Below are 72,089 nucleotides of genomic sequence, written 5' to 3'. Positions count from 1 at the left end.
AACATGCACAAAAACATAAAATATGAGGCTTAATCTGCTAAATGGAGCCTAAGGGATTTAGCCTACAGGCCACAAATTAAAAATGTCAGAATGAGGCCTTGCCACCCAAAACTAGCTTCAGGCTTGTTTGAGGCCTACAATCCTAAATGGGCTCTTCCACTAAATAATAAGGCAATAGAGGAGGAGCCCAAACTGAACACAATCTTTAATGATCATCAAGGAATATATCATAGCAATGAGAGGAAACGTCAGGTTCATAGATATTCCAACAGGGTAGATTTCAAAGAATTGAAATCTTTATTAACAAAAAAAAAATATTTTCTAAGAAAAAGTAAAATCAAAAAGAAAGGCAGCCTAAAGCCAACAAAACACCACACCACAATCCAAATATTGAAACCAAAGAGCTAGACACATGATAAATTAATCAAGAAATCTAAATACAGTAAAGAAGATCACAATGCCATCCTGGAGATACCCCTCTACCTAGAATATACAGAAAGGAGGCAGTTCTCTGGCTGTTATCTCATGGTGACCTGGCTATTTTAGGCAAATCCGTTTTGACTTTTATTCCTCTTTTTTCCTCTGTCTTGCCATTTTAGATAGATAGATAGATAGATAGATAGATAGATAGATAGATAGATAGATAGATAGATAGATAGATAGATAGATAGATAGATAGATAGATAGATAGATAGATAGATACTTTAAATAATCCCAAGGGGTGAATTCACATACTCCAGCAGCATCATACTGATAAAAACAATATTAAATTAAAGAGTGATAAAGATGCAGGTATAACAGACAATAACTTTGAATAATGTTAATGTTTACCCCACCAGGTGGAATTGGAGAGTCACATAGTGTGGGGGAGGAAAGATCTCCTCAGTCTGTCAGTGGAGCAGGACAGTGACAGCAGTCTGTTGCTGAAGCTGCTCCTCCGTCTGGAGATGTTTAGTGGATACAATCGATCCTCCATTATTGACAGGGGCTTGTCGCTCTGCCACGGATGTCAAGCTGTCCAGCTACGTGCCTACAATGAAGCCTGCCTTCCTCACCAGTTTGTCCAGGCGTGAGGCGTCCTTCTTCTTTATGCTGCCTCCCCAGCACACCACCGCATAGAAGAGGGTGCTCACCACAACCATCTGATAGAACATCTGCAACATCTTATTGCAGATGTTGAAGGACGCCAACCTTCTAAGGAAGTATAGTCAGCTCTCTCCTTTCTTGCACAGAGCATCAGTATTGCCAGTCCAGTCCAATTTATCATCCAGCTGTACTCCCAGGTATTTATAGGTCTGCACCCTCTGCACACAGTCACCTCTGATGATCACGGGGTCCAGGGGGGGCCTGGATCTCCTAAAATCCACCACCAATTCCTTGGTTTTGCTGGTGTTCAGGTGTAAGTGGTTAGAGTCACACCATTTAACAAAGTCCTTGATTAGGTTCCTATACTCCTCCTCCTGCCCACTCCTGCTGGCTGGAAAGCTTGTTATTTGAATTAGGTGCTAGGCTTCATGGGATGAGGTGCTGCTGAAACCCGAAGGCAGAAGTGTCCAGGTCTTGCTGTTATTTATTTAAAGGCCCGCACACCCCTTTTGCTATTAGGGGGTTAATAAACAACTAAACTTATAAAAATGGTCAATAAAATATGGTTATTGTGATCGAGTGAGGTACGATGCAAGTTCCAGAATTAATGCTGGGGTGCCAACTGGGTCTCCACATATAACAATGGTGCTAGCAACAACAGAAAATGAGCTTGGTGGTACAAAAGCCAAACAAAACACAAAGCTGCAGTGCCTGTCTTGAGTGGTCAGGTTTGAGTCTACAACCAAATGAGACACCACCTTTTAGAAGTATCTTGAACTTATAGTCCTCCAAACGGAAGAGGTGGAGTCAGTTAACCTAATAGGGTGTCTTCTCAGAGCTGTGAGTAGAGAAAGAGAAGATACAGTTAGCAGCGCACCCTATCATGGATCAAACTGAAATCAAAAAGCCAAAAAAACTTTTAGGAAATGCAGAGTCCAAGCAGAGAATCAAACACTAGTAGAAAAATCCAAAACCCAAAATGAGCCCAAAAAAAGTGAAAATTGTAAATGACTCAACACTGGCTTGAAGCCTCTGAGTTCATTTTTAAGACATCTTAGACTCAACAAAAGAGAAACAAGGAACATAACTTATAGATGCAACATAAATTATAATAACATAACATTTAACAAATAACAAAAAAAACAAGACTTAATGAAAACATCAATATTGTAATAGAAACAAAATAATCAGTAAAAACAAGCAAAATTCATAACAGAAAACAGAGGCCAGACAGCAGGGGCAGAGCACTCTGGTGAACCCCTAACACACAGTTGTTGTTGCTTTTGCCTCGAAGCTCCAGATCCATGGGGAGTGTTGTGCATGAACTAGTTCAAAAGAGTGCGTTCATTGAACATGCTCATTTTTCTAAGAACAGTGAACCTAATGTAACATATTTGCAAGTGAACAACAACAACATTTATTTATAAAGCACATTTTCATACAAAAATGTAGCTCAAAGTGCTTTACATAATGAAGAATAGAAAAATAAAAAACATAGTAAGAAATTAAAATAAGTCAACATTAACTAACATAGAATAAGAGTAAGGTCCGATGGCCAGGGAGGACAGAAAAAACAAAAAAACTCCAGACGGCTGGAGAAAAAAATAAAATCTGCAGGGATTCCAGGCCATGAGACCTCCCAGTCCCCTCTGGGCAATCTACCTAACATAAATGAAACAGTCCTCTTTGGATTTAGGGTTCTCAAGGAAGGACTTGATGATAATGGTCAACTAGACTTCTGGCTTTTAGTCCATCAATGATGCTTTGAGTAGATGGTGGTGGCGCAGACCGCCATCACAACGAAACTGGAAAAAGAAACAGAAGAGAGAAGAGTGAGGAACTTGAACGTGAGCTAGTTCAGTTTTATGTGACATTCTGGATCTGGTTTAGGTCCAGATTAAACGTTTGCCTTACCCTGTAATGTAGGGGTGGAGCCAAATCCGAATACGGTATCCTGATCAGCACAAATAGTGGATTTTTACAAATATTTATTTTGTACAAATTTTTTGCCATTTATTTGTATTCAGAAAAAATAACATAAAATCAAATAGGCACTGTCTGTGTCTGCCTGCTTATCTTTAAGCTCCCACGCTGACATGAACACGTATTTGAATAAAAACATTTTCATAATTATTGTATATTATTCAAGAACACTGTAATAGCCTAAGATGCGGCATGCAAAACTGAAAAAGTAAACGCATGGGTCATTTATTCTCACTCCTTAAAAAAATACAAAATGAACTGAACATGAACTAGTTCTTGTGAGGTGTGAACTTGCACAACACTGCCCATGGGTTCAAGTGCAGTATGAAGTGGTCTCATTCTCTTCATATCTGTGTGGCTTTTTCTTTAGTGGCATTAGTAGTGGTGTGATTGTCATGTACAGTAAAATAGTTACTTAAATGTCCAACTACCATGCAACATATTGCCACTCTCAAGCGGCATGATAAACAAGAATACATAACTTCATGTTATTTAATAGAAAACACAATTCAATTAAGCTGATGAACAAATTTTAAATAAATAAATCTACTCTATATATATAAAATCCTAAGCCTAAAAGTGCAAGACTTTGTGCAAAGATTTCATGTGACATTTTAATGTCACTTTTTTGTCATACTTTAAATCGGGCTTATTTTAAAACTTACATATATATATGTTTGGAATTGTTCTTTTCAGAATTTATCGTTGTTAGATTTTCAAATTCTTATTCCGTTTTTAAATTATAAACTAAAAAATATCAAGAACTCGCTTCCCGCGAGATGAGACATAACCAAGGGTGCCAAGAGATTTAACCACGCCCGGGGCTGGAAATAAAGGACAAAGAGTACGACAGCTGCTGTACAGACTTTTAAATGTTCAAAGAGCCCCACGAGATGCAGAAGATGCAGCACCGCAGCAGCAGCAAGCCAGCAGCTGATTGAGCAAAGAGGAGAAAAAAACAAAACAAATTGTATTTGTTTCCCATTGTATCACCATTTAAGCGGGGGTTTCACAGGAGCGACCGCGTCTCCTTGGGTTGCGTTCAGCCCCCCTCATCACAACATGAGTGGCAGGCTGGCTGCAACTGGGGGTTAGGCACCAGGGGTGCTTGTCCCCCCCAGTAAATAAAGAAATAGAACAGAATAGAATGCAACATATACAATCATATAAAATTTGAACTTTTACTTGAATTAGCTCCAATGGGTTGATGTCCTATCATGGAGCAGATAGTAAATTTTCATAACTTTCTCATGAGCTCTTTCAGCTGATGGCCATTTGTGCACAGATGTTCTTCATGGCTTTCCGCTGTCTGACAAACTTAGTAATAATGTTCATCCGTTCTTTTCTGTCATTTCAGTCTTAAGAATATTGATCATCGTTCCCATGGTACTGACCATATGACATTTGATTTACAGTAATTGTATTCTCTTATTACAAGATCCAACCAGGTTTCTTAAAAAATCTGGTAGGTGTGCTACATAAATATAGACCTGTTTATTTATGTCCAGTATATTAATGCTGTTTGCTGCTCCCCATTTACGGGTATATCAGTCAGTCGTTATCTAACCCGCTATATTCTAACACAAGGTCACAGGGGTCTGCTGGAGCCAATCCCAGCCAATACAGGGCACAAGGCAGGAACAAACTCCAGGTAAGGTGCCAGCCCACTGCAGGCGGGTATATCAATATGAATGTATTTAAAATGGTTGTCTGTTAATAAATGATGGAATGAGATCGCAATGACCTACAGGACCAGTTGGAGTCAGTCCTCGAGTTCTTAAGGGCTATGCTGAGCAACTCTGTGGTGTCCTCTGTCACCTGTTCAGTCTGTCCCTAAGCCTGCTGCTGCTGCTGTGGAAAACATCCTGCATTGTTCCTATTCCAAAGAAGGCAGACGCTTCTTCATGTAATGACTGCAGACAAGAGACACTTATATCTCACATCATGAAGACCTTTGAGAGACTGGTCCTGGACTGTATGAGCTCTCTTGAGGTAGACCACCTGGACCAACTACAGTTTGCCTATCAGACAAAGATTGGAGTGGAGAATGCTATTATCTATCTGCTTCACAAGGCTTATTCTCACCTTCACAAACTTGGCAGCGCTGTGAGGATTATGCTTTTTGATTTATCCAGTGCCTTCATCATCAACCAGCCATTTCTGTTAAGGGGAAAACTCAGAGATATGCAGGTGGATGAGCCTATGGTGTCCTGGATAGCGGATTATTTGTCAGGCAGACAGCAATTTGTGAGACTCAAGGACCGTGTCTCTGATACAAACGTGAGAAACACTGGGGCACCACATAGAACATTCCTGTCTCCTTTTCTCTTCTCTCTGTACACCTCAGACTATTAATATAACACCAGGCCATGTCACTTGCAGAAATTCTCCGATGATTCTGCACTTATAGGTTGTATTGATAAGGGGGATGAGAAATTAATATTGGTGCAAAGGAAACTGTCAGCATCTAAACTTTAGTGAAACCAAAAAACTGGTTATTGACTTTTGCTGCACTAAAGAATCTCCATGTCCAGTCACAATTCAGGGAGTGGATGTAGAGGTGGTCCACTCCTACAAGTACGGTGGGTACTTGAGGCCCACATTAATGACAGTTGGACTGGCCTCGGAACATAGAGGAACTATTTAAGAAAGGGCAGAGAAGGCTCTTTTTTCTTTAGGAGAGTGTATTCCTTTAATTTGGGAAGAGACATCCTTCACATCTTCTATAACAGCTAATTAAAAAGGGTAGGCTTAGTTATGGGATACACTCTGCAAAACTCAGCACTATTATGTGTATACTTAATTTATCTATCTATTCATGTATTTAATTATTTAAAGAGCTTTTGTAAAAAGACACATTTTCTCCTGGGGACAAATAAAGATAGATCTATCTATCTATCTATCTATCTATCTATCTATCTATCTATCTATCTATCTATCTATCTATCTATCTATCTATCTATCTAATCCACAAATATGTTTATAACTCTGATTTGGAAATTCTGAATCAGTCTTGTGTAAGTAAGTGTGTCCCTATGAGTGCCATACTGGTGCCTGTCTTGATCCTGATGCTGCTGGTGCAGGCTTTTGTTTCTGCGGTCCTAAACAGGATTAAATTGGTTAGAAAATGAACAGATGGGTGGAAGATCTCCTGTCTTCAGGCAAAGCTAGAAATGACTCTTTTGGATTTTTTTTTCTGTGTTTTTTCACTCTCCATCCATCCATTCATCCATCCATCCTCTTCCGCTTATGCGAGGTCGGGTCGCGGGGTAGCAGCTTAAGCAGAGAAGCCCAGACCCCTCTCCCCGGCCACTTCTTCCAGCTCTTCCGGAGAATCCCATGCGTTCCCAGGCCAGCCGGGAGACATAGTCCCTCCAGCGTGTCCTGGGTCTTCCCCGGGGTCCTCCTCCCGGTTGGACATGCCCGGAACACCTCACCAGGGAGGCATCCAGGAGGCATCCTAATCAGACGCCAGAGCCACCTCATCTGACTCCTCTCGATGCGGAGGAGCAGCGGCTCTACTCTGAGCCCCTCCCGGATGACTAAGCTCCTCACCCTATCTTTAAGGGAAAGCCCAGACACCCTGTGGAGGAAACTCATTTCAGCCGCTTGTATTCGCGATCTCGTTCTTTGGTCACTACCCATAGCTCATGACCATAGGTGAGGGTAGGACGTAGATCGACTGGTAAATTGAGAGCATTGCCTTACGGCTCAACTTCTTTTTCACCACGACAGACCCATGCAGAGCCCGCATCACTGCGGACGCCACACCGATCCGCCTGTCGATCTCACGCTCCATTCTTCCCTCACTCGTGAACAAGACCCCAGATACTTGAACTCCTCCACTTGGGGCAGGATCTCTCCCCAACCCTGAGAGGGCACTCCACCCTTTTCTGGCTGAGGACCATGGTCTCGGATTTGGAGGTGCTGATTCTCATCCCAGCCGCTTCACACTCAGCTGCGAACCGATCCAGAGAGAGCTGAAGATCACGGCCTGATGAAGCAAACAGGACAACATCATCTGCAAAAGCAGTGACCCAATCCTGAGTCCACCAAACCGACCCCTTCAACACCCTGGCTGCGCCTAGAAATTCTGTCCATAAAAGTTATGAACAGAATCGGTGACAAAGGGCAGCCCTGGCGGAGTCCAACTCTCACTGGAAACGGGCTCGACTTACTGCCGGCAATGCGGACCAAGCTCTGACACGGTTGTACAGGGACCGAACAGCTCTTATCAGGGGTCCGTACCCCATACTCCCGAGCACCCCCACAGGATTCCCGAGGGACACGGTCGAATGCCTTTTCCAAGTCCACAAAACACATGTAGACTGGTTGGGCAAACTCCCATGCACCCTCCAGGACCTGCTAAGGGTGAAGAGCTGGTCCACTGTTCGCGACCAGGACGAAAACCACACTGTTCCTCCTGAATCCGAGGTTCGACTATCCGACGGACCCTCCTCTCCAGAACCCCGAATAGACTTTTCCAGGGAGGCTGAGGAGTGTGATCCCTCTATAGTTGGAACACACCCTCCGTCCCCTTTTAAAGAGGGGACCACCACCCCGGTCTGCCAATCCAGAGGCACTGTCCCCAGTCTCCATGCGATGTTGCAGAGACGTGTCAACCAAGACAGTCCTACAACATCCAGAGCCTTAAGGAACTCCGGCGTATCACATCCACCCCCGGGGCCCTGCCACCAAGGAGTTTTTTGACCACCTCGGTGACTTCAGTCCCAGAGATGGGAGAGCCCACCTCAGAGTCCCCAGGCTCTGCTTCCTCATTGGAAGGCATGTTAGTGGGATTGAGGAGGTCTTCAAGTACTCCTCCCACCGACCCACGTCGAAGTGAGGTCAGCAGCGCACCATCCCCACCATATACGGTGTTGACACTGCACTGCTTCCCTCCTGAGACGCCGGACGGTGGACCAGAATCTCCTCGAAGCCGTCCGAAACTCGTTCTCCAGGGCCTCTCCAAACTCCTCCCATGCCAGAGTTTTTGCCTCAGCAACACCGAAGCCGCATTCCGCTTGGCCTGCCGGTACCTATCAGCTGCCTCCAGAGACCCACAGGACAAAAACGTCCTATAGGACTCCTTCTTCAGCTTGACGGCATCCCTCACCGGTGTCCACCAACGGGTTCGGGATTGCCGCCCGACAGGCACCGACCACCTTACGGCCACAGCTCCGTCAGCCGCCTCAACAATAGAGGCACGGAACATGGCCCATTCGACTCAATGTCCCCACCTCCCTCGGACGTGGTTGAAGTTCTGCCGAGGTGGGAGTTGAAGCTACTTCTGACAGGGGACTCTGCCAGCCGTTCCCAGCAGACCCTCACAACACGCTTGGGCCTACCAGGTCTGACCGCATCTTCCCCACCATGAAGCCAACTCACCACCAGGTGGTGATCAGTTGACAGCTCCCCCCTCTCTTCACCCGAGTGTCCAAGACATATGGCCGCAAGTCCGGCGACACACCACAAAGTCGATCATCGACCTGAGGCCTAGGGTGTCCTGGTGCCAAGTGCACATATGAACACCCTTATGCTTGAACATGGTGTTCGTTATGGACAATCCATGACGAGCACAGAAGTCCAATAACAAAACACCGCTCAGGTTCAGATCGGGGCCATTCCTCCCAATCACGCCCTTCCAGGTCTCACTGTCATTGCCCGTGAGCATTGAAGTCTCCCAGCAAAACGAGGGAATCCCCAGAAGGTATGCCCTCTAGCAACCCTCCAGAGACTCCAAAAAGGGTGGATACTCCAAACTGCTGTTCGGCGCATACACACAAACAATAGTCAGGACCCTTCCCCCCACCCGAAGGCGGAGGGAGGCCACCCTCTCGCCCACCGGGTAAACCCCAATGCACAGGCTCCAAGTGGGGGCAATAAGTATGCCCACACCTGCTCGGCGCCTCTCACCGGGGGCTCCAGAGTGGTAGAGAGTCCAGCCCCTCTCAAGGAGATTGGTTCTGTGCATCGAGGTGAGTCTGACTATATCTAGCCGGAACCTCTCGACCTCGCACACTAGCTCAGGCTCCTTCCCCTTCAGATAGGTGACATTCCACGTCCCAAGAGCCAATTTCTGTAGCCGAGGATCAGACCGCCAAGGTCCCCACCTTCGGCCACCACCCAACTCACACTGCACCCAACCTCCTTGGCCCCTCCCATAGGTGGTGAGCCCATGGGAAGGAGGACCCATGTTACCTCTTGGGCTGTGCCCGCCAGCCCCATGGGTGCAGGCCCGCCACCAGGGCGCCATCTGGCCCCACCCCCAGGCCTGGCTCCAGAGGGGGGGCCCCGGTGAACGTCGTCCACAGTTTTTATTCTTCATTGGAGGTGTTGAACTCTTCATTTTGTTAAATTGAAATAATGACCACTAGTGATGTGTCTGTTTTACCTGGGCTCTGTCCTGGTAGCAGGTGGTCCAGTGCCAGGGTAGCACCTGGAAGTCTGCTCTTTAATACTTAATAAATTGTAGTATTGGTTATTAAAAACAAGATAGATTAATGAAATAATAATACAATAATAAAACAATAATAAAATTAACTAAGGTGATGTGTAGCAATATGATGGCTCAGCAGTCACTACTACTGCCTTACCACATCAGAGACCCAGGTTAGGTTCCCATCCCAATTCCCATCTGTGACTTGGTATGTTTCCCTATGCCTGTCTCCAGAGATATACAGTAAGTGTTCTTGACTGAGTCCCAAGAGATCTGGAGTCCCCACAGGGGTCGATTCTTGCCCTTGAACTCAATAATCTCTGAGATCCCATCATGGAATAAGTAGCTTCAGAAAATGGATGGATAGGTTGTTAATGTGAGAATTGTCAAAAAGAGCGACCATCCATACATCTGTTTTCTGAATCCAGTTTTCAGCTCACTGTAACCCTGGCTTGTGAGAACAACTGATTGATGAAACTGTAAGATTCAGACCAAAACATCTGCTATTTTTACTTTGCTGTAATTGAGATAATTAACAAAGCTTTTGTGAAATTTCAGTAAAAACAAGACAGCTTGCATAAATACAAAAGAGATTACCTTTCCACTCTCACTCACACACACACACGCCTGTGGGTAAATCCCCAGTTTCAACAGCTTTTGTTTTCTGCACACAAAGGAATTCTGAAAGAGTTCAGTACACAGGAACGTCTAAAATTCCGTCAGTCAGTAGGGGAAACCCAGCTTGGCTTTATAGAATAAAGTAAACACATCAACTGCCATAATGATTTTCTGAGATTTTACAACTAATGAGAATAGAAACCAAAATGTCTTAATTATTTAACAGTGGCTTTCAGAGGCTGAGCTTTATAAATCAGCCAGTGAATATATTGTAGAACACAAAAAAATATGTGGTGGTGCACTAGTATGGGGGTTTACATTTGTAGCCACACCATTCTTGACCCTTAGTTGGCGATTTGACTCAGATGTCTCCTATTAGGAGCTGACTTGTTCTTTCAGTATCTGGAATATAAAAACTGGCTCTCTCATCAGTATGTGATGCCCAGCTCAAAGGGTGTGTGCGTTTGTCTTGTCATGATGCCCACCCTGTACCTGCTGATGTTGAGACGTGCCCTTGTGAATCAGATAAACAAACCAAATGGACATTGAAGAGACTATAAGTGGAAAGAAGAGGATACTTTAGGATTAAATCCAAACAAGAGTAAGGGCATGCAAGTTAGACTGGTACCAGAACAAAAACACAGTTCTGGAAGAATAACAGTTTGTCTCTGTCCGGCCCATCTGGCCATCATTTCTGAGGAGTCGGCTGGTTATGATACACATGTAAAGTGAAGTCTTGTCGTGCCATGACTTCAGCTTCAGTTTGTGCAATGTCATCGAAGCAGTAAGGGCTTGTTTTTCTTACAGCAGCATGTCTGATTGCACAGGCTTGGACTGGTCGCTGTTTGCAGCTATGATGCTGTCCAGAAATTAAAAATATGTGAGGTTTCTTAATTCAGTAGAAACACAGTGGAATGTCAGCAGGACTGTTGTGCGCCAGGATTCTTATTGTAGGGGGAGTTTTTTTTGGATTAGACAAGGCCACATTTAAAATGTAGTGTGAGCCTACACCATGAATTCTTGAGGGGTTAGAGGTGTAATTATCTCTGCCCTTTAGTCGAATGGTTCTTAATCTATGGAGCCACAAGGAGTCTCAGTGGGAAGGTCACAGAAAATCAGCCTGAAAATTTTAAAAGGTGTGAGCACATAGCAGGGATGTCACTTTCACTACTCTTTAGATCAAAGGCTCTTAATTGATGAGTTTTCACTAGCTAGGGAGATCATGGAAAAGCATATCAAGAAGTTTAGAAGATTAGGAAAATTGGGGAATGTAATCTGCTGCTTGGACTATTGGGTACTCATGGGCCAGTCACAGGGGTGTCACAGGTAAATATTTTGAAAATAATAAATCTACATGGATAGAGTTGAAGGATATTGCGATCAAAGACAATAAACAAAGGCATTGTCTGATTTTGTATTTTTCTGTTAAAATTAAAGTAACTAGTTGTAGGAGCATTTAAAAGTAAAAAACAACACAATTGTAACTAAAGCTGGAAGCACATTACACAATTCCTGGTTGGTGAGCATGTCAGACTTAATGACTGAGGTTGCTGATCTTGTCACCTTGGGAATGTCACAATACATGACTAGGAATCGAAGGGATGAAAAATTACATGACGACTTATCAGGACAATTTCAGACTTCCAAATTATCGCAAGGTCACTGCCTTCTGACGGCCAATTAACCTGCTGATTGACAGCACTAATGGCCCTACAAGTAACTTATAGGTATAGTGAGGTCAGCCACAAACAGTACAGTACAACAAACAGAAAATATCAGGCAGACAATCATCTCATGGTTTTCCGGGTTAAATTTACAGCCTTTCTTCTGTCTTTGCAGCTACACTTGTATGCATTGTACTTCTGGATGAACACTTAAAAGTTGTCAGCACCTACACACAGAGCCCACCACTACAACCCATGCTTGATTTTGTCTGGACAAGTTACAAATCAGTCTGAGAGAGTCTCTGGACATGTCAAACTACACGACTAAGGGGCACGAGATTGCACTGTGACCGCTCCAAATCTACCAAGATTATGGAAATGGCATATCTAGGGATGCTGCTGAATGAAGATTTTGTTTTCCTGTATTCCAATGTCAACTTGTCATCATTCCTAGTTCAGCAGTTAATTAATGGACAGATATTGCATGACTCAATTGTATGTATTTATATGAATTTTAAGTTTATTGTCATTTGTGAATGATTATTTTTTTATATTTTTGTGTTTTTTGTTATGTTCATAATTGTGCAATTATTCCTTGTGTATTGTGAGTGGAGCCACAAGAGGCGGGGCCACCCTGGTATCACTCCTTTTGAGCCCATACTCTGGCTGTTTAAGGCCGGAGTTGAGGATGCAAAAATCAGTGGACATAGTGAGACCACTAAAAGCTGAAATATTATCTCATTCCTACTCAACACTTTTAAGTCTGAAAGATTTTCATTTAGTTTCTAGGCCAGACATATTGTGTGAAACAATGAAAGACCTATTTAGGATTAAAATGATGGGACTTTATGTATGGTTTTTTTTGTGGATTCCTGAACATGTTGGTGTGGGTGGGAATAAGCAAATAAATATCTTAGATAAAGATGCAACAATAAGGGTGGAAGTAGTTATGCATATACCCTTAAGTAAAGAAGAAATTTAAAATCCATCCATTCATTCATCCATTTTCTAACCCGCTGAATCCGAACACAGGGTCGCGGGGGTCTGCTGGAGCCAATCCCTGCCAACAAAGGGCACAAGGCAGGAACCAATCCTGGGCAGGGTGCCAACCCACCGCAGGAAATTTAAAATCATAATAAAAACTGAAATTATACAGTGGTGTGAAAAACTATTTGCCCCCTTCCTGATTTCTTATTCTTTTGCATGTTTGTCACACAAAATGTTTCTGATCATCAAACACATTTAACCATTAGTCAAATATAACACAACTAAACACAAAATGCAGTTTTAAATGATGGTTTTTATTATTTAGGGAGAAAAAATCCAAACCTACATGGCCCTGTGTGAAAAGTAATTGCCCCTGAACCAAATAACTGGTTGGGCCACCCTTAGCAGCAATAACTGCAATCAAGCGTTTGCGATAACTTGCAATGAGTCTTTTACAGCGCTCTGGAGGAATTTTGGCCCACTCATCTTTGCAGAATTGTTGAAATTCAGCTTTATTTGAGGGTTTTCTAGCATGAACCGCCTTTTTAAGGTCATGCCATAGCATCTCAATTGGATTCAGGTCAGGACTTTGACTAGGCCACTCCAAAGTCTTCATTTTGTTTTTCTTCATCCATTCAGAGGTGGATTTGCTGGTGTGTTTTGAGTCATTGTCCTGTTGCAGCACCCAAGATCGCTTCAGCTTGAGTTGACGAACAGATGGCCAGACATTCTCCTTCAGGATCTTTTGGTAGACAGTAGAATTCATGGTTCCATCTATCACAGCAAGCCTTCCAGGTCCTGAAGCAGCAAAACAACCCCAGACCATCACACTACCACCACCATATTTTACTGTTGGTATGATGTTCTTTTTCTGAAATGCTGTGTTCCTTTTACGCCAGATGTAACGGGACATTTGCCTTCCAAAAAGTTCAACTTTTGTCTCATCAGTCCACAAGGTATTTTCCCAAAAGTCTTGGCAATCATTGAGATGTTTCTTAGCAAATTTGAGACGAGCCCTAATGTTCTTTTTGCTTAACAGTGGTTTGCGCCTTGGAAATCTGCAGGCCGTTTTGCCCAGTCTCTTTCTTATGGTGGAGTCGTGAACACTGACCTTAATTGAGGCAAGTGAGGCCTGCAGTTCTTTAGACGTTGTCCTGGGGTCTTTTGTGACCTCTCGGATGAGTCGTCTCTGCGCTCTTGGGGTAATTTTGGTTGGTCCGGCCACTCCTGGGAAGGTTCACCACTGTTCCATGTTTTTGCCATTTGTGGATAATGGCTCTCACTGTGGTTCACTGGAGTCCCAAAGCTTTAGAAATGGCTTTATAACCTTTACCAGACTGATAGATCTCAATTACTTCTGTTCTCATTTGTTCCTGAATTTCTTTGGATCTTGGCATGATGTCTAGCTTTTGAGGTGCTTTTGGTCTACTTCTCTGTGTCAGGCAGCTCCTATTTAAGTGATTTCTTGATTGAAACAGGTGTGGCAGTAATCAGGCCTGGGGTGGCTACGGAAATTGAACTCAGGTGTGATACACCACAGTTAGGTTATTTTTAACAAGGGGCAATTACTTTTTCACACAGGGTCATGTAGGTTTGGATTTTTTTTCTCCCTAAATAATAAAAACCATCATTTAAAAACTGCATTTTGTGTTTACTTGTGTTATATTTGACTAATGGTTAAATGTGTTTGATGATCAGAAACATTTTGTGAGACAAACATGCAAAAGAATAAGAAATCAGGAAGGGGGCAAATAGTTTTTCACACCACTGTAAGAATATGGAGGAAGCAGTGTGATGAGAAGAACACAGGGAGACATTCATATAACATTGAGAAAGACGCTGGATAGTTGAGAACTGCAGGGAAAAACAGAAGGGAGGAAGCGATATTGTCAAGATTAAGGTATGGTCACACAAGGTTGAATAATAATGTAAGGGTTAGGCATCGGGTATTTAATAATGACACGTACTGGTGGGAGGTTTGCGTACTGTTCTCAGTAAGAAGCAGTTGATCATGTACTGGCAGAGTGACCAAGATGAGAGAGAATGGCGGTCTTTACAGTTGGAAAAGAAGAGATTACAATTTCATATTGGAAATACACACATTCCAAGTGCTATAAAACCAAAGAAGGAGAATACGAAGAAGCTAACATCAGGAGAATATTCTAGTGTGAAGGGTTTTTTGTGAGTATTTTCCATTTCTTTGTTTTTGCTAGTTCTTTGATCGTTTTGTTCTGGTTTATTGAATTATGTTTTCTGTATATGAGGATTTGGGCTTGGCTTTCTTGGATTGCTTTTTGTGGCAAACTATTTTGCCCTGTATTCATTCTTGCTTGTATTATCATGTTTTTCAAACAAATCCCCGTATTTACAAAGTTTCAATATTTGCCCTGTTCATGCAAGTTGAAGTTGTTTCGTTCTCCTTCTTCTGGTGGGGATTTGGCTATATTTTGGAACCTTTCTAATTATTTTTCCAGCTTCCAGGGTGAGTCAAAATTATGTTAACCTTAATGGATTATTTTTATCTCAACCATACCTTTCCAGGTTGATGGATAGGAGGTTGTGGTGGACCATTGCTATTGCCTCCACACTCCCCTGATTTGACACCCTGTGATTTCTGGTTATGGAGTATAGTGAAGGAGTGTGTGTATAGTAGGAAAGTTCATGATATCAATGACCTGAAGGACAGAATACGGACTGTGGTATCATCTATTCCCCGCGAAATGTGTATCTGGGCTTTAAATGGTACTGTTGCACATTGGTTTTTGTGTGTTGAACATGATGGCAAACAGGTTGAGACATTCCTGTAAATCATCTTGCACATATGAAGTATGTTTTGTGAATAACTTGTTTCCACCAATTTTGCAATAGCTTTTGTGGCTTGGTCTTTATATATTAAAAATGTTTCTCCAAAATCAAAATGTATCAGCTGTACTCTCCCCCTGTCTTCAATCAGCATTGCTGGCACTTCATACCAAACTGCTATGCTGTCCCTTTAAATCACAAATCCTCCTTGCCCATGGTACTCAAAGTGTGCTCCACAATTCAGTTCTTGGACTCCTTTTTAATATTCAGTATGTTTTCGTCCACAGCCAGATCATCCACTGCCATAATCTCAGTTTTCACTATTATGTTGAAGACATTCAAATTTATTTTAGCTCTAAGCCTCTTGGCAGAATGCATCTCTTATTTGAGCAAGTGGTTAAATGCTAATTTTCGCATATTAAATACTGATAAAACTGAAATTTGGATATTTGCCCCAAAATCCATGACTACCATTAACTCTTTGAGGGCTGAATTATTTTTCCAAAAAACTCATGTTTTCTGTAAAGCACACAAAGCAATGGTTTTACACATAAATCAACATAAAACGTCTGCTGCTATGTGCTGTGGCTGTTGCTGGCACATGTTCAGCATCACAGCAGGAGGGTGGCGGTGGCGGTCTTAGTGTGACGCAATATGGTTTGCACCTCAAGTCATCATAAGTGGTGGTCCTCCCAGGCGAATTCGGCTGTAGGCGCATCAACTACATGAAAGTGATCAGCACCACGATCAGCTTGGGACCGATCAGATGATGTCGGTACCTCACTTTCATTTTCAATATCCATCTCCAGATCACTTGCATCAAACTCAGTGTCCGACAAGTCAGAGTCCTATTCAAACAAAATTACGTGAAACATGCATGGAGTATTTTGCTTTGCACATTCGCTTTGGTCTCTCACCAGATGTCAATGCCATTTTAGACATTTTTGTTCTTTGCTATTCAAGCTTGTGCAGGGAATCGAGATTAAATCATCAAAGCTATGTAACTTTCCTTCTAGCAAAGAGAGTCAAACTAAAATGTAAGGACGAGTTTTGTCATAGTTTACAGCTGAATACCGTCCTCTTCCCCTGAATTTTGACAAAAATCGACATCAGCCCAGAAAGATTTAAAACGTTGCCTTAATATTGATTGTGCGATTGAAAATCTTTTACATACCGTAATCTTGGTATACTACCAGACTCATCACTTACCTTTCTGCCTCATTTACGCTCATTTACTAAAATTGCACTTTTCCATCTCTACATCATTGCTCAGTTTCGACCATTTTGTAGACCAGGAAAATGGGAAAATATCAGTCCATACTTCTCAACTTGGTTATTGTACGTTTCTGTTTACTGGTTCTCCAACTAAAACACTCAGTATACTTGAGTTTATTTAAAACTCAGCTACAAAGGTTCTTACCTACACTTAATGTACTCAGCTCATCACTCCTCTTCTGCATCAGTTACATTGGTTACCAATTTCTTTGCGTATACAATACAAACTTCTACTTACCTCCTTCAAAGTTTTGTATGGTTTAGACCCAACTTATCATGCTGAGCTCCCTCACCCTGACAACCCACCAAGTGTACTCATGTCCTCTGGTACTGGACAGTCGGTGGTCCCTCAATCCAAAATAATTACTATATGTATTGGTGGAGGCCATTCAGTGCCATTGAATCCATTACCACATTGCATTTGAGACTGCTCTTTCAAAACTGAACAAGTAATTTTCTTGTCTTAACTGTTAGTTTCTGTAGATTTTGACTTTACTTCTCTAAATTCTAAATAGTTTATTTTTTTTGGAGATAGTTTTTTTTTTGGGTAGTTTTATTTTTGATTTCTGTTATTATTCCTTATTGTTGGTTCTTTGTCTTATTGCCCTCTTGCTAATACTATGTGTAGCAACCTTGGGTTTGAGAGAAGTGGCATATACAGTAAAATATTATTATTATTATTATTATTATTATTATTATTATTATTATTATTATTATTATTATTATTATTATTGAAATGGTAGAGGTTTTGCTTAATGCTGTGTGAAAAAGTAAAAAATATACAAACACTGTGGATACTGAATCTGAATGCCCAGCTCTGTCCTGAGTAGACAGCTGGTTTTTATCTATCATCACCACACAGGTCACAATAAGACCATACACAAGGCACCTTAAGCAAGGTCTGACATGTGCAACTCACTGGGGTTGTGTTTGCTTGTGCCATCTGTCCATTGTAGGGATGCTAGTGCCCAGCATACTTACAATCAATCAATCAATCAACATTTATTTATATAGCACATATTCATACAAAAAAATGTAGCTCAAAGTGCTTTACAAAATGAATAGAAAAATAGAAGACACAATAAAAAATAAACATAAGTCAACCTTCATTAACATAGAATAAGTAAGGTCCGATGGCCAGGGTGGACAGAAAAAACCAAAAAAAACTCCAAAGCTGGAGAAAAAAAATAAAATCTGTAGGGGTTCCAGACCACGAGACCGCCCAGTCCCCTCTGGGCAATCTACCTAACATAAGTCAAACAGTCCTCTTTGTATTTAGGGTTTTCATGGATTCATCATGCCAGGGACAATTTATGGCCACCAATTTGTCAAGGTTAGCACATGAAAGGTAACCAGAGCCCATAGAGTTTAGGTAAGCACGTGCATGTTTAACGCAGACGGTGTCCATACTAGTAATCAATCTTCAGGTCTTTGGAGCTGTTAGGTGGCCATCATTACCACCGTGCCACCACCAACCAAAGGATTAAATTGAAAATGAAAGGAACTTGTAAGCATTGAAACAGCTAGGATCAAATAACGTGTTTTTCTAGTAGCAAAAACACTGTGTCGTTCTCAAGACTATCATCCAAAGTAATGTCCAATTAACAACTCAAATCAAAACATAAATGGATGATAATACCTAATTTTCAGCAAAGCAGAAAATATTAAAGAAGCTGATTGATATTTCCTTTATTAAAAGAACAGCAAAGTATCTACTTTCATAAACATGACAACAATCCTTTCTTTGTATGTTTTAAGCAAAAAGATTTTTACTAAAAAAAAATGGGTATTAATTTTATTTCTGGCAAAGGACAAAACACATTTCAGATTAATCCTGAATACAGCCAAAATATTAGAAAAAGCCAATGCAACAGACTATGCCATGAGTGACTGGCAGCCACTGTTCTTTTGGAAGGGACATTTACTTCTGTGCAACAGTGGGCCATCCAAATCAGGCTCCCAGGACGGCCCTAATCCACCTCCACCAGCAAGCCCCAACGCACAGAGCTGAAAGCCTGCCAAGGCCACCCAGTCTGTTTCTGGTGTTAATCCACTGTGAGACAAGACACTTTCACTGTGCAGCAGGCAGTAGCATGTGCCGAAAATTAGAGCAATGGCAAGTCTGTTTGTTCAGGAGGTTGGGACAAAGAGCAGACTGTGACGGTGTGTATTGAATGCATGCTGCCAGTACTACAGTCACCCAAGTTACTCTGCCAAGGGTCAGCTGGTGCTATTATGCATACCATAAACATATTGTTTAATAGACTGGAGTCCTAGCCACATCAGGGCCCTGCCATGTGACAAATGTTAAAACAATTGACAGAAGCAGTTTCAGTAAATGAGTGAGCGTTCAATGTATTAGCGTAGGTTATGAGTCTAATTGCAAGCAGTATTTAGAAAAACAATGATTCATTTATTGTCATTTTAAATGGCTAATTGTTTTCATAATGATGAAACGGGGCGGCACGGTGGCGCAGTGGTAGCGCAGCTGCCTCGCAGTTAGGAGACCCGGGTTCGCTTCCCAGGTCCTCCCTGCGTGGAGTTTGCATGTTCTCCCCGTGTCTGTGTGGTTAGGTGCATTGGTGATCCTAAATTGTGCTTGGTGTGTGTGTACCCTGCCCGGGGTTTGTTTCCTGCCTTGCACCCTGTGTTGGCTGGGATTGGCTCCAGCAGACCCCCGTGACCCTGTAGTTAAATTCAGCGGGTTGGATAATGGATGGATGGACATTACATTGGATTTTGTGATGTGGCTGTTCATAAGAAAAACTGTACCTAAAGTGCAGGGAGCTTGGCGTCACTGTTGCAACAGTATAAGGTACACCCCACGCTCTTCCTGGTCATTTGAGATTCTGGAGCAATTAATTTTAAATTTTGTTTAGTGTTTCTCATTTAAAGAATTACTAATTTGTTTTTATTTTTTTATCATTTTTTTTTTTTATTTGAAGCAAATAACATTCCATAAAATCAAGTCAAATGCAACAAACCAATATTTTCGGCAACAAATTTAAGGTTTTGTTCTGGGCTGGTTGACTATTCAGTTAACAAACTTGCCTTGTCATAGACTAACTTTTCATCTTTTTGTTTATGCTTAAAACGTCTGTCCGATCTTTTCCTTAGCAGAACAGAAACCATAGTCAAAATAAATTGAAACACAGATTCTAAAGCCATCTTGTTTTTCTTTCTTTTAGCTAACGCTTGTTGGGGCATGAACAATAGTGAGGTTTATTGTCAGCACCAAAACAATCAGAAAATGGTTGGTAAATGAGAAGCAAAGTCAAAAGACAAATAGGGGTCAGGATAGCAGAGGAGTAAAGACTAGAATGAGTAACCAGAATCAAAAGGCAAAACAAAATTTATAAAAAGGTCTTAACCAGAACAGAAAATCCTATTGCTAGGAACTTCCTGAATATAAATTCTCACGCATGCATTTCTGAGGACCACCTTACAGGCTCTTGCCAGGTATGCAGTACCACCCTGAGGCAAGAGGGGCCCTGCCACATACTGTCTTGTCTCTTAACCTTCACAGCTCACAGAAGATGGCTCAGGACTGACTGACCACACCCCCATCACTCCCATAAGTCCCACCCCTTTCAAGTATTAGCATATAAAAAAGTCTGTCCCAGAAAGAAACATCTTACTTGCAATTTGAACTGACAGCAGGACTTAGTTCCCAGTTAGACCCCACAAGAAAGAAACACTGCTTAAGTGCCCGATTTATGTTCTAGCGATGCTCCATGTGCCTGCTTATTTCTTTAACTTTTGGTTTACATTTTGTGGACTCACAATTAAATGAGGTGGCCTGGCTGGCACCCCAGCTGTCTTTAGGACTCTCCAAGTCAGTCTATTCTAGAAAAGCTAATTATCACTATAAAGATGAAAAATGTTTCGATCCACCGAAGAATAACACATACAGTATAATGACTGTTGATTTATATATAATGTAATTTACATTGTATCATTAGCCTGATGAACAAGATCATGTGACCTTCAAAAACAGTGCAAAGTAAATAAAAAATTGAAGACATTAAATATTAATGTTTAAATTTCACAATAAAACATTAAAACAATATCAGAAATGGATTCTGCATGATTAAAAAACTTGACAGTAGACAAAAATATATGTATAAACAACTGCTAATGCTACAATGCTAAACTCCTTTGCTTTATTTATGGTGCACCACCATCTTATAGAGTGACGCCATGACATCACATATCACACGGCTACCAGTGAGAGTTGCTATCTTAAACAACATAGCCACGGCCATCAGGAAACACAAAATGTCTTGCAGGGAAGAGTACCATCCAAAATGGTGTTGAGATTATTAAAAAATTAATAGACTATGTGAAAAGCGCATACAAGAATCCTAGACGGATCTCGATATGCACAATAGAGGATTCATTAGAGAGAGGACTTGATCCCTCAGTCAGGCTTGTGCAAGTTACCCTGCAAGCATCTGTTTGCTCACTTATACTCTACAATAAACAGGCCTTCAGTTACTCAAGACACAAATCTTGAGAAGCTCTTCATAACGTCGGCTGCAGTTTGTAACTTGTTTGCCTAAGTGAATGTGTGAAAATATGCCAGCAGGGATCAAGCAACAGGCAGAGAAACTTCTCTACATGCCTTATATCGAGTGAGAGGATGAAAAACGTGCTTTTAGGTGCTTTTTGAAACAGACAGGCAGCTTGTGTCAAAAAGACAGCACTTCAGATGTTCCTGTAAGTTATGAAAGATTTTGTATTGTTCAAGTTATCGACACAACTTGTTAAGTATCATTTTTATAGAAAAACGATATTAATAAAATATAAGCTATATATACAGTAAAATTTGCCAGGATAGTGGATAGTGGTCCAGACTTTGGTCTTGTCATGTCTTGACTACTGTAACTCTCTACTAGAAGGTGTACCAGCTTGTGTCACCAAGCTGCTGCAGATGATTTAAAATTCAGCAGCACGCCTGGTATTCAACCAGAAAAGGCGGGCACACGTCACTCCTCTTTTCAGATCACTACATTGGTTCCCCATAACAGCAAATCTTGATGCTTGCCTACGGAGTAGTCAATGAATCGGCACCCATATGTTTGCAGACACTTGTGAGAGTCCTATGCTCCTTCTTGACCACACAGGCATGCTGATGAACAGCATCAGGTGATGCCAGCTGTGCATGTCATCAAAACTCAACCCAGACTCATTTCTTGTGTAGCTCCTGGCTGGCTGAACAAGCTGTCCACCTCCACGCAAAATTCTGACTCAAAGCGCTTAAGAGGTGTTTGCAGGCTCTCTTGTTTGGTGAATTTCTGTATAACTGATATTAACTATCTGCAGTGGGTTGGCACCCCGCCTGGGGTTTGTTTCCTGCCTTGCGCCCTGTGTTGGCTGGGATTGGCTCCAGCAGATCCTTGTGGCCCTGTTGTTAGGATATAGTGGGTTGGAAAATGGATGGATGGATGGTAATAGCTATTTTGTAACCTAATAATTGTAACTCGCTTGTTGTTCTGAGCTCTTTACTCTGTGATGATCAGTTTTGTAACATTGTGCTGTAGCACTTGTTCTCACACTGTAACCCAGACTGTTACTTACTCAGTTATGTGGGCGTTTTTCATAATGTGGTTTGGATAAAAGCATCTACTAAGCAAATATATATACTGTAAATGTCCACAGATCTTTCTCAATACTTTTCCTCCCATGTCATATAGACATGAAGGTGAGGTCCAGTTGCCACTGTAAATTTCACCAGTGTTCAAGAGCGAGCCCAAGGTGAACTGACATGCTGCCAAGGGTTACTTCCTGGTTTGTACACAACAGCTTACTGGATTATACTGGTTTCAGAATGTATATACTGTACTGTAATAATACCAATGCTGCACAGGGGCTCAGTGGTCAACATGGTTCCTTAGAGCTTCAGAGCCAGTTTTGAATCCCAGCCTGGTCACACTCTGTGTCTCTGTGTTCTCTTCATGTCTGTGTCTTCATATCTTCGTATCAAGTCTATGTCTTCATGTCTATGTCTCTATGTTCTCTTCATGTCCACTTTGCTTTTTCATTGGTTTTGCTCCCACATCCCATAGACATGCAGGTTAAGTTGACAAGTGGCTCCTGAATTTGTCTGTTGTGTCTGACTGTGCCCTTTAATAGGCTGTCATCCCCTTCAAGGTGTCACACATGTATGTTGGAGGGCTCCTCCGCAGGCTTGGTAAAGTTATATAATAACCTGGTGGGTGACGATGGCACCAAGAAGCCACCCAGCAACTAACTCCGACCCTTCTAGTTCAACCGCCATAAAGAACGGGAAGAAGTCGTCTTTCGAGGCCAGTGCAAGCCGCAGGATGGAGCTCTGTCCCATTGTGAAATATTATATGAGGTTTACGAGAAACCCTAGACCAGGGAATAGCGCAAAGCCGTGCATTTTTTTCTCTCCTTTTTTTACTCATTTTATTTTGTCTGGTGACAAATAAAAGGGACAACTCAGTTGGTGTCCCAAAAATCCTTCAGTTTCAAAACTGTTATTCCACTGCCAAGCACAAAGGCCAATTCCTGCCTTGTGCCTGAGTACATGAGCGTGTCCCTTGAGATGGCCCCTGCTCTGCACCCAGTTATGATTTCGGCTTTGACCTTTTGTTGAAACAGATTGAAACAGTTTCTGGTTTGAAAGTAAATGAATGCATCTTTAATAACACTGGTCTTCAATATATTGTTCTGGTTAGCTTTTATCACACCACACTTCACTTAGCTGACTGAGCACATTTGCACAAATCTGAACAGTCACATTGCTGCCAGCTCTTCAGTTCTTTGTAATGAAGTGCCTTTGTGTACATGCTTACTTAGAAAAGTACAAAATATTCTAGTGAAAAATAACAACTGTCTTGTTTTGTAAAGAGGAAATCCCCACAAATAACTGAGATGTTAGCCGGCAAGGCTGGATTCCCAGGGCTTACCACAGCATGGCGGGTATGAAGACCTCAGCTTGAGACAAACTGGAGTGACTTACCTCAAGGCCTGCCATAAGGCCAAGCGTTCCCAAAAGGTCGCCATCCTATCCTTCTATCCACTTCTTCCATGTTATTTTCACAATTTGAAATTATTTTCCCATTTGGGAAATACAGGGATACAACAGAGACTACAGGGTCACGGGGGTCTGCTGGAGCCAATTCCTGCCAACACAAGGGCGCAAGGCAGGAACCCGGGCAGGGCGCCAGCCCACTGCATGGCACACACACACACCAAGCACAATTTAGAATCACCAATGCACCTCACCTGCATGTCTTTGGACTGCGGGAGGAAACCCACACAGACACGAGGAGAACATGCAAACTCCATGCATGGAGGACCTGGGCAGCAGCACTATCCACTGCGCCACCATGCTGTCCAGCTTAATTATTATTATTTTAATTAAAATTTTTATTTAATTCTACATTTTAATTCATTCATTAATTATGTCTAAAGTGGCCCCATATAAGTGGTTTGTTTGGGTCCCTAAAGTGGGCTAATGTCCTTTCTGGACTTGGATCTTAATGCTTTGAACCCAATGCTATCAGGATGGCCTGCAGCCTCTCATGACCTTAAACTGGATCAAATAGGGGGGCACATGGTGTTTTTTACAATGTGTAAAATTTAAAAAAGGAATTCCTATTTGCAAGCAACTCTATCATAAAAGAATAAAAAATAAATAACTAAATCATATGGCAAGCTGCAACAAAAAGAGCTGAAGCTCAAATAAATAGATTTTTTTCAGGAGTGTGAAGCCATGTCTGGCTGGTCCGAATTTGCTGAGTAGGTGAAGGGTTGCACTGACATGGTGTTGTGTATAAGCCAGAGTCAAATATCCCAGTGCCAGAGGCATTAAAACAACCCCAAAGCAGCAGTGATCCACCTCCATATTTGACCGTAGAGCTACTCCTCTTTTCTTTGAAGGCTTCATTTTTTTCTGTAAACATAATGATGTGGTCTCATCTGTTCAGGGTAATTCTCTCAGAAGGATTTTGGTGTCTTCTAGTGTGTTTTTCTGGGTGTCCTACCTTTGAGCCCCATTTTAATGAGATGGTGGTGCATAGTGTGAGTTAACACTATGGTACCTTAAGTCTGAAGGTCAGCTTGGATCTGTTTGGCAGGTGATCGATGTTCTTTCTCTAACATTTGTACAATCCCTCACTGCAGTCCTTCATTCATTTTTCACTTCTGTCCACATCCAATGAGGTTGGCTACAGTGCCATTGACTGTAAACATGTTTTGTACAGCGGACACGGGAACATGAAGGTCTATGGAGATGGAACTATAGCTGTGAAGCTGTTTATGCTTTTCTACAATTTGGTTTTGCACCTCTTCAGACAATTATTCACTTTTCTGTCTTTTCCCAGAGCTTGGTGTGGTACACACAGGAAGACAAAACACCAAGTCACTTTTCTCTACTTAAACTGGTTGAACAGGTAACTTTTAAATTGCCAGTACCTGTAACTTGTCACCAAATACAGCAGGATTATCTGCTTGAATTTCATACATTTTGCAGCAGTACCAATTTGTTGGTGGCAACTATAAAAAAAAGATTTCAGATCTGTCTCACTTCTTCCATTCCAGGCACATACACTGAAAACATCAAGAGCGTCAAAATGAGAAGCCTTGAGTTTCTTTGCTGTCTCTTCCCAGAAGTTCTAAGACTAGGAGGAGGCTTTATTTATATCTGAGACAGTTTGTTCAAAAATATTAAAATTCGGCAATGCTACTTTCCAGACAGAGAATGTTAAGATGCTCAGTTTTATTATCTAGATGCCAGTATCAATTTAGTTGATTTTAATAAACTTTGTCATTTATAAAGTTATGGATTGGACTTGTGTCTCAAGCCAGGGGTTTTCATGGTTCCTCTCTCCTTTGGGACATTTAATGATAAATTTTGAACTTTTGAAACCAGCTTCCCTTTTTGGGCCTGTGTAGGCTAAAGCCTACCTATGGAGTTTTAGGTCAACTGCCTTGGGTGAGACTTTTTCTGAGCAGGCTGGGGAGGGTCCTGATCTGTTTTATTGGCCTTTTAGAGTTCTCTCATCAATTTTGCCATTTTTTGTGCTTCTTATTATAACAGGTGGGCCTGGGGAAAGTACTGCAACATACCTCCAGAGAAGAGAAAGACCCATACCGGCAAAAGGAGAGGTGCTAAACGAAGGGCTTGGTGGTAGTAGTAGATCCAGTTAGATACATTGCAAAGCAATCAATGAGCAATTTCCAGTGAAGAGGAAATCCCTACAAATAACTGAGATGTCACCTGAAAAGGCTGGATTCCCATTGCTTACCACAGCATGGTGGGTATGAAGACCTCAGCTTGAGACAAAACTCAAGCAAAATAATCAATGAGATTTCCGGTGAACAGGAAAGGCTTTATGACTCCCAAAACAGACGGTAAAGAAGATTGAACTTCTGTTTCAGATGAGAGAGGGGTGATAGGAGACTAACAAGATGGCAAAATACATCCTGCCTATTAGGGGGCAGCACTTGGTCTCATTGGTAAGAAATAGGACGTTGTTGCCCTTTTAAGACTGAGACCCAGTATGACTGGCATAAGGCTAGTCTTGAGCTCCGTCCAATCAGATAGAGAGATATGTGGCCCTATGAAAACTACTGAAGGTTCGAGGTGCAGTAACCCCAGCAGCCACAAGATGGAGGTCCATCACACTGTCTCTATAGGTTTTTTGTGATCCAGCTTTTATTAATATTAATGGGAATCTTATTTTTTTCAATATCGGAAACAATTTTACATTTTTGACTTTCTTGTAATTTAGTTGTTAAGTAGTCAAGACTTAAATCAGAAAATATAAAAACAAAGAGACTGCAAGTTTCAGTTTTATTATAATAAAGAAAGCTTTAGGAGTTTATTGTGAATGATTTATGGTAAGCAAATGTCTTCTGGTGCCTTGTTCAGGATTGCATGTGATTGTTCCAAGATGGCATCTGCTACCTTAAGCTGGATTACAAATTTTTTAAAACTGATCAATGGGTTATGCCGGGGTGGCCAGATCTGAACCTGGTGAGCTGCAGTGGCTGCAGGTTTTTGCTCCAACCCAGTTACTTAATTAGAAGCCAATCCTCACCAATGACAGATCTTATTTAATTTAATGACTTGTTAGTGTATTAACTCTACCATGTCAGTTTAATCTTAATTCATAGATTGTTTTATTCCTTCCTAATGACACATGAATCGCCCAAGTGACCTGAAGACTAAAACGGATGAGTAGTTTTCAGTTCTTCACATTCTCTTTGGTTTCCTTCTGAGTACTTAAACCAAAAATCGAATGATGAATACACACGGGTGGAAATGGAGACCAGCTAGAGTTAGAACTGCTAGTTTTTTTGACATTTGCATCTTCTTCCTAATAAGGAGAAGTTAAAACTATGAATACAGCTGTTTAAGACTAAAATAAGCAATTAAGGATTCAAAATCTTAACAAGTGAGACAACTGACATGAAGCCAAAAAATGTCACTTAAGCAAAAGCGCTTCATCAGTAATTGGGTTGGAACAAAAATTCTGTACTGTGGCCCTCCAGGACTGACGTTGTTCAACCCTGATTTAAAGGTCTGAGTCTTAAATAGCAAATAAATGAAATGAAGTTAATAAGTAGCAACAACTAATTAAGAAATGGTTAGAAAGAAAACCTGCAGCCACTGTGGCTCTCCAGGATTGGAGTTGGCCACCATTGCCATATACATATATATATATATATAATTAAATATAACTGTGGTAATGCTGTACTGTGGTGGATTGGCGCCCTGCCCAGGATGGGTTGGTTCCTGCCTTGCGCCCTGTGTTGGCTGGGATTGACTCCAGCAGACCCCCGTGACCCTGTGTTCGGATTCAACGGGTTGGAAAATAAATGGATGGTAATGCTGTAATATTTGCTAGCTATTTGTATTTTTTATCTGCAAAGTCCCACAGAAACTGTAAACCTTAGCTTCTACTGTGCCAATTCACTGTGGTACGGTGGCCTCACAACAAGGAGGCCAGGGTTCACTTTCCAGGTCCTCATTCTGTGGAGTTTGCATGTTCTCTCCGTGTCCAAGTGGGTTCCCCCAGGTGCTCTTATTTCCTCCCACAGTCCAAAGACATTCAGATTAATATGGATTGGATTGTGTATGTCTGTCTGTGTGTGTGGGTGTGTAGTGAGTATGTGTTCGCCCTGCGATGGACTGGTAGTCTATTCTGGGATTGTTCCTGCCTTGCTCTCCATGTTTGCTATGATAGATGACCTACACAGGATATAGGGGGATTAGAAAATAGATGGATGTGTCTAATCAGTGGCATCTTTCTGATTGTAAACCTGCTTAAATGTGCATTCTATTTTTGTTACATACCTTGAGTAGAAGGTGGAAAATAAATGACTTTGGAGTGCCTTTGAAAGTAACTCTACAGTTAGCCCAAGTAAATCCCTAGATGGATTTTCTGAATCCGTATGATCCATTTGAGTGTCACACTCTGTACAACACTGGTTCCTTTTGTGGCCTTACACACACATACTCACACATAGTAGGTTTGCTTATTACAATAACACACATACACTTCTTTGCATTGTAAGAAGAAACCCACACAGAAAAAGGAGAAAATGTTCAAAATCCATACACAAAATGAGCCACAAGTTGAACTCAAGTGCCGGAGCCAGCTATACAAAAGCAGCACCAACTTTGTGGCACTGGGCTATGCATCTCAAATAATGCACAACAAAAATGGCAGTGAATCACCACAAACAGTAAAGATAACACCTGAAGAGGAAATATCTGCAAAGACAGGCACCTTTTTTTGTTGCAAAGAACAAGTTTATTGTCAGCCTCAGAATGGAAACATCGCAACAGAAGGGAAGATAAGATCTGAAGGGCGCTGCTGTTACTTTCACTCATGCAGCCATCCTGCTGTTGGTCTGCGGACAGGAAATGGACACGCTGTCCTTTTAAGAAATTGATGAAGTCTCTGTATCATCTGAAAAAGCATAAGCAAAAGCAAAAGCATGACATCCATTAGTTTCATTTAATATGATTTATACTATAAAAGGTTAATGAACAAAGAGAAGGTGAATATTCTCAAACCCTTCATGATCCAGCTGTCACAGGGGGCTGGAGTCTATACCAGCAGCATGAGTGGCAAATCATTAAAGGACCCCAGATAACGTGTCAGTTCAACAAAGAGTTCACTCACATATTTGTACATTTCAAATCATTGAGCAAATTGACTGGCACAGATTTGGAGGTTTATGAGAAAAACCCACAGGGGGCAGCTAGAGATGCCAAACAGAAAATGACCCCATGGATCTGTGAGGTGGTAGCACTACCCTCTGTGGCACACATTAAGAGCACAATGCAAATGGAAGACAAGGCCAGGCTTCATAAGACTGGAAAAGTGGAGAACAGGGAAATCAAATTCTGATTTTGGAATTTTCTGTTTTAAAATTATTATTATTATTATTATTTTTTTTTTTTTAATTACAGTTGTACTCTTATCCCTTTTAAACTGCTTGAACTGTCATAATCTCTTGGGAGAGTAAACTTCATCATATGTCCAGGATGACTGAATAATACTCTCCAGCTTCTTCCAGTGTGTTAAATTTAATAAATTGGAAGGAAAAACTGGTGTGCCCTTAAATGCAGAAATCCATTGAAATTATAATTTAATGGATTTTGCCCTGGAATTCAAACATCAAAGGGATCTTCAAACATCTCTTCACAATAAATAGTGGACTGTGATAAAAACAAAGAGGGTATTGGCCTGGCCCCAATTACAACAGAGGATGTTATGTGTGACTGGAGAGAAGAGCTGACAATGGATGGAACACAGGAGCACAAAATTTGTGATTGAAAAGAACCAGAGCTACAAAATGGCTCAAGTAGGAGAGCAAAGACGCCAAGGCTACAGACAAAGAGACACTGCTGCTCCAGTTTGGTGTTTATGGTAAGAGTTAAGCTGAAGTAGTGGACTCAGACTAGGAAGACATATAGCAGCAGTTGGGGAATCTGACAACAGGCTGAAACAAAAAGTGCTATGGGAAGGAATAAACTGCTGAAACCAAGGAGTAGGTGTGTGCTGTTTATTATTAGCTGAAGGACATCACAGGACTGTGGCACCGTAAAGACCAGTGACATGCGCATAAACAGAGTGGTCACCTTAAAGGAGATGAGCCTAAGCAGTTAAAAATGTTGGCTTAGAAGTTGCTTGGTGGAACTTTTTGCCGCCTACGGAATGCCCTTTTAGTAATAACTAGCAAAATACCCGCACTCCTCAGGGGAGAAGTAGTGTGTTAAAGAAGTTAAATAAAGAAAAGGAAACATTTTAAAAAATAACGTAATATGATTGTAAATCTAATTGTCGTAGGCTTATTTTAGTGTTGAGAGTGAATTTGATGATTGTAAAGAGTTTAATTTATGATTGTAAATATTGTGTATGAGAAATGCACATTTTTAGGATTTAAGGATCTCTTTGTAAGCGACGTTTGCAGTTCTGCCCTCGGGCTGTTAAATGACCGAGCTGTCTGCTGAGCTTACTCATGAGCATGCAACGTACAGCTGGCCATGTGAGAAGCAATCTTGTGTTAAGTCAATGGCGACCTTTTTTAGAGTCTGGCCCTGTGACTTATTTATTGTCATAGAGAAGCAGACCTTTACTGGAAATTGGAGGTGTTTGAATTTGAATGGGAGGTCAGAGGGTATGAGAGGGATGCGAGGAATAAATATAGTCTCCTCTGTGCCAGTTCCAGTGAAGACAGTTGCCTTAATGAGGTTCTTGTGCAGAGATTTGATCTGAAGCCTGGTGACGTTACAAAGATTTGGTGGTTGTAAGTTTCATAGTAACATAATTGGTGCGCCGACCTTCAAAAGTAGAGTATGCGGAGGCATGCCCGGAGGATTAAGAGTGTGAAGAAACAAATTGAAAAGGTAGGAGTCACCAGTAGGAAGACGTGAAGCAAGGCAAACAATAACAGGCTTGAGGCGGTGGAGTAAAGAAGAAGGGAGCAGTTAGCATGATGAACAGCTGAGGAACGTAAGGAAACGAGTGAGGAGGCACATGACCGCAGGATGTAGGTAATGTATATCGGCAGGGAGCCAACCACGTGGTAGGAACGTGGACAGTGGCCGTGCGGAAAATGGAAGAGGGACGGGGGTGGCCCTTGTGCGTCTCTGCCATAAACTAAATCGTTTGTCAATGGAAATAGGGAATGATACCGGCAAAAGGGGAGGTCAGTTCCAAAAGTTCCTTACGGCAGAATGGGGAGAACCGCCAAAAAGAAAACGTTATTTTCGAAAGTTCGTTACGGGTCACAACGCAAAATGAAACATAGTGTTTGTAAGTACAGTATATTGGAAGTCGCAGAAATAGTGAGGAGGGGTTTCCCCTATCTATATATACAGTTTAGGGGGTACACCCATTTCCCCCCTTTGGGTGTTGCAATAGGACATGAAAGCTAATTAACTTTAGTAAGTACACTGCAAGGAATGAGCACGCAAACTTTCAGCTTCCCACCTATATAGAAAGTGGGAGAATTAGTGATGAGTCGGTGAGGGCTTTGCCTTTTATATGTATAGAAAATATACCAAGAAATGTAAACTGTGAAGGTTTTAGTGGTCACAATAATTAAAGAAGACAGGGCCAGTAATGTGTATTCATCTGTGCCTTTACAACTTTAATGACAAATTGAAAGAGTAGTATGCTAATAAAAAAATCACTATTTATACTTAACTTCCTTTTTAAAAAAATATAAATATGTAAAGTAGACATGGGTAACTCTATCCTTTGTTACAGACTATTTATAAAGGTGGGTCAGTTGTTGACCTGTCAAGAGTAACTAACAGTGACAGTAAAATTACGATATTACCAAAGCAGCCAGATAAACCTTAAATACATACACTAATTTAATGAAGGTCTCCAAAATAAACTAAATATCCCAATATAATCAAAAAGTTTGAAACAATCGAAATATAATCATCATTTTTAAACACTGACCCTTGATTTCTGTTTACTTTGTCTATGGAGACAAATGCAATGCTTCATCCACTCAATGCTCGGTGTCAGAGAACTTTTCAAAGGAGAAGTTGCTCAATGAGAACTGTTTCGCAAGCGGTATGTGATTGATTTATATTTGTTAGGCCAACGCCTTCATCCAAGGCAACTTACAACATTTGAGATAGAATTGGTTACATTTCTTTTCCATTTGAAGCACAGGCAGGTCAAGTGACTTGCACACAAAGTCAGTGGCGGGATTTGAAGCCACAACTTCAGGATTTGAGGTCCAACACCTTACTCATTACACCACACTGGCTACAAATGGGAATAATGTTACCAATCAAGTCATACAGTCAGGTCCATAAGTATTGGGACAGTGGAGCATTTTTCAGAATTTTGGCTGTGTACACTGAAATCAGTCACATTTTGATTGCTTTATTTCAAATCCATTGTGGTGGCGAACAGAGCCAAAAGTATGAAAATTGTGTTACTCTCCCAATACTTATGGACCTATCTATAGGAGGTAGTGAATAACAGAGAATGATGTTTATCATGTTTTAGCATAGGTTTTAATGTAAACCAATTTGGGAGATTAATATACTTTGATTTTAAATTAAATCTTTAGCAGTACACTCAAAGCTTACTGTTACAGTCATATTTTCATGCTGACTGTTTAATTTGATATGTCTTGATTCCTATGCCATGGCAATTGAGGAATTATTATTGTCACTGTTATTTTTATTGTTGTGGCTTTTGTTTTAATCTTATGAAAAATTAATTACTACAAATAAAGGTTACCAGCAAAGAACTTACATCAATCTTGTTATGCAAACAGCACATGTATTTTCTATAAACTGAAAGTAACATAAAAACTCCAAAGGTGCCAGTAATGTCTTTCAACAAGTATTCAAAACCTCCACACAATTGCATATTAAAGAGCAGGCCACTCAAATACGTCTGAGTTTTTAAGGCTTTATTTAATTAAAAGTATTACTGTTGTCCTCCATTACTAAATTTTTCAATATCAATGACCAAGACCTAAACTCAAGTAATTGTAGGCTGTTGAATGCGACCACATTAAATTGCATTATTATTATTTACCATGGAGCCTGTAATTTTGTCCTCCTGATGTTTATAACAAGTTGTTCACTGGGAAAGCAGATGATGCTGAATGTTGCAGTCAGTACACTCCGAACTTTATTCATCTGAAGAACTCTAAATCTTAGGAAGTGGTTCAACAAGAAGAACAACCTTCTAATTGTGCCACCTCCATTTAAAATGGAGAGCCCTGCAACATTTTGTTGATGTTTTCTAACATGTATCCCTAAGTTCCAACCAAAACCTCTTCCAATAGGAATAGGAAACGTTTTTTTCGAGAAGTGTTCCACATTTATTATGACATTAGAACATTAGAACAATCTAGACGAGAATAGGCCATTCAGCACAACAAAGCTCGACAGTCCTATCCACTTAAATGTTCTAAAAAAAATCAAGTCTAGTTTTGAAAGTCCCTAAAGTCCTACTGTTTGCCATACTACTTGGTAGCACCCATCAAGTCTCTATGTAGACTTTTTGTTTTTAACAGAGGCATCTTAAATCTTTCTGAGCAAGTTAAGCAAATTCTTGATGATTCTTTGGTTTGTCAGGAATACCAGCCAGTGGCACAGCATTGGCCAAAACTCCTGACGGTTGTGTAGCTGCTAAGCCAAGACTAAAGCGGCCGCTGCTTATGTCCCATCTATGAAGTCATCCACCCCATAACCAAGTGGTAGTAGCCATCCTATTTCATTTTTATGTGAATATTATGAAAGAGTTTGTTGCTGATTCTTTTTGTAACATTAAAGTTATGTTTTCCTGTAATTTTTCTTTCCTGTTATGGATTTTGGAGCATAGTGAAACCATTAGTGCTAATGTTTTTTGATTTAAAATGTATTTAAATGAATTACAATATTTTTTGCTTCTTTTTCTCAATATCATATTGTCTTCCATTACCATAACGTAGTTACAGAAATGGCTCGTAAGTGCATGACATGTGACGTCACCACCGCAACGGAATAAAACATCAGCACTGGACATTTTCTAGTCATCCGAGATTCTGGATAACTCCTTGAAACTTGACATGAAATTTTCTTTGGGTCAGTATCTCTTGGTAGTAGACTTTGAACGTTGACTCCGATTTAGAGGTGTGTTTCTGGTTTTGACTTCAGAGTCAATTCTTTTGGTTCAGTCCATCTCCTCATTCTCTTTGCCAATTGTTTTTTGACCAAGGAAGTTTAGGTTTAAAAAGGTAGGTGGTACACTGTGACCCAGCTGAAATGGTGGGTTTTAACTGAGATGAAAGATTTTTTTGTTCCTTCCTCACCATGCTTATTTAGAACTGCCATGTGTTTTATTTGGATTTGCAGCTGCACTGTTAGGCAGCAGCCTGCTAGGGTGGCCATGCTAAAGCAGTCATGAATCCTCTGGTTTAGTCTCTAGGAGACTCATACCTCCAATTTCTCCTGATTCCATAACAATATTAATTTTTGCTAAAATACGACTAGTAGTTCTATTTCAGGTTGGATACTTAGCCTGTCTCCTAAAAGTGACAATGCAAGCCACCAGACAAAAGAACAACATGTACTTTTGTTCTGTCAATTGGATTACAGTGCAAACAATTTACAAGAAATAAGAATTGTTTTATTAAATTTGTTAGGCGGATGAGGCATTTCCAATAAAGCAATATACTGTGTACCAGAATTCCTTAGTCAAAAACTTGAACAGACAAGATTTCTAAGAGTTTAGCATATCTCACAACCCTTCCGCCCTAATTTTATAAAAATTAAGAATATAATGAAAGCAAACCAGTTTGTGTTACCTGCTGTGACTGACAGATCTTTCTTTTTCAGCCCACTTTCTGCTGCAATACAATAAATTAGAAATTGCTGAGTCAGTTGTGGAGGTAAACTGTAGCAAAGACATAAAGGCTATTAATTATTTGAAGCAATAATTATACAAAAAATAGTGAGCTTACAATATTAGCCAATTTCAAAATAAGCATTCATACAAAAAATGGCAAACATAATGATCTGTGGCAGCACTGCAAAACGTTCACACCAGTGTGTGGGACATCATACAAGAGAATCTTGCTGCTTTTTACTAGCAAGTTGTTAAAAATATATTGTATGAGCTGAGCTTGTCATTCTGAGCTGGAGATACTCTACTCCTTACCATTTTTAATGCTTTTTTGGCTAAACGTTTTACTAAGAAGCATATAATCATAATAAAAATCTGCAGAAGAAAAAGCAGCTAGTATCAACAAAGGTTATTAAACACACAAATCTGCATTATGGTTTTGCCACACTCCCTGCACTATTTTGGAAAGTTTTAAGAACACAAATAACTAGAAGCCATTCATTAGAACAGAAAAGACACTATGAAGATCCCATCTTTTATGCACTTGCCTTCAGAGAAATTTAATGTGTCATGTCTGGAGTGCTGGGGAGTGCTGTGGTGAGGGGCGTCCCATCCTGGGAGAGGGAAAAGTTGAAATGAGAGACCTCCCAGCAACTGGACCCTTCCCTCCACACACACTCCCCAGGACTTAAATGCTCAGCCAGTAATCTCAATAGCGTAAATAGTTGGGGACTTCCACGAAGAAAGGAAAGAAATTCAAACTTTATACCTTTCTTAGGAAATCTGCCCAGCGTTAACAAAATAGTAAATGAAAACCGTAAAAAAAAAAAACAACCACCAGCCACACATAAAAGGCAATTGCATGTTGCAGTCAGGCATTGCGTCTTAACTGTGCAAATTTCCAGGCGATGTCAAGCATGTGCTTGCACAGACAAACAGGTGCGTTCAGAAGGCAGTGAGAGCATCTGCCCACATTAAAAGGATTCAAATTATTTCTAAAGCATGCACAGCGTCAGCTTCGGCAGCAGTGTGTGATTTTCAGTGTCATGCCTTTTAGTGTAATATTTCCTCTTCTCGCTCTGATCCTAAGTTCAATAGGTTAGAAGAGTTTGTTTTTACTGGATTGGAATATTTGAAATGCATTCAAATTGGATCACATTTTCTTAACACATACATGATTAAATCTAGCAAAATATAAACTATAGTCAAAAAGTTCCCAGAATAAGAATGCAGCAAAAAGTCTGAATATGCCTGAGATGTGACTTCATCCCACACCAGAAAGGGTCCATAGTGGAAGTAGAAGACAGTACATTATTACTTAAATTAAGACCATTCAACTCATTTAGAAATGTCTGGGCAAAAGTGTTCATAAAATTAGAGCTGATGATCACATTACAGTGGCTAAAAGGAAGAAATCACATTTCCATTGTGGAATGCAATTAATTAGCATCTTTTGCCATTGATCATTACAAGATATTTAATAAGGTCAAAATCTCATCTCATTATCTAACCCGCAGAGAAGTCCCAGCTAGCGTAGGGCACAAGTCATGAACAAACCCTGGACACACACACACCAAACACATACTAGTGTCACCAATTCACCTAATTTGCATGTCTCTGGACAGTGGGAGGAAACCAGAACACCTGGAGGAAACCCACGCAGACACGGGGAGAACAAACTCCATGCAGGGGGACTTTGAAACCCTGGTCTCTTTACTGTCAAGCAGCAGTGCTACCACTGAAACCATTGTGTTAGCCATAATAAATAAAAACCAGATTCTTGCAAATTCCATAAATGCTTAGCCCATTTGCTATGAAAAAAACTAACATGGCTCTGTCTTTAGTAGACATATTATTATCTGAATGTGATCTTTAGTAATAAGTGAAACGATTTGCAGTGTTGCTTCACAAAAAATTTTGCAAAACAAATTGTGTTTATCTACAAGCAAAATCCACGCCAATAGCACACTATACTATACCCATTAACCTCATATGCAACCGTTTTCTCAAAGTGCTAAGACAAGGAACAGTTTATTATGGTGTAGAGTGTTGAAAGGGGAGTCATGGCTAAAGCAGAAATACCTGCAAGCTGGGTATGTGGCAGTCGATCTACAAAGTTTGACAAATGGAGCAGAGATGGTGTTACCCTTTACGTAACCTCTGTCATTAAATGAATATGCAAAGCAGAAATGGCAGCATGAATGTACATGCAGGCAGTGCGGTGTGGACTCTCATGGAAGTAGCTGTGGCACTGTTGGCCGGTGGTAGGAAAAGACAGCCATTTACATTTATTTCCACCTTCCAAAATCTTATTTTAGTTAGTTTCAAAATTTATAATTGCTAAATCAAATGAAAAACAATTTTTAGGTGCAATTTCATGAAACTGCAGGCAAAATGAAACTATGGTTTTGCTCATTACAAGTGGTAAAAATTAAAAATTGTGAAATTAAGATATGAAAGTGAAGATGAATTCAAGTTACATAATTATTTGTTAGGGGTTTTTCACACCTTTTTAATGCAACTTTGCATGAAGCCACAGAAAGATGTAACTCTAACCTGGAATAATACCATTAAAATGCACCAATCAGGGAAAGATATAACAAAATTTGGAAGGAAGATTGTTACAAAGAATTTGTCAAAACTGTAACTGTAAACTGAATTTCAAAATCAGAGTGAGAAGCTACTACTGCCATCAGGCAAACTAACTAATGGACTATGACATCTCCCTAGAAATTACAATCTTGTCCGACTAGGACGAGAGAAACTATATGAAAGCAGTCTATAAAGACTAACAGATTAAATCTGTTTGCATGGGAGATTCAGGACACAGAAATAACACATGCTTAGTACCCGTGAGAAACAGATTTCACTCAAGACTGAAAACCCTCAAATAACTTTCACTCTTCCAGAGCAGGAAGATGACCATCAGATCATGTACTCTCACCATAAGGTGAGTTCTTTAAATTATAATTTTTAACCTTCCACCAAAGCTCCAGTTCATTTCCCACCAGTGACATATCAATCTATTCACAATATGGCATTTTCAGTTGCCAAGGTCTATTCTGTCTGGACCTGCCACATATGTCAGTGAGCTGATTGATATTGCCCCCCTATAGTGACACCACGCAAGTTCTTCAGGTTGCAACTGAACAAAGCAGAACCACACAATCACTTGCTACTGGTTAGTCAATGCCAAACCCAGACCCCTCTTCCAGGGGTTGGTATCATTAGGTATTTTTAATCTGATTGATTTGCTTTCTCATCTACAACAATTTGCCACATTTAACAAAACCACCTTAATCTAAGATTCCTTGGTTGCACACTAGGCCTTCAGCTGTGCCAAGAAGTTCTTAAACTTATAAATTAATTAACAATGTGTAACTATTGAGAGCTTTTTGTGTTGATCAATGGTTAAAAAAACCACAATTAAATACATCAAGATTTTAATTTCAACACAACCAAATGTTAAAAAGTCTGGAGAGAAGGCGGTGAATTCTTTCTGAAGCCACTGAATGTGGCATCTCAGATGCAACAACTCTTACATCACACATCATAAGATGTACAGTCAGTAAAAGTAGCAAATAAGGAACAAACTGGTTATGGTGGGAACAAACTTCAGGGTTATTTTGATGACCTAAATTTACAGTATTGTGCCAATAAATAACATTTTGAAGAAAATATTGTTAAGAAGTGGGAGGAATATTTTGGGAAATAACATTATTCAGGAAACTTTTACAAGCTACCTTGGATTTAAGTAGTTTGTGAATTTGTTTGATGTTATACCAGGTATTCCCTATATCTTCTATTTTTTTAGAATACACAAGACATTTTTATTTTTTCATTTTGTATGCTTATTCAGTAAACATTTCAGGCTTTCTTACCAGAAAAACTGTATGTTCCAGAATACACCTCAAGATCTGGGAGCCTGCAAGAAGAAAATTTGAAAGTGAGATTAAGAATGGACACTTCTCTGTAATGAGTCAGCACAATGTCCTGTTAAATGTGAAACAGACTATCTGGTACAAGAAGGTCAGAGGCGCGTCAGATAGCTTGATTATTATGCAAAATGCATGAATTCAATGTGTATTCATGCAGAAATAGGCCCTTATATAATGTTTTAAAATTTGGTTGCATAAGCTGCCATCATTTCTAATGAGGTTACTGTTCTTTTCTTTTGATGCACATGTTAATATGAAGCATCTCTAGTTTCATAGGAGTTGGCTAACGTCCAGCACAAGTTTTAAATGTGCAATGTGGTGGCCAGTGAAAATGATTCATATATTGCAAGATGTCAGGCAGGCAAAGTGGTTACCCGGGCAGATGAGGTATAGTGCTAACACACAACAGAAGGTGGTTCCAGCAGCAGTCATGCTGTGAAAGAGGTGACCACAATACTAAATGGGCAACTGTTCTAAGTGCCAGTGACAATAAATGGCATTCAAAGTATTATACTGTAGGTGTTATGGGTTTAAAAGGAGCTGTAACCACTTTTGCAGCTTTGAAGAAGACAAGGGTCTTCCCTAGTCAGGAGTTTCATCTAAAACAGGCCTGACTAAACTGCATAGTACGTACTTATGCCAAGAAGGGTGCCTAGGCCTTTAGCACAAGAATGATACGATACCTGGACTCACTGGTAGGAGTTTTTGGGAAACAAACCCGATATGTCAAGGAGGATTCCTGACCCCAGTAGTGATTCCAGTGATTGCTGTGGAATTAACCCCTTTGCCAGTTGCCCACTGAGCTTACAAATTCAGTGAGCTGAAATGAGGACAAAGCCTCCACTGGAAGGAAGGTAGCATGACCAGAGAGTGGTGACAGAAGACGTTTGGTTGGTAAGTCAGAGTTATTGGTGCTTGTGGGACTTTGAATTAGATTGGTGGGCAAATGGACCAGCCAGAGTTATGGTAGCTGCCCCCCTTGTGTTCAGAATGCATTCTTAACTTACTTCTAACACTTGATTATCTTTATAATATCTTTATAATAGGCCATTCATTCTTTATCTTGATTGCTTTTAATTTTATTCTTATTTGTTAATGACATTTGGCCTTTTCTGTGCATTTGTTTATCGAGGACATTGCTGTGTTATATTTATTTCCATTTTAAAGCCTTGGTCACAGTGCATTGCTATGTGATATGTTATCATCATGGTTATGCTATAAGATGTGGCCTTCTGTAATAAACAGCATAAAAATGACTTAGTGAGAGTTAGTGTTTGTGCAGTTAAATAAGCAAGTTGAGTTCCAAGTTTGGTATGGTTTCATTTTGTATTTGACCTCAGTTTTCGTGTAGCTTTTTATAGTTTAGTGAATGATCTAACCTGCATTGTATTGACCTTTAATGTTGACTTTGACCATTCTACAAGACCTTATTTGACCTCTCCCACTCTATAATTCTGACTTTCTATGAGGACTTGCTTTATAGTTCACTTTGAAGATGCAATGGATGACATCTTCAAGGAACTTTGACCTTTTGGGAGGACTCGTATGCTGATTTATTTTCTTGGGAACAAGTCAACAGTTGACCACACACACAGATGAGTGTTTGTTGTAATTGCTCTGCTGGGAGCAGAGGACCAATAGGCTCGCAAAAGGAGTTCACTCCTCCATCTTTTAGCACATTAATGAAGTGGTAGGTGAAAATTAGGCACCATAATTGATGGTAACCCAGTCTTTTGAGTAGCTGAAGAAAATAAGAACTTGGTTTGCCATTTCTAAGGTTCTTTAAAACTTAACATCAAATTATTTTTATCTGATTCTCTCTAAAAGGATGTGACTTACCCTCATCAAATAAGTTTAATAACCTATGTTTTTGTGTAATTTTTTATATGTTTCATATATCACAAGACTAATAAAGTATCAGAAATGATAGATAGATAGATAGATAGATAGATAGATAGATAGATAGATAGATAGATAGATAGATAGATAGATAGGAAATGTCGTGCCATGAGATTATCTAGATGTCCTTCAAACATCTAAGCAGCATCGTGGTTAATTCTGTTACATCACAGGACCCTGGTTCAATTATAGGCCTTGTCAGTGTATTTATTCACTGCCATTGGTGAAAATATTTTGTGTTCAGTGCATCAGTGTGGTCTTTAAGTCTTGCAGCTTTATTTGAATGAGTATTCAGCTTACATGAATATAAGATGACTACACTTAGTAGTAAAGCTTTCCATATAAATGAAGAATTTCAAATGAAGCCAGAAGAAAAAAGGTATTTTTTGGTTTTACGGGAACAATTGGAGGTAATAACAACTTGAGCATTAATTAGGCAAAACGGGGATGTTTCATATAAGTGGATGTATAAGGCTAATGAACAAGTAAGTTAATTTAATTTACTATGTGAAGTGATGGGTAGCAGGAAATGTATTCTTAAGGTTAATGGAAGAAAACGAAAATGAGGCCTTGTGCAGTAATGGAACACACTGTAGTGTGTAGTAAAGGTCAGGAGCAAGTGTGTTGTAATTTGATTGGCTATATCTGACTGCTCTAGCGGTATTAAATAAGTAACAAAGCCTTATGGAAGGATGGAAAGAAGATATCTTCTGCTGTCTGTTCCTACTAAAATGTCTAGAAATTCCTTGAGGTGGATAAAAGCAACCACCTTTGCAACTGCATTGTGCTTTTCCATGAGTTTTTCTGAGGTGTTTTTTTTATTTGATATTGAAAGGCCACAATTAAAAAAACATTTAAAGAAATCCCTATTTTAGTACCATATTTTCTATTCTCAATATTTCCTCTGTGGTTACATGAAGGGACATATTGGTTGTAGTATGGCAGCAATTCTAAAAGACCACATTCCCAGTAAGCATGCACAGCCTGCTAGATACAGTGTTGAATTGCAAATTTCCTCCATGTTTGCACCAGTTTCTTTTAACATTCAACTACTTGAACGTTATGTGCTTTGGTGTAGTGAGGCAGAGTAAGTGGGGAGAGCTCTGTGATGCCAGCAGCCATACCACCTGTACTTGACCTGAAGCTAAGCATATTTGGGCCTGGCCTGTCCTTGAACGGGAGACCACCTTGGAAAAAGTTTGGGTTGCTGCTAAAAAAGGTGTTGGTGAGGTCATCAGGGGGTCTGAATGTGGATCCCAATGCCTCAATGGAGCCATCCTTTGGATGAGACATAAAACCAAGGTGTTGATTCAAGGTCATTAAAGATCTCTGGGCACTCTTTGTAAAGAGCAAGGTGTATCCCAATGTTCTGACTAAATTTTCCACCATGGCCTGGTCATTCTGGCCCCCTAATCATCCCCTGTCTCTGATTGGCTAACTATCTCTCACCCCTACACCACCTAACAGTTAATGTGTGGTGAGTGGACTGATGAAAAATGGCTGCCATCGCATCACCCAGGTGGATGCAGCACATTAACAGTGGTTTCCCACTCACTGTGTGAAGCTCTTTGAGTACCTTGAAAAGCACTATATAAATGTAATTAATTATTATTATGTTTTGGTGTTCCATTCAGTGCTGATTTCTCCAATAATTTGTGCTTGGTTTCTCTAGGATAAGCTTAGGTTCTATCCAACCCTGAGGCTTAGGGTAATCAAAGTGTGGATAAATAGAATGATGAGTTGAGAATACAGGAGATATGTAAATGAAAGACGTATAGGTAAAGGAAATGATTTAATGGGTGAAAGATAAAAATGACTTAAGTGAGATAAGTGGAATTTTGCCATTGCTTTCTTGCATTGTAGATTAAGATACAAGAACGCACAGTGAAGATCAGTATATAAGGATTTCTTTCTTGTTAACTGGGAGAATGAGAGGTTTTCTGAATTCAGTGGCCTACAGCCTGAAGAGGGCGAGCCTCTTTTTATGTTATTATTACCTGATATCCACATAGCTCTACCCTGGAGAGACAAATCCATTCTGCCTGCCATATTGAACACCTTTATAGCTCGTTATTCTTGGATTATAAGGAGTTAAGTGGATAATAAATGAATGGATGGAGAAAATAGGTGATGGTATAAAATATCACATCCAATGAGCATTTACCCTGTGCTTTTTCAAAATGTTCTATAAGAGTATTACAGTGGGTCATGTGATAAAGAGAACTATTTAATTCTTTATGGCAGTATCTTCTTTTTAAGGGTGTAGAGAAAGACATGGCATATAGAATGATGGGCCAAGGCCAGTGCTTGTATCATTACCACTGTCTACCCACCCAGCTCTGCACCGACTGTCCCCAATAATATCAGGGAAATGCCTGGTTACTGGGAGGTAAGTGGTTGCCTAGGCCTTTAGAATAAGGTGTGTAGGCCAAATCATGGTTAGAACTTACTATTAGATTTGTCAGATTAATGTAAACATGTCTACCAAATGAAACCGCACATTATACTATGTGTATTAAACACGCTGCTCAGTTTGTTCACAGCTTCATCTAGAAAATTGAATCAGGGCACCATAACTTAAAAATAACATTCAGATATTCTCAATCTGTGTAATCAAAAGTTCTCACATTGTAAAGAAAACTTACTTAAAGTCATCTGCCTCCAGTAGTCTTCTGTAGGTGGATATTTCCACATCAAGGGCAAGTTTAACATCCAGCAGCTCCTGGTAGGACGTGATCTGTCTATTTAGCTCTAACTTGGCTGTCACAATGGCGGATTCGAGGCTTGAAATCTGTGCCTGGTATTCTGCCACCCCGATGCTGGCCTGTGCCTGAGCTTCTGCTAAACCCTGCTCCAAGTTGAAGTTCTGCAGGAAGTAACAGTTATAGAGAAGGTTACTGGACACATTCCCCTTAGAGACAGAGAGGGGACAAACATTGACTCTGCAGATGCTTGTAAAAGCTCATGATTATAACATGGGAACAAGAAAGGAGAAAGTCCCAACAAACCCTTTATAGTACTGTTCATTAGTGAAAAACATCCATCCATCCATCCATTTTCCAACCCGCTACATCCCAACTACAGGGTCATGAGGGTCTGCTGGAGCCAATCCCAGCCAACACAGGGTGCAAGGCAGGAAACAAACCCAGGGCAGGGCGCCAGCTCACCGCAGTAGTGAAAAACATCCTAACACTATCCTTAGCAAATGTATTATCTAAATGTATTTTTTGTATTTTGTCCCAATTTAAGAACAAATGAGTTAAGTAACTCATCCAGGGATGAACTTTGTGGTTTATAGTCCACCCCCATATTCACTAGGTTATATTGCCCTCTTTAATGTGCTGTACATTAAAGCAGCAATTTAAAAGCAGGCATCTTCAGAAGACCTCATTCTTTCAGAAATCAAAAGATTGACACTTTATGAGTTTTTAATTAAAGCCAGGAGGCCTTGTGTGTGTTTTCAGTCATCTCTGACTGTTTCAGTCTTGATTTGGAGGGAGTGAAACTGAAAGAGGCAGTGGGTACCTACAGGTACCAGTGAATGTGGCAGAGCATCTTTTGTTATGAGATGACAGGACAATGGCTTGTAGCTTCAAAGTTTCGAGTACATGTCAAGCTTCCCAGACTTATCCTGGGAATATTATATATTAACACTTGTGCCTTGAGTTTCATAAATCTATTAACCAGTACTTGGTGAGAAAGACTTTGAATAACCCATAATAGAGCCGGCCTTGGAATAGTTGCTACCTACTAATAGTACTACCTTCAAATGATCAGACATCCCTGATTACATCTCACTTTACAGAAGTCCATGTATGAGACTGTCAAGTCAGGGATACGAGTCACTAGCCTAGCTTTGTATTTTAAGAAGGAGGATAATTGGATTGTGAATCATTGAAAAAAAGGCTCTGTCTTTCAAGCTAAAATAAAGAGTACTGAATCTTTATATCATACACCTCAGTCTGCCAGACCTATGGACCCCAAGAGCTCTCTACACTTGCTTTATCCTGGTATTCCTGCTTCCCTCTAATAATCTGCCCCCTCTAATGTCATCTGGAATTCCATCCATGCAGCACTACTTGTGTATGGGGAGCAAAAAAGCAGGAGACAACACCAGCGGATTGGCACTCACCAGTTGAAAACAACACATAAACTGCACGTTTTTGGCTTGTATGTGGAGAAAATCCATGGAATCCGAGGTTTACCACTCCACACAGATGGTGACCCGATTGGAGTCAAACTTGGTCTAATAGTTAAGAAAGAGCAGTACTTAACTCTTGTCACCATGCCACTCTCTATCTGTGTTCAAATTGTTCACTGATAATGTGCTTACATTGCCTATAAAAGCTATTCACCCCTTGGAAGTTTCCATTTTTTATTGATATACAACTTTAAATCTCAGTGGAGTCAATTTGACTTTTTTGTCAATGATCAACAGAAATATCTCTCTATTATAAAAGAAAATCTTAAGAGAAGAAGAGACTTTTTCCAAGAGATTTTTTTTTAACGGCCCACGTGATTTTTTTTTAGTAACCCACTGCCACGGTCCTCTCACCTCTCATTTGTGTGAATGCTTTTGTCAGACACAGTTCCTTCATTCTCAGTTCTTATAAATTTCTACGTTTTCCTCACTTTAAGTTCCCAATAAAAGAAGACTTATTATGTCCAAATCTTATTGAAGAGTTTCATCCTGTAGAGTTATCAACAGAAGAAATGACTACATGGGCAATGCTAACACCAAGAAACGATGAAGTCAAACGAATTAACGCGAAAACTGACTATTGGTTACACAGCAAATTGGTTAAATGCGTATCAATAGACAATGCTGAAACAGTTGATGGTGATGTTGCAGAAGATGTAAACATCAAATTATAATATTCTGTAGAATATCTACAACCGTTAACACTGTTCGGTCTTCCACCGGCCGAATTACTGTTGAAACAAGGATGTATCGTAATGGTATTGCATAATTTATGTATGAGTGATGAGCTGTGCAGTAGGACAAGATTAGTTGTATTGAAAATTGGTGGAACAATTCTGACATGTAAAATTTTAACAGGCGACAAGAAAGGTAATGTAGCACATCTTCTGTGGATAACATTAAACAACAAAGATCTTGATATGCCATTCGTATTAAAACATTTACACTTTCCCGTTAGAATTGCTTTTGCAATGATAATTAACAAAAAACTATTTTGTGTTTTATATTTGCTTTATATTTGTAATTAATTAAGCCTGCTTTGCAGAGATCCATTTTCACTTTAACTTTTGGCAAGGGTGGGTAAAGTCAGTCCTGGAGGGCCGCAGTGGCTGCAGGTTTTTGTTCCAACCCAGTTGCTTAATTAGAAAACAATCCTTGCCAATAATTTCATTTCTTGATTTATTAATGCTTTAAATCTGCCATGTCAGGTTATTCTCATATCCTAGATTTTTTTTCCTTTCTAAGGATATCGTCCAAATTATTTGAAGTTTAAAATTGAAGAGTAATTCTCAGCCCTTTACTTTTTTTCTCTTCACTTTCCTTCTTAGTATTTAATTAAACCAAAGAGTGCACATTAAATACAAACTGGTGTAAATGGAAACAAGTTAAATGGAGAAATGCTAGTTTCTTTTGTCATTTGCATCTTATTGCTAATAAGGAGCAATTAAAAACCAAGAATACAGCTTGAAGACTAAAATAGGTAATAAGGGTTCAAAATCTTAATGAGCGAGACAACTAAAATGGAGAAGTGTTACTTGAGCAATAAGTGCTTCTGTTTAAGTAACTGGGTTGGAACAAAAACCTGCAGCCACTGTGGCCCTCCAGGAATGACTTTGGCCACCCCTGCATTAGAGAGTCTTTTCGTGGTGATGAGTGTCAAAAAAGCTTAAAAGAAATCCACTGTGCTTCAATGTTGTATCACAATAAAATGTGAACATTTCAAAGTGGGGAATACTTTTAATAGGCACTGTGACATGAAAGCAGGAAAAGCAAACAAACTCCTTAAGAGACAGAAGTCTCAACCAGAAGTCTTGGAACATGTGACTAGTGTGCCAGCTTCACATAATCTTTATGATGGTACTTTACTGTTTCTCTGAATCTTTTTTTTTATGTGAATGTTCATTCTGTGCACTATAAAAGTAACAAAGTTGGTTTGAATTTCATTTTCTTCCATCCATTGATGTAGGGGAATCCAGGCTGAATCGAGTACACAGGCATATTGTCGTCAAAGATTTAATGAAAACTGAAACACACACAAGCAGCTGCATTTATTTCCTGTAACTTTTCTTATTATTCAGAAGAGAAAGTAAATTTACCAACAAGGACTACGTGAGAATCAGGAAATGAACAAAGAAAAAAAAAACAGGAAACAAAATCTAGCCTCCTCTTGCTGCACTGGCTGCTTTGTATTAAGATCTAAATGCCATGGGAGCGAAAAACTGATTTATCTTTCTTTTGTAGAAAGAAAAAAGCAAGTTGATAACTGGAAACTGTCACCCCGCCAACACACACGCACACACACGCGCGCACTGTGCATCAGAGTAACTGTCACCTCCTGAGGTACTTTGGCAGTGGCCGGGTCAGTCCTGTATGCCGGTTTTGAGTGGGGCCCCCTAGGGATTAAGTGGCTAAAAGGTTACAGTAAAAGTAGTTTGTAAAAAGTGCTAATCCTGATTAGTGCTGGGGCCATTCTGTTGTTCGGTGGTGGATAGTTTAATCACAGTCAAATCCTAATGCTTGGACATTTTTATTGGACCTTATCTTCTTGTTTCCTAACATCAGAACCTTCTCAGACCGGCTCAAGCCAATGCAGGATCATGGGTGTCAAAAGCATAATCTGCGCAGTTAGCTGGGTACAAGAAGGAAACAGCCCTGAACAGGGTGCCAGTCCATTGCAGGGACTACCCACGCATACCACCCACTCTCACCAAGTAACTTTACCTGCATGTCTTTGGGGTGTATGGAATCTTAAAATTTAGCATTAACCTACACATAAGATAAGCTGTGCTGATGGGTTAGCCAAATTGGGTTCATTTACTCAATGTTTAATATAATTTTTGTTCTTCTGGTTTGGAAACCACAGTTAACCTGACGTGAGATAAGATGTGACTTGCAAGTTAATCTACAGTACTTGGGTGCAAAGTTTCTGTTCTCTAGATTCTGAGTAAATTTGTAAATTTCCCCTTAACCAATAAGCTAAGGCAGCCAATTACTATGTTCAGGTATATTCACTCATTATTCAGTTCAGATTTCTGTGCAGGATTTGTACAATTACGATTAACAGAGGAACAGTAAACTGTGGCGGCAGGTTGGTCTATTCAGTTGTGTTTACCTAGTTTTTAATTCTATTTTTTGTTCCCAAATAAATGAACAAGATTTGTAAATGTCTGATTGACCAGATTTCTAATAAGCTGTGTCATCAGTCTGGTCTGTTCAAGTGCGTTTTGCTCATTATTTAATTCAATTTATCGATTGTTTTATTTAATTTTTTTACCATAATTAGTAAATTTACAATTATCCAGAGGTATGATAAGTTGTGACCAAACAAGTTGGACCATTCAGGTGCATTTGCTAGTTGTTCAAATTAATGTTTTGATCTGCAGTTTCGGAAGAGGATTTATAAATTTCCAATTAACCAGATGTACAATAAGCTATAGAAGACATTTGGTCTGTTCGTGCGCATTTTCCTTCAGATTATTTTTTTCATTTATTTACTGTTTAATTTGGCTTTCTGGAAATGATTTATACATTTCTGACTATCCACATGTATGATAAGCTATAAGAACAATTTAATTGGGTTTACTTATTGTTTAATTTGATGCTTTTGTTCCCCAGATTTTGGACAGGATTTCTAAATTTCCAATAAATTAGATGTATGATAAGCTATGGAAACTATTTGGTCTGTTCAGGTTCATTTTCCTCATTATTTAATTCAATCTAGTTATTGTTTAACTTGATTTTGCTTTCCCACTTTCTGAAGAGGATTATAAATTTCCAACTAATCAGATATATGCCAATTCAGTCTGTTTGAATGCATTTTCCTTCAGTTTATTTTTTTCATTTACTTACTGTTTAATTTCATTTTGTGTTCTCCAGATTCTAAACAGGATTTTCCATTTAATTATATATATATGATAAAAAATATTTCGTTTGTTCAGGTTACTTTTTCTCATTTTCGATCTAGTTATTGTTTATCTTGATTTTGCTTCCTAGTTTCTGAAAAGGATTTGAAAGTTTACAATTAACCAGAGGTGTGATCAGCTGTACAGACGCGTTTACCTGTTTATTAAATCGATTTTTTGCTCCCTCATTAATGAACAGGATTTGCAAATTTACAATTAACCAGGTGTCTGATAAACTGTGACATCAATTTGGTTAATTCACTTGTATTTTCCTTATTATTTAGTTTTAGTTTCCGAACAGAATTTTTACCTTTTCAATTAACTGAAGTTAGAATAAGTTGTGACCTGATATTTTGGTTTATTCAGATATATTTGCTAATTGTTTATTTGATTTTTTGACCTGCTTTTTTATTAGACGATTTATAAATTGCCAATTAACTAGATATATGATAAGCTATAGGAACAGTTTGGTCTGTACGGGTGCATTTTCCTCATTATTTAATTCAATCAAGCTATTGTTTAATTTGTTTTTTTTTTGTTTTGCATTTTCTCAACATTACATTTAACCAGATGTATCAGTTATAGTGATAGGTTGGCCTATTCAGATACATTGACCTGTTTTTAAATAAAATTTTTACTCCTCATTAATGAACAGGATTTGTAAATTTACATTTAATCAGATGTATGGTAGTCTGTGGCAAGAAGTTGCTCTGTTTTTGTAGATTTACTTGCTATTTATCTCAGTTTTGTGATTCCTAATTTACAAACAGGAATTGCAAATTTCTAATTAACCAGAGGTGCAAAAATCTGTGGCAACAAGTTTTTTGTATTCTGGTGCATTTAATTGTTTTAGTTGATAGTTTTCCTGAACTTTCTGAAAAGGATTTGTAAATTTGTGATTCTCCATATGTGCAATGAGCTACAGGAACAATATGGTCTGTTGTATTGTATTTTTCTTGTTATTTAGTTTATCACATATTATTTGACTGATGCCTTTATCCAAGTTGACAACCTTTGAGACACAATTGGTAACATTCCTTTTTGCTTTTCCAATGGAGGCACAGGCAGGTGAAGTGACTTGCTCAAGGACACAGATTGTCCACAGCAGGACTTGAACCCACAACCTCAGGGTTTGAAGGCCAAGGTCCAAATCCTTAACCACTGCATCACGCTGACTTACTTTGTCCCCCAGTTTCTGAACAGGATTTGTAAATGTGCAGTTAACCAGACACAGGGTAAGCTGTGGTGATAGGGTGGTCCATTTGGCTGTGGTTACCAGTTTTTTAATTCAATTATGTGATCCCTCATCAATGAAAAGGATTTGTAATTTTTTGTAGTTAAGCAGACATATGGTAATCTGTGACAATAAGTTAGTCTGTTGGACTGTATTTAGTTATTATTTAGTTTTCTTTTCCACCAAATTGTGAACAGGAACTGTAAATTTAAAATTAACCAGAGGTACAATAAGCTGTGGCAACAAGTTGGTCCATTCCAATAAATTTACTCATCTCTTATTTTGATGTTTTGATCTATAATTACTGAAAATAAATTCTAAATGTATGTTTAACCAGAGGTATGATATGCTGTGGCAACAAGTTGGTCCACTCAGTTGAATATACTCAAGTGATTGTATCAGGATTTTACTCCTTTTCTAGGTTATTTGCTGGGGTGTAAGTGACAAAGAATCTGCGTTTCCACCACAGTTTCCAAGGTGTCATATGTTGTGAATTTCTAGTTATTTGTTTAATGGAATCGTTTAGTGTGATTATTTCTTGTTTTCAAATATTTTGGGGTCCAATTTCATTGGAGCTGCCTTTTTGTTTTCTCATTACCATAGCAACCACTTATCATGTGAGTGACATTGTGCAAAACATGACATCACTAGCCGGCAGCTATAAAACATGGCAGTGAGGTAATGACACTGCACTTGTATTTGGGTCATTCTAAACACTTATGATTGCTTTGCACTAATTTTGTTACATTACTTGATTTTTTTTTTTTACTTTTTGCCTGCTTATTTTACTTTGCCTTTTGCCTAACATTTAGAATCTGTTATTTTGATCAATTCAGTTTTTATAACAGCTTCAGTCTGACTTTCAACTCCTCTTTTTCCTAACTCCTCATCTCTTGGTTGTCTTTTTCAAAGCTGTCCATTTTTACAAGCTTTTTTTCCACCAGACATAATACCCCACTGGAACTAAACCCTACCATTTTAAAGCTCCATAGCCAGACAAGACAGCAGGTACATCCAAAAGGCAGAATACAGTAAAAGCCAAGCCCAAATGGTAACCTCATTCAGAATCTTTAGTATGAACTCAGAAATGACCAAACCAAAAGTCAAATTTAATAATTTTTAAAATTCCCTTACTGATTAACAGGGACCAAGCCCTGCTGCAGCCCTCTGGGCCTGAGGTTTTGACCTTGGACTCATGGAGGAGCTTCACCCAGTGCCTATTCTTTCACTCCAGGAACTTTTTGGTGTCAGTTTGGATGAGGCTTTAAGACAAACGGTTTTTGCTCACTTTCAGCTTTTAGATATCTTTAACACAAGTGACAGATGGAAGAAAATCAAATAAGAAAAACAGCCTCAGCAACACAGTCAGACCTAATTCCAGACTCCGTCTTTAATGTGGCTACCGTACAGCACACATCATTGACCCTTAAATTCTTACTAGATGCACCTGGAAAAATAATGAGCTTTTAAAAACATACTGGTATGTACAAAATGAAGGTCTGAATGTCAAAATGTTAAAATATCCTTTCATATTTAGGGTCATAGTAGCCTATCTTAGCAGCGTCAGATTGGAGTACCAGTCTGTTACAGGACACATTTACATATGCTGGGCAAATCTGGAGATGATAATTAATTTAACTCCTTAGTCTCCTACGGTTTATTGTGGCGAACATCCATCACCCTTACAGGGCCGGGACTCCTGTTTTATGGAAGAACCAGAGGAGAAAGTGGGCTCAGGACATTATCTCCCCTGAATCACTAGATGGCAGATCCAACCCAAACCCCAAGAGTACTGCAGCACCCCCAAATTTACACAGGGCTTCATTGGAGTTGGAGTTGGGTTCCCTGGGTGGCACCAGTACTACTTACTCGGCCTCCCACCTCACATGGGAGTGCTTTTGGACCACATTTATGGGCCACCAGAAGTACTCCCGGGTGCAGCATAAAAGAAGCCCACAGCCAGAGTCAGGAAGAAAAGGAACAAATCTTCCTGGAGGAGGAGTGGAGATGGATAGAGAAAGAGAGAGAAGACAAAGTGTTGCAGTGGGCTGCATTGTACTTATTTTATTGTACTGTGCTTCATACTGTGCTTGTGGGGGAAACACTTGGGGAAGAGTTTCCCACAGCCAAATAAAAACCTGTGTGTTGGGCTGGACTTGTGCCCGATGTCTGTCTGAGCTGGGCTTGGGGAGCCGGAGTGCCCCATGCAGGCCACAATATTTATTCATTTATTACTTAATTTGGTTTCTCAACCATTTTATTCCAGTTCAGACTTGCTGTACTGGTCTCATGCCAGCACGTAGCCCTGAACAAGGTGGGCAAACCTCACACAGCTATTTTCATGCACATTGGGGTCAATTTAAAGTCAGTAATTAAGAAAATCTGCATCTTTGGGGTGAAAACTGAATAACCCAGAGAACAACCGATAAAGGCATGTGAAAAATGTGACACATCTAAATATGCAGGGACCTGATGGGAAACTGAATCCTCCTTCTATGCAGTTTAATGACATGCTGCTAGGAACTGTGTCACCTCTTTTAAAAATAGAATAATAAAAAAAATCAGATAAACAAGTCTTATGATTAAAACAACAGACTCATAGAATAACAGACAGACAGACAGTGCCGAGAAACATATGACAATTTGCGCACTTCCCCAGGAAACACTTTTTTGAAACTTGGTCAGCCTGCCTTCTGATCTAGAAGCTGAATTTGTGAGTGACAGCAAGCAAAAACAGAAGTCTCCCCCTCTCTGTACAGTAAAAAGAGGAAAAAAAAAAGAGAAAGAGACACATGAAAACAACATGCACTCGAAAAGCTTTTAATGGGCAAATATTTGTGGAGCTCATCCAGGCCTTTTGTTTTTTCTGTGAAATGCGATACCCTGCCGGCTCACTGTGGCCCAAAGAGGGGTATCAGTCTTTCTTAAGATCACACGATAATGATCTCAACATCCCTGCATTGTATCAGGAGATAATTATCTCCAGATGTTGAGAAAGCAAAGCTTCATCCCAGACCCATGAGATAATGTGCATATCAAATACTGCCTATGTGGGATGCTTTGTATGGTCCTTTGTCAAACATATTCTGCAAAGTGCTACTAGGCCCCAGTATAATTAAATTTATTAATAATGTGAAGTGTCAAAGTGAATTGAATGCTTTTTGAGACCCTTTAAGAAAAATTAGGGTGGCACAGTGATTACCAAACTAAATCATAGCTCTAGAGACTTATTTTATTTAAAACCTTGCCCTGTCAATATCTGAGTGGGGTTTGCTTGTTCTCTCATTGTCTGTTTGCATTTCCTCTTATTATTTCCCATCATGTTCAGATTAACTTAATCTTTACCTCAATATCGGCCCAATGTAGCCAGGACCTGGACATTTGTGACAAGATGGCACACCCACAAGCTACACCCAAATGTCTAAGACAAGGACAACTGGAAAGGTGCAATATTATTTCTCATTTAAAGGAGATGACTAGATATTTTTCAGCTAGTCAGCAGATGTTATTAGTTATTCCACTTCATTGGAACAAGACACACCACACAATCTGAATACTGTAAGATAATATTCATAGAGTCTAGCACAAGAGAAGTCTAACAGTTGCATTGCAGTCACATTCTAACAAAAATGGAAAGTCTTAGTAAGACCGTGATGTCGTCAGCAGGACAGCATTTACTCAGCAGTGTGCCTGCTGCTTGGTGGCAGGCTAATAAATGCTCGTTTTTTCATTGTTTTCATTTTTATTATGGGGCAATGACCTATTTGAGAACTGCTAGACTATCCATCTGTTGGCTGAGCCTGCCAATATAAGATCCAGCCTTGAACAGGGCCCTGGAACTGGATGTTCAATGTTCAGATAAAAACTGAAATTTGGACTCAGCAGAATCCAGTTATTGACTCATTTTATGCCCATCTTACTGCTTGAAAGGATTTTCATAGATCACCAGCCTCTTGTGTCTCTCTGCATGCTATTAAAGCCGAGGAGCAGTCATTGCTCCCATTTAAAATGTCCTTCCAGTTAAATGGTACCCTGGGAGGTGCATCTGTTCGTCTCACATGACCAAATGGTCAGTTTGTGATGGCACCATATGTGCTACAACGGAGAATGTTGCTTATCCATGTTTATTTCTAATTTTTCCTGGGAAGGGTACATTTTTCCTGTTCTGTAATAATGTTATTTTGTTGTCAGGAATCTTTGGGGTTAGGAATTTCGATTATATATGGTGCCTTATGAAAGTTATTAATTATTTTACTTTGTTATTTAAAAATGCAGCAACACTATTTTGTTCTATTTTGGCCTTTTGTTTCAAGGTTGTTGCAAAGGTTACACAGCCCCTGCAGAGGAGCACCGCACATCAGTTCCTCAATAGAATAAATAGCTTCCGGATAACACAATTGCTATCCAACTACTTACATCCATAGAAACCTTTGCACTGAAATTTTCCTAACATTTATTTTTAGGTTTTGACCCTGCTTTCCTTTCTTCTTCAAATTACAAGTTTGCCCTACCTTTCGATTTAATCACCAGGGGCCTTATGCATAACGCCGTGCATAGAATTCGCACTATAACATGACGTAAGCACAAAAGCTGAAATTTGCTTACGCACAGAAAAATCCAGATGCAGCAATCTGTGTGTACTCCAACTTCCACGTTCTTCCGCAACATAAATCCCGATCAGCGTGAAAAGTAACGTACGTGCACACACCTGCTGTCCCACCCCAACTCCTCCCAGAATTACACCTCTTTGAATATGTAAATAAATATTAATAGACCTTAAGTTCAGCATTCTATGAAAAGACAATGACAAAACCATAAGGAAAAATAGAACAATTTCAGCGAATACCAAGTGGAGGCAAGGAAAAACATACTACTTGTTGGTTTAAACAGTGGTATAAACAAGTAAAGGAAGCTGATCAAGTGACATAGCATGTCGGAGAAACTTGAAAGCTCAAGTTCACAAAGTCGCACAGTGTCCAAAATAAAAAAAGAGTAGCATATCAAAGTCGCCATGAAAAGGCGAGTCGTAGCCCACTGTCTGAGTGTCATATGAAAGCTTATTAGGGTACAGAGAAAAAAAGGCACACAATGGGGAAAAAGCAGGAAATGTCAACTTTAATCTCGAAATTTCCACTTTAATCTCGTAGTTTATTTGGTCATTAAAGTAGAACATCATAAACTTAATGTTAATATCGTTTAAATTGCTAGTTTCTCAAATCCCATCGTAACTAAAGTAGTACGTTAAATGCTTTGTTTTGTATTTGATGTTCTATGTGCTCTATGTGTGTGAATCACTACTTGCTTCTTAAACCAGCTTTCTCTACCTCCGACAGGACACAGAATCCATTACATTTATGATATTATAGCTCTCTGAATAATTAAAATACTGAGATGTATACGTGATATCATTTTCATGATGATAGGAGTTAAAGCATGTTATTAAACATGGGAGTACAGTGGTGCAGTGATTGTGCATGACCTTCGATAAAATAATTTATTGCAGCAGTACTGTCTCTTTCAAACGTACTAACCTCCAATTCCTGTCCTTCCTTTTCTTTCTCCAAATACCCAATCACCACACAGTCAGCTCTGTAATAGATGTTAAGCCATCTGTAAGCTTAGAGTGCTGATTCTTCAAAACTTTTAAGGAACATTGAAATATCTTCGTAGTACATGTTTAATTATTCTATCCTTCACGCCAGTCCCAGTGAAGCATAGCTTAGCGATACCATGTCCTTTAATTATTAACAATATAGATTATTTAAATAAAGTTAAAGTTTTATCTGTATAATATAATAAACATATTTTGCTGCATTTCGTCTTAAAAATGATATCCTCATCATATGTAAATACGCGCTTTATAAAGTGGCTCAGGTTGTGCAATATTATAACTGTAGTGCAAGTTTACAGTGAGGTAATTCTACTTATAAGTACAGATAGTTCTACAAGGAGCACTTGATTGAGCGCATTTAGAGCTCTTGAGATGAAACTCTTTCTGAACCGTGAGGTCCGTACAGGAAGGGTTTGAAGCGTTTGCCATGTGAGAAGCAGTTCAAATAGGAAGCATGGCTGAGACAGCGTGTACTTGATGCTGTATACCGATAATTCTCTTTCCGATCAGCTGCTCCGAGTGGTGCAGTGAGAGTAATATGGAAAAAGACGATCCGCTCTGGCAACTCCTATTGGGAGCAGCTGAAAGAAGAAGAAGGTGCAGTGAGAGTAACAATGCTAAAGCAGCTATGGTATTTAGAATAGTTTGACTATTCCGTGGACCATTATATTGTTACAGGTTAATTACAATCAGATGCATTAAACTAATAAACAATATGCGGTTAATTTCAGTGTATTTATAAATCTGCGTCAGTAATGTGGATCTAAAAACAGAAAGATAAACCACACAGGAACAGTAGCACTGCTTTGACGCTGGGTGTCGCCAGTCTGCAAAACCAAGCAGAGAACTTGCGTACGACAGGGTATGAGGTATCGTGGAAATGTGCCTAGCTTTATGCCAAGTTTAGGTTTTATACATCGCGATTTGAACGTGGAAACGTTTGTATGCAACATTTCTGTGTATACGCACCGTTTATACATGTGGCCCCTGGTCCTTTTCTTCTTTTCTTTCATTTACAATAATTCCTGGAGACTTTGTCTTATAACATCTACAGTATATATTTACATATAAGTCGGGTCTTGAAGCCCAAAAAATCAATCATAAAATTAGACCCCGACTTATAACCCCTTTCAAAAATACGACTCTTACATTTTTTTTTTACATCTTCCTGCTTCCTCCAATCTTGGACCAGTTTCTCAGATACATCCGAATTTTGTTGCTGCAGTTACCAATTTCTTTCGCAACTTCAACGACTTTTAATTTAAAACCAGCTTCATATTTTCTTCTGATTGAACACTGCATAGATAAGGGATGCTTTTACAATAAAGGTGTATGAGGGTGTGAAACACAAAAAACATAAAACAGTGCAAAAATCTCTTCGGAATAGTTTGGGTATTACCATGTGATCACGTAGGCACAATACATAGAGAAAAAAGGCAGTGTGCTCAGTGGTTACTCTTTCAGGGGAGCATTAGCATATTATAATCTCTTGGACTAATAGCGTGAGTTTTCTGCATTCAACTTATACGACTGACATTATAAAATACCAGAAATTATACGGTAAAATCAAGCCCCGACTTATGCGCAGGAGAACTTAAATGCAAGTATATATACAGTAGTAGACAATCTTGTTTAAAGCAGAGAGGCACACACATCCAGCTCACATGTGTACAGTAGTGGTCAGAACTGAAAATTTAAGTGTAGCATCCCATATTGGCCAAAAAAGCACAATGTTATGGGGTATAGGGAATTGGTTGCTATACAAAAAAAAACTTCTAACCTAAAGTACTGTAAGCAGAAACGTTAACATAGTTGGATGCTTGGGGATGGCATAGCTTGTGCAGAGTAACACACAAAGGAGGCAATCCAGAACGAAGTGCTCCACTGTATAATGTCTCAGATCAGGTTGTACTCTAGTCAATGAAAGTAAAAAGGCGAGACCACAGTTGCATGAGAAACACATGCCAGGTCAGATGGCCTGGTATGTGTGGTGTCATTAAGTCTATAGAGTCTACCTGCAGACTCCCAGAGCTCCACCTCTTTGAGGAGCCAATCAAATGGGCACACATTCTGATGAGGTTTAGCTGTCTTTTCATAATTCTTCAATGATCTTCTGCAATATGTCATTCGTATCTTTCTCAATCAGCCCATGTTAAGGTCTACTGTACGTCACATTTTGTTCTTATAAAACATACTTACACTATGGCTGTGATTACTGTTGTGAAAAGGTTGCCTTGCTCATGTGTAATGATAACTAGATCTTTTTTTTTTGTGGGCGTATTGCCTAATAGGACTGTCTCTCAGAAAGTGACACTGTCGTATAGTGCTGCGAGCCACAGGCAGACCCTGTTAGAGTTTATTCTGTGTAAGTTATGTGCAATTTGATTGGCTGTGCAGTGCAGCTATTGAATCACACAGATCTGAATGTCTACAGCTAAGACCCTTTATCATCAATTGGGCAGAGGGGTGAAGTAAGTAAGGTACTAGTCTTTTCATTTGAAAGCTAATGGTTAAATTCCTTGGATCACTGTGTGACTGGGTATATAGATCACTTACTCTCTCTGTGCTCCAATTGTAAATTAAAATGAAAACCTGTCTTGACTTATCACTTTGGATAATGGTGACCGTCAAACATATTTACAAATATTATAGATTTGAACCTTGGTACAAGTGATTCAGGCATGATGGGAGAGGCAGGATGTAATAAAACAAAAATCCATGGAGTCAATGGACCCTTCCTGTCAGGTGTCAGCAATGTAGGCACATGTTCGTGTCAAGTGTGCTTTTTTGGCAGGCACTCGGTCCCATGATGCAAGTGAAACAACAGGATATCTGAACATTGTTGACAATCAGGTGCATCCCTTCATGGCAGCAGCATACCCACCTTCAGGATAATGATCCGTGCCACAAGGCTAAAAAAATGTCCTGAAATGATCGTTGAAAAATGACAATGAACTTATCTTATTATGAGTGGCCTCCACAGTTACCGGGTCTTAATTCTGGTGAGCATTTATAGGACCTATAGGAGTGGAGATCCACAGCTTGCTAATTTGCAAAAACTGTGGAACACTTTGAAACCAGCATGGGTTGGAATATATGCAGACCACACTTTGGACACCTTGATGGTTATCCTGTGGCTATTAGGTTTTAAGTCTAGCATTTAATTTTTAGTACTGCCACTGCTGTCCTTGCTCGAGCCCTGGGCTCAACTCTTATATAACAGTTATGTCTTAATCCACCTTTCAGACTGACCCATTTTTAATAAACAGCACTCACCAATGACATAAGAGACTGGAGTTCTAAATTGAGACCTTGTAATTCTTTCTTCGATGTTGTGATTTCTGCCTTGGTTTCCGAGATGGCTTCTGTACTCTTGACGGCAGAGGTCTGAATTTCATCCATCTGCAAAATAAAAAGTGGAATTAAAAATAAACAAAGAGAAGAACTAAAATGAACACCCCAAGCGTGAGGCCTGGTTTCCTGCCAAGTTATGAATGTACTGTACACAGGTTTCCTCTTGCTATCTGCATCCCTTGTCATCTCCCCGCAGGTGCAGCCGGCGCGATTCACTGCAGCAGAAGGGTGGAGTAGGGTGGGGAAAATAAAGGAATACATAAAAAGACACAAACACACACACACACATATATATATATAGGCCTAGCCGCACAAACTGATGTTGGTAAATGCATCAGTGGGTAGGGTGTGGTATGTTGTGATACTTTAATCCACCTGCTATGTGGAAAAGTGAGCTAACCTTTCAGCTTGAATTTTAAAGCCTTATTATTATTTCATTTATCTAACAAGCCTTGTACTTTGGCTCAGTTCATCTAACTTTCTGCATTGTGATGCGTTGCTTCTTGGACTACCTACCTTCTTTAAGGCTAGACACTAATATTGTCTGTCATGTGTAACGATTTTCGCACAGGACAAGTCCATGGATCCCTTCTGATGGCTGTTAACAGTGCAGGTTGCTGTGTTGGTAAGAGTGTCATTGTGTTGCCTGTTTTCATGCCACAAGGACAGTGATTTTGAATGGCACATTAAGTCTGAGCATTGATGCCAGTCACAGGAGAGATGTATCCATCTGTGAATGGGCTTCATCAGCATTGAGCTGGGAAAGGTTTGGGTCAGTTCCAGGAACTTGACAGTAAATTTATGGGAACGCTGAGCAGAGCCGTAGGGGTTTGTAACTTTACATGTACAGCCAGGGTGGGCAATCGTTTACTGCCAAAAGTTGTTTTTTTTTTTTTAACAGCGGCAGTTGTTTTCATTTTGCTTTCAGTGTGGTAATTTTCCTTTCCCCTTTCTGAAGGTTATATGGATTGTAGAGCAGCCTCATAGGAATATGCCTTCATGGTAGACATGTCAAGTGGAACAGTTCCTGGGAGGAACTGTAAAATATCAAAAAGACGGCTGGGAAGGGGTTTTAAATCACTTGCCCAAGTCTGATAGGTGGTGTGGCTATTCCATAGAGTATCCCAGGGTTGTCTGAGAACTGTAGTCCTGACTTGGTCCCTGATAGCCACTCCTGGGAATTGGCAGCAGTGCTCTTATGGGGGAATTCAGCTAACTCAGAAATGGGTCTCAGCTATGCAAGAAGGACATCGGAAGTACTACTGGGTCACAGCCTTAAAGGAACCTAATCTCCACCAGCTAAGGGAATTTGGGCTCATCTGAAATTAAGAGAAAGGTTTAAACTAGTAGCTGAAAAGTAGGGCCATTTTTTTTGCATAGTAGGCCCAAGGAGCATAGCATTTGTTATTTTCTCTTGCAAATCCTTTGTCTAATGTCCTTTTATTAAAATTTTACTTCACCACAACAAATTCTGATCCTGAGTGATGATTGTTCTGGAGATCTGTTCACAAGTCCCCCTATCTATCTAACATTTTGTGTTTTTTTATAGGAAAGCAAAAGTAATTGCCACCAATTAAAAATAAATTTGTTGTTAACAAATGATGGTAGTGTATGCCTGTCCTCTGTCAGCACACCTGCTGTATTGATACACCACTGTGGGTCCCAGCATGCCTTTGCCTTTTTCTTAGCTGCCAAATGCCCCACTAGTGTCTTTTAGCTATTCAGACTTGAACATTTCTTCATATCCACCCAGGGTCATGGGCTCAGATGTTGGCACGGTAGTGAAGTTAAAAGTCTTGTTAGAGGGGAGAGTTATCAAATGGCCTATGCAACAAGTGTATAAAACTGAATAAACATAATTGTTATTGAATGATCTCCTCATCCATAAACCAAGAAGGTTACTTGAGCATTACACCACGCAAACTTGAGCACATCCATCCACAGGACAGAAACTGTCCCATGCAAAGGACGGGGTGAGAGCTCCTAAGTGGTTCATGACTGGCAGGGAAATTAACTGATTGTTAAATAGTAAATCAATGCATTTAAAGGCACCAGCTAAAAATGAGGGGTCATGCATTCAAGAAGTGACCGTGTAAGCACTTCTTCATGGAAAATGTCAAGGGATTTAGGAATTGACTAGTCAGTCATTAAGCAAACGCCTTGATAACATTTCAAAAGTATCTGGATATCAGGATATCTTAGCTGTTTGCTGAATAAACAAGTCTGCTGGGGCTGAAGTGCCACCTTCTGTGGGTCAGTCTTGTAATCTTATACGTGTGATTCTTCTTTGAAAGCTTGATAAAAATCTCTATGAGAAATGATTGAGTGGACACTAACTGGCACATTTTCTGAGCTGTTAGGAATCACAGTTAATCTGCAGTCTTCCTAAAGGGCAATTTCATGAAAAACAATCCAATGTAAAAGTGTCCCGTAAGTGGAAAAGTGTACAAAAAAGTGACATGATCTTCACACCGATCTCTGATACAACCTGATACAAATCTGTGGCAGTTGAATTTTGGTTTTTGAAGTTCTCCCAGATCAGTACAAATGGTTATCTTTTCTTTTTACTCCCAGGTTTACATACCAATGCCAGACTATGCCATAAGTATACCACAGATCAAGTGTACTAATGGAGCCAACAGCTACAAAACATAAGAGCTGATTACAACAATTATAATGACCCATCATAATCTTTGAATGAAATTTTCTCTATAACATTTGGCATCATGGGGTTAGTAAGCTGTGGTAATATGAATAATTCTTCATTTTTCCAATTAAGTAGAGAAATATGTCTGGCTGAGTCTAATGGAAAATGTCAATGAAGGTGAACAAAGACAAAATGAAGGGAAATGAAGCAGGAGTATACAAGCAATCAGGACAGAGAAGAAACAATAAAACAATACTGTATGTATGAGACAAAATAAAAATACAAAAGGTGATATCCACAAACTGAAATCTTTGACAAAGAGCAGTGTAGCATATTGTGAGGTTTAGTGAGAGGGGAAAATGAATAACATACACTATAAATTATGAGATTTTAGTGAGGTGCAGGGAGGCCTTCTTTGGCTTCAGTCCGAATCGCTAGTGAAATGTGGTAATAAAATCTCACGTAGATGCAGAAAGGCTCAGGTGTTTTTGTTGTGTGTCATCTGTTGCCATCACGACCACGCAGTATTCAAATGAGTGACTGGAAAAGCAAGTGTGCTGGGCTCCCCTAAACTAGTGGTTCTGCTGTCCCCTAGTGGACTAAGTGAAGAGACATATGTCTTCTTACTCATTCAGCAAGGGCTTTCTGAGTAGTATGCATTTTTATATAGGCATACTAACAGAAAAAAGCAACATGGAATGAGATCAATCTCTGATTAGATCACCTTCAGAGGTCACAGCAAGACAAAGGCCCCACTTAGTCAGGTTTGTGTGCACTTCTCACTGCTATAAATGTCATGAGAAGTAAGGAAGAGGGCTGTTGGCATGCTGCAGGCTAGGAATATCATGTGCCAGTGTTGAAAGATACTCCACTGTGTCCCAGCTGCAGGCATGGATTTAGCAGAGCACATCATCGTGCAAGATGAGGTCACCCTGGAGTGATCACGCTAGAACGGGACCGACATGAGAGACACCATACTTGGATCAGTGACAGGACACTGAGGGACAAGCTCCATGCTGCTGCCCTTACAGCAAAGCCATCTGCTCATACCTCCTACTAGATTTAACCCTACAGCAGGAATATGCCAGGACACACACATTCACAACTATCCTGAGGAACCAATGCTGGTTAGCAGGTGCTGCCTTGTCCTGTTTTCTCATCTATTCTTAACCCCATAGAGCACCTTAGGGCTCTGTTGCATCACAATCCTTACACTCTGCCTGCCAGTGACCATCAAATTTGTCAGATGTTTTTTGTTTTTTTTTTGTAGAAATGTTATAACATCTCACAGCTGTAAATTCAAAGGGCTTATTGGCTCTGTGGCCAGAAGTTTCAAACAGATGTGGGTGCAAGAGGCCATCAGACAGGATACAGAAGGACTGCAAGATGAATGTGTTAAGGTTCACGGTTTGTATTGCTTTCCTGTTGTTTTTGTTGTTTGCTGTCCTATTATTCTCATTTGTTTATTGTTATTTCAGCAATGAAGGTTGAAATTCTCATCCAACCATATGTTGCATTTCCATTATACAGTAAATAATTTATTATATCCTATATAATAAATATATATTATAAATATTATATTATATCTTATTGTAAAGTCTATTTTTTAATTGTTATTCAAGCATAGAGATGAAATGATTAAACTTCTGGCAAAATATTTGTACAAAATTGTTATAGACAAATTTGAATATGTAAAAAGTATAACATCCCCATTGAATGTCACAGGGGGGTCTAGTTATAAATCACTTTTATGGATTTACTGTAGCTTAGAAAGGAGTGTTGCACCAAAACAATATTTTAACCTGTTTGGTGTAACGGAATTCATGAAGCAGTCTAATACATATACTGTAAACTGGTGGTGGCAGTGTTGGCATATTAAAGGTAGCTAAATTCACCAAGAGGGCTTGTTTTAATGCTCTGAAGGAACAACAGGTCTCAACTTTGTGCCATGAAGAACAAGCATCTCTAAAAAAAGGAAAGTGGCACATGTTACACCTGGCACTGTGTCCTGGAATCACCAGAATGAAGGCAGCTGACTGTAGGTGAGCCTCTCCACCAGAGAGGCAGTGAAACGTTAGAAGGACAAACTGTGTGTGACAGCGGTGTCATAGTCTTTAAAGAACCAAGGATTCACTGGACCTACAGATGTGGTTCTTAAGCCCCAGGCTAAAAGGCTTATTTTTGTTTTGCACAGGATGGGTGAATTCCTCCGTTGTTGTCCTAGTGGTGGAATAGCAAGTCATGACATTAACAACAAGGATCTAGCTGTCCGAACTCAAGGAACAACTGCTGTCACTCAGAAACATCTCATATTATTAAACATGATTTGCTTTTAAATGTGAAACAAATGTATTTCATGTATGAAATTGCCACCCCTACCTTCATTTTGAAGTAAGCTTCGGCCTCATCCTTGTGCTGCTGGACTGACTTATCATACTCTGACCGCATTTTGTTCAGGGCAGTGGTCAGGTCAAATGACTTTACAGTGTCCACTTCAATCATGGAAACCGATGAAATGTCAGCGCTGATGTTTCCAAGTTTGGACTGGAGATTTGAGAGCTCCTGAAATACAGAAATGAGATCTGGTTGTTAAAGAGCTAGAGGTGAATCTCAAGGGTGGTAAAATGATTCTGGATAGACAAGTGCAATTTGAAAATATGTCTCTATTTTTTAAACAACTCATTGATGTAATCTTCTCACATGTCATGCACAGATACTTAGACGATTTTCACAACTGTTGCATGTAGGAAAGTACCTGCAACAATACTGACAACCTATTGATAAAGTATCAGAAGTACAAACCCACATAATAAAACTGCTGATTTGTGTAACCAAAACTTATTCATTGTTTTTTTGTTTTTTGTGATGTTCAACACTGTTAATAACTGTAGTGTTAATAACACAAACATATATTGTATATGTACAATCAGTAATGGCGCACTGCATGATAACATGCAGTGAATACACTTGACTTGAGCATTACTAGTTTTCCTTTCTTTCTCTGTACATTTAGCATTCGTTTGCTCAGAGGTTGATGCTCTTGCTGCTTCCTGAGCAGCTCTTCTTTTCTTCACCCTAGCGGCCTGCTTCTTCTCTTCTCTCGTCGGCATCTTTTCTCATTAAAACTGATTAAGTCGGTATTTGTGTTGCAATTACCTAGTACATTTTCATTAATTTAATTTTTCACTTAAGCTGGCACTTAAGTCTTCAATATGCCTCAAGAATAACTTAAGATATGAAGAGGTAGGGGAAGTGACGGCAAAGGTAGTAGGGATGAGAACGGCGCTCATACACATGTGCTGCACAGCCACCCTGCTGGCCGCTGCTGAGAGTTGATTCTACAATAAAATAAAATATAAATAAAAAGAGGAATAACCTTGGAGGTCAATCATCACCCCAAAAGTGGATAGTAGACGTCACGTAGTATATGTGTACCAAATTTCAGGTCAATATATCAAAAGGTTTGTGAGCTACAGGTGATTTAAAATCATGGACAGACAAATGGACAGCCATGGTAGCATATTATATTATATTATATTATATTATATTATATTATATTATATTATATTATATTATATTATATTATCCAACCCACTATATCCTAATTACAGGGTCACGGGGGTCTGCTGGAGCCAATCCCAGGCAACACAGGGCACAAGGCAGGAAACAAACCCCAGGCAGGGCGCCAGCCCACCGCAGATATATTATATTATATTATATTATATTATATTATATTATATTATATTATATTATATTATATTATATTATATTATATTATGGGTGGCACAGTGATAGCGCTGCTGGCTCGCATTTAGGAGACCCGGGTTCACTTCCCGGGTCCTCCCTGCATGTAGTTTGCATGTTCTCCCCGTGTCTCGTGGGTTTTCTCCGGGTGCTCCGGTTTCCTCCCACAGTCCAAAGACATGCAGGTTAGGTGCATTGGCGATTCTAAATTGTCCCTGGTGTGTGTGTGTGTGTGCATGCCCTGCGGTGGGCTGGCACCCTGCCCAGAGTTTATTTCCTGCCTTGCACCCCGTGTTGGCTGGGATTGGCTCCAGTAGACCCCTGTGACCCTGTGTTTAGGATATAGTGGGTTGGATAATGGATGGATGGATATTATATTATTAAGCAACTACAAAGGACATAAACACAAAGCGAAAATTCCAATATGTAATTTTTTGACAAAGTTTTCCTATTTAGCACTTCAATATATCGAGAGCATGTGGACGGTTGTTCTTACCTCTTCATGTGCTTTGGTGACGAAGTCAAGTTCACTGCTCAGGCTTTGATATTTGGATTCCAATTCAATCTGGAGTTCAGATGCAATTTCAATATCCTAAGAAGAAGAGATTCAAGGGACATTTACCTTCCGCATTTCTCTGTTTTGTCTTTACTTTTCAAGTGGGTTAAAAAGCAACATTCTAACAAATGCTTTTTTTACCTATATTTCTCTATATAATAATAAATCTATTTCTCTTCTCCAACAGATCAAAGCCTGCAACTAGATACAATTTTTGGTCCAGTAAACTAGTAAAATAATGAATAAAGTCACTAATTTTAAAATATGAAGGGACAAACTCCAGATAGTGGCCCGATTTTCACATAGGTTAAGCAAATGGAACAAATTACCATTACAAAAACTGGATTCTTTTAAATATTGAACTAGTGCATTCACCAGTTTTGCTAAAGAATAGGAAAGAGAGGAGCTCTGTTAGCAATAGACAGTCCACTTTTATATCAAGAATGCTACATGAGGGAGCTTCATTACAATAACACAAAATAATTTCTTACCCACCCATCTATCCATTATTAGACTTGGTTGATCCAGTATTGATTGAAGCCTACCCTAGCAGCATGGGTGCCAAGATATCAGCTAGCTCTGGACAGCTCACCCCTCTGTTGGAGGGCACACTCACTCATATTATGGTGATGTAGAGTGACCAGTGAACCTAACATACTAGTAATTGGAAAGAAAACCACAGAATCTCAAGAAAATTTTACAGTGATATGGGGCAGACATACAAAGTCCTTGCAGAAAATGGCCAGCATGGGATCAAACTCAGGACCCTGGAATTAATGGGTAGCAGTATTATCTTTTACACTAACTACACACACTGTCAATAAACCTAATCAGAAAACAAATTGCCCTAATTCACTATGATCTTATGTGACTGTTATACATTTTTAATGTCAGTAAAACATTCAGACGAACATCATCCTTTAATTTAGTTACACATAAAATCCTTTGAAAATGTTAACTTAATGATTCTTAATTCATTTACTCAAATGAACAACAAGCAGATTAACATTAGACTGCAATGTCTGATGTCTCCATTACTAATAAACACCCTCAGACACAAAAAAGGTGAACTGTATAAGCAATGTGGTGACTATGTTGGTTAGAAAATAGATGTGGTCACAAAACAATTCATGTTTCCTAATTTGGCACATGCATGATACTTCCAGGATTGTATCTGATCCAGAGACCCCCCAGCCCCCCCACAACCACCCCTTACAAACCCCGTTAGAAATGAATGTTCATTGTGCTACCATACCCTTTTCATCGCCATGATGTCATTTTCCAGCTGATATTTGACTCCCATTTCAAAATCCAGTCTGAAAAATTTTAAATAACAATTCATGTTGTTGTATGCAACTTTAGCAAACAAAAAATCACTATCGTTCAATGGTTTCCCATAAAAAGAACTCTTAACATTATATGTTCAGTATACAGTGGTTCATTCATCCATGTTCCTCACAGCCTAATCTGTTACAGTTTTGTGGGGATAAAGTCTGTCTGGGCAGATTCAGTCACAAGGCAGTAACCAAAAACAAATGGAGTGCCAGTGTACTCCAAGGCTTTTAACTCATTTCAGGATGTAAGGTGAAAACTGAAGAAAAAAAACACAGACATGGGGGAATACGCAAAATACACAGAAATAGTGACTAGTCTGGGATTTAAATCAAAGACTATGTGGAAGCAGCGTAATATTTACATGCACAAATACATACATATAGATATATACATATATGCAGGTACTATATATACCTCCTAAACTGGATTAATCTAATTTGGATTATGCCTATCTATCTATCTATCTATCTATCTATCTATCTATCTAGCTAGCTAGCTACATGTACATACTGTACATAAATACCTATGCAAACATGCATATATAGATAGAAATATTCAGTAGATTTCTCTAAATGTAATATAATACAATGTAATATAATAAATTCAAATTTTATCTGTAGTGGTAATATGATGGCACTTATTCCACGTAATCTTTTTGGAGTATGCATGTCTCACTCCCCCAGCTAATTACTTTGTTGCCCCCTAAGTTGTTCTATTGGGTTGGAGTAGCCATTTCCTGAAATGTGCCCAATACTCCTGTTCTCCACAATCTTAAAATGAAAACAGTGGATGCAGAAAATGGATATATATATATACATGTATACTGTATATATATATATATATATATATATATATATATATATATATATATATATATACAGTATATATAAACGAATGAATGAATGTGTATAAATATATTTATGAAATGATCAAGCAGATCATACTTAGCTTTCAGTTCTTCTGCTGTTCCTCGCAAGTTGTCCAGTTCAATTTCATATTTGATGTTATCCAAGGTTAAGCCCTCCAGGGTGTTTCTCAGATCGTTTAACTGGGCCTCAGGGTTGCCGCTGACAGACACATCAGTGGCCATAGGTGCTCCTCCGGTCAGCTGATTGAGCTGAGCTTCCAAAGCAGCATTTTCCTTCACCAGAAAGCGCACTTTCTCCATATATGAAGAAAAGCGATCATTCAAGGTGGACAAGGTGTGCTTCTCAGCAGCTCGGCTTGGCAGTGGAGGAGGCAAAGCAGGCATAGCAGCACCAGCAGTCACAGCTGAGCCGATGCTCATCCCTCCAGCTGCCAGTGCACGGCCCATTGCAAAAGCAGGGCTAGCAGCCAAGGCTCCAGCAGAGCCCAAATTAAAACCGGCTCCTCCAAGACCGAGGCCCAGATTTGCTGCTCCTAAGCCAGCTCCAAAACCTAAGCCCAAACCAGCTCCCCCACCAAGGCCACCTGCTCCCAAGCCTAGTGCACCTCCTAACCCTAAGCCAGCTCCAGCACCTCCACCTAAACTCAGACGGGACAAGCCTGCTGATAATCCCAAGCCACTGCCTGCATCCATCCCTAAGCCTCCTCGTAACCCTGAACTCCTGACTGTGGAGGAAGACTGAAAAGACATTCTGGATGACATTTTTCACACTGCTGTGTAGCTGAGTTATCGAAGGCAGCACAGAACTCCTGGGAGCATGAGCACAGCGGCTCTCGTCCGCGCTCAATTTATAGGTTTTGGATGAAGCTGGAGCAGCTCATACCTGCCCTTTGGCTGTTTTCCAAAATTTCAGAGCGTGCATTCCTCTTGACTGCGTCTATCCTGCAGCTATGCTTGATTTTTCTTTTAAAGATTTACAGCAAAATTGGACCTGTCATACTTTGAAGGGTATAGGGCATCAATAAGATGGATTTAAGAGTGTGTGACAAAAAAAGATTTCAGGTTAAGTATTTCTTAGTTATTAATCTAGCAAATTCTAGTTTCAATGGCCTGTATCTCCAACTTGTCAGTGTACATCTGACCACCTCAGTATAGTGGATGACCAATGTTAATGGGTACCAGAATCATTAAAAATGATTGTCCAAAAATTGTGATATTACAGAAAGCATAAAGCCACAAAGGTGGTGCATTTATAAAACCCAGCACACCTGTGGAAAAACAGGGGTTGTGAGCGTCAAGTCAGTATATGAGGGCAGGAAGGTGTCTACCTTGGGGTGCAAGTGGAGAAGGTCGGATCTGAGTAGTGACTCAACATGGACAACATTTACGATTTCTGTATGTTTCCAAGAAGACTTACAAGTCTGGCATGTAGTGCAATTATTCCCATACAGTTTTCAATGCATGTAAATTCTGGTGGGGCCATACTGGAATTGTCCTGTACATGTGCAGATTTCTATAACATAAACATTAACCAACACTGGCATTGCATTATAAACTTGACATCTGCTGTTTATGAACTTGTCACCTGAGTATGTCAGATTAGAAATCTCTGGACATGTCAAATTGCAGGACTCTGTTATGACTTTCCCATACACTTTCAGATTCCAAAGTATCACAAGCTTGCCCTTGACTGCCAGTAGCATGCTGCCTGACAAAGCTGGTGCTGTACGAATGCTTTTTAGGTACAGTATTGTATATAAGACATTAGACATAAGACAGTGAGCTTCTCTTATGTTTGTGAGGTCCAAAATATCCTTAAATATCTGAGTTCCTTATTCCTTGTTGCTGCATTACACTCACTGGCCACTTCATTAGGTGTTACCTTGCTAGTAGCGGATTGGACCCCCTTTTGTCTTCAGAACTGCTGTAATAATTCATGACATAGATTGAACAAGATGTTAGAAACATTCCTCAGGGATTTTGGTCCATATTGACATGATAGTAGCACAGTTGGTTCAGATTTGTCGGCTGCACATCCATGATGCACATCTCCCATCCCACCACATCCCCAAGGCTCTGTTGGATTGGGATCTAGTGACTGTGGAGGCCACTTGAGTACAGTGAATTCATTATCATGTTCAAGGAACCATCACAAGCTTTGTGACATGATGTGTTATCCTGCTGGAAGTAGCCATCAGTAGATGGGTACACTGTGGTCATAAAGGGATGGACATGGTCAACAGCAATACTAAGGTAGGCTGTGGCATTTAAATGATGCTCAGTTGGTACTAAGGGACTCACAGTGTGCCAAGAAAATATCCCCAACATGATTACACCACCACCACCAGCCTGAACCGTTGATACAAGGCAGGATGGATCCATGCATTCATGTTGTTAACACCAAATTGTGACCTTACCATTCAAATGTTGCAGCAGAAATTGAGACTCAACAATGTTTTTCGAACCTTTTATTGTCCAATTTTGGTGAACCTGAGCAAATTGTAGTCTCAGTTGCCTGTTCTTAGCTGGCAGGAGTGATATCCTATGTGGTCTCCTGCTGCTGTAGCCCATCTGCTTCTTCAACATGTTGTGCGTTCAGAGATGCACTTCACATTCCTCAGTTGTAATGAGTGGTTATTTGAGTTACTGTTGCCTTTCTATCAGTTCAAACCAGTCTGGCCATTCTCCTCTGGCATCAACAAGGCATTTTTGCCCAGAGAACTGCCACTCACTGGATATTTTCCCTTATGTGTCATTCTCTGTAAATCCTAGAGATGGTTGAATGTGAAAATCCCAGTAGAACAGCAGTTTCTGAAATATACCTAAACATGGTTTAGTGGCCCACAATTAGTGAATAGAAGGGTACAGACAAAGGGAGTCTTACCAAGATTAGGTTGCACTAAGTCTGATCTACAAAAAATGGCATGTAAGATAGACGAGGGTGTAGGGTTAGCAACAATCACCATAGGAAAAAAGCACTAGATGGGTTACACTACTCCACTACTGGATAAATTCCCTTGGACCACCCACTGTGGGCAGTGCTTTGGGGCCACAAACTGTGAGACTGGCAACTAAAACAAGCAGAGGAGACAGAGAGAGATAGAGAGAGACATTGGCCCACACTACATATTCATTGGACCTATCTAATCACATGATCCTACTAACTCTCTGCCCTAACCTAACTGAAGCAAAGAATAGGGAAGCAGGTGAGAGGGAACAGATAAGAGAAGAGATGGAGAAACCTTCCTCAAATAAAAGAAAAGGGTAAAAGCCAAAAACAAAGTGATAAAGAACTGAAATCACACCAACAAGGTGCAGCAATGTTTAAGAAGACTAATGATAAATGAGCGAGGGTCTTTACCAGGCTCGTAGTGTGCAAGTGGACAGCTTAGCAGCCTGTTAACGATATAACTACTCTTGGCACCAAGCAAAGACGATTAATCAGGACACCCAAATTAATAGAAACTTGAAATCATTTATTAAGCAACAATCACAGTAGTGCAGAGACAGCTGGAAGCTTAGGAAGATGGTGTTAAAGGAAAAGTTCAGTATTTTTCAAGTTGAAGTTATTTCTTCATAAACATATATGCATTTGCCATGTGAAATTGTGTTCTAAAGTTAAGAGTTTTCTATAAATTAAAAAAATATATATCTTGCATGCACTGGCGCATTAAAATGTAGTTTAAGGGACACTGGGACTGCTTTGGAAAATAAAAGCCTAAAAACTTACAGATAAAATGGCAAAAATTTCAATATAAGAGGACATGCCTTTCAAGTTTCCAACGCATGTTTGTGACAACAAAAGGGACCTGGAAATAATAATTTTATTGCATATTCCTGGTGTTATTTTTCTCGAGATAAGGATACAGTATGTTTTCCTTTTGCTAGTATAGGGTTAAATACGCAATTAAATCAAAACAAAAAACAACCACATGGCACAAAAAGTTTACTGCGATTTGGTCTTTCCAGAAGAAAACTAGGGAGAGCGTTAATGAGGAAAAAGACAAACATTAAGGTGGCTTGCACAGCTGATCTTCTTTTAAAATGGCTGAATCTCATAATATTGGTGATTTTTGTTCAAAACTGAC

The 72,089-nt window shown here is 39.7% G+C and overlaps 1 protein-coding gene across 3 annotated transcripts; it reads right to left on the bottom strand.

The window, feature by feature from the left end:
• Positions 1-28,623: 28,623 nt before the first annotated feature.
• Positions 28,624-68,835, bottom strand: zgc:136930 (uncharacterized protein LOC563946 homolog). 3 transcript variants are annotated; one of them, XM_039753471.1, is made up of 9 exons: positions 68,078-68,835; positions 67,054-67,114; positions 65,739-65,834; positions 63,878-64,060; positions 58,774-58,899; positions 43,195-43,415; positions 38,594-38,637; positions 34,675-34,716; positions 28,624-28,805 (listed from the first exon to the last, which is right to left on the bottom strand). In XM_039753471.1, exons 1-9 carry the CDS (start codon positions 68,761-68,763, stop codon positions 28,777-28,779), a joined length of 1,488 nt encoding a protein of 495 aa, XP_039609405.1. In that variant the 5' UTR covers positions 68,764-68,835; the 3' UTR covers positions 28,624-28,776. The 3 variants fall into 3 exon arrangements, with proteins under 3 accessions (XP_039609405.1, XP_039609406.1, XP_039609404.1); XM_039753472.1 differs by having other exon boundaries at positions 34,675-34,713; XM_039753470.1 differs by lacking the exons at positions 28,624-28,805; positions 34,675-34,716 and adding an exon at positions 35,199-35,326.
• Positions 68,836-72,089: the final 3,254 nt, after the last annotated feature.

Source organism: Polypterus senegalus, chromosome 5 (assembly GCF_016835505.1).
Source record: "Polypterus senegalus isolate Bchr_013 chromosome 5, ASM1683550v1, whole genome shotgun sequence".
NCBI classification, from domain to species: Eukaryota; Metazoa; Chordata; class Cladistia; order Polypteriformes; family Polypteridae; genus Polypterus; species Polypterus senegalus.
This window is presented reverse-complemented; position numbering and strand designations above follow the sequence as displayed.

Bases quoted from the DNA above. Each gene is read 5' to 3' on its own strand.
- zgc:136930 (XM_039753470.1), bottom strand. From the start codon at position 68,763: ATGTCATCCAGAATGTCTTTTCAGTCTTCCTCCACAGTCAGGAGTTCA. The intron at 67,115-68,077 runs GTATGATCTGCT...AAAATTTTTCAG, and splicing joins GCAGAAGAACTGAAAGCTAA to ACTGGATTTTGAAATGGGAG. The intron at 38,638-43,194 runs GTAAGTTTTCTT...TTCTTCTTGCAG, and splicing joins CTGGAGGCAGATGACTTTAA to GCTCCCAGATCTTGAGGTGT.